This window comes from Lissotriton helveticus, chromosome 3_1 (assembly GCF_964261635.1).
Source record: "Lissotriton helveticus chromosome 3_1, aLisHel1.1, whole genome shotgun sequence".
Lineage (NCBI taxonomy): Eukaryota > Metazoa > Chordata > Amphibia > Caudata > Salamandridae > Lissotriton > Lissotriton helveticus.
Window position 1 is genome coordinate 566,042,039 of NC_136061.1, and position 72,089 is coordinate 566,114,127.

The window sequence follows — 72,089 nt, forward strand, 5'->3', positions numbered from 1 at the left end:
CAGGACTTTACAGCATGACACATCTGCCTAGATGCATCAATTTTTAAATATGTCGCCACATAGCAAATCTTTTGCACCACCGCTGCGTCACAAAAGTGACGCACAGCAGCGCAAAAGAGGCACACGGCTATCATAAATCTGTCCCTAACATGTTAAATGATTGATTCAGGATGACGATAAGGTGTGGCCTATCCAGAGGTTTGTTTAAGGTGAGGCCTACTCAGGGTTGCAGATCAAATTTACGCTTGTTGAAGAATACAGAGGAGATAATACATGTGAAGGCCTACTAATGAAGTAAGTCATGTCCACTTCACTCTTGAACAAAGGCCAGACCTCTTTTGTGTCCGTGGACAGACCTTAACTTCATCTGCTCAATGTCATTCGTAAACTTAAGAAACACAGGTGATGTAATTGAAAAATGTGGAGTTTCTTTTCCTCATTTTACAATTACATCACCTGTGTTTCCTTTGCTTAGGTACCTCATAGTGCAGATGGAGTCTAGCATATCAAAGAGTACACAGAAGTTGAGCAGTGTATACAACAATTTTCACATTTACAGAAGACTCATCTTCTTATCTTGTTGGAGATGAAGTGAGGCCTGTCTTGCAACATGGTGCATCTTTTGCATCACTGCTGCATCGGTTTCATGTGGCACAGGTTTTTTACAGCATGACACATCTGCCTAGATGCATCAAGTTGTAAATATGTCGCCACATAGCAAATCTTTTGCACTGCCACTGCGTCACAAAAGTGACGCACATTGGCGCAAAAGAGGCATACACCTATCATAAATCTGTCCCTAGCATTTTAAATGATTAATTCAGGATGACGATAAGGTGTAGCCTATCCAGAGGTTTGTTTAAGGTACATGAAGCTCTAGCAGTACATATCCAGAAATGTAATTGATTTCAAAAAACGTTTTTAAACACAACATATAAATCAATTGTATACCTACATTCATGGGGAAATGACTTAAAATGAAATTAAAATCGTTTGTGAGGAAAAGGAATACTTTTAAAATTTATGACAAGGAAATAATGGTGTCTGCTTCTTCATTTCATTTCTCTTCAACATTTTTGGGTCACTTTTAACATGGCTATGTAACTCAAAGACTCAAAATCTAAATTTGCCAAGCACAGGTGCGAGCATATTTACAAGGAATTTGCCCCACGGAGAAAGGTCTTAAATTAAAATGGGAAAAATAACATCAGAGACACTCAAATGCCTTATAAAGAAGCAGACACCATTATTTCCTTGTCATAAATTTTAAAAGCATTCCTTTTCCTCAAAAACGATTTTCAAGTCATAATTTGAAAACACTGCACATAGGGAAATGACTTAAAATGTCCTTAAGACACATGAAAGCGTTTTTTGATTGCCTTTGCAGCATTTTTGGGTCACTTTTAACATGGCTATGTAACTCAAAGACTCAAAATCTAAATTTGCCAAGCACAGGTGCGAGCATATTTACAAGGAATTTGCACCACGGGGAAAGGTCTTAAATTAAAATGGGAAAAATAACATCAGAGACACTCAAATGCCTTATAAAGAAGCAGACACCATTATTTCCTTGTCATAAATTTTAAAAGCATTCCTTTTCCTCAAAAACGATTTTCAAGTCATAATTTGAAAACACTGCACATGGGGAAATGACTGAAAATGTCCTTAAGACACATGAAAGCGTTTTTTGATTGCCTTTGCAGCATTTTTGGGTCACTTTTAACATGGCTATGTAACTCAAAGACTCAAAATCTAAATTTGCCAAGCACAGGTGCGAGCATATTTACAAGGAATTTGCACCACGGGGAAAGGTCTTAAATTAAAATGGGAAAAATAACATCAGAGACACTCAAATGCCTTATAAAGAAGCAGACACCATTATTTCCTTGTCATAAATTTTAAAAGCATTCCTTTTCCTCAAAAACGATTTTCAAGTCATAATTTGAAAACACTGCACATGGGGAAATGACTGAAAATGTCCTTAAGACACATGAAAGCGTTTTTTGATTGCCTTTGCAGCATTTTTGGGTCACTTTTAACATGGCTATGTAACTCAAAGACTCAAAATCTAAATTTGCCAAGCACAGGTGCGAGCATATTTACAAGGAATTTGCCCCACGGAGAAAGGTCTTAAATTAAAATGGGAAAAATAACATCAGAGACACTCAAATGCCTTATAAAGAAGCAGAAACCATTATTTCCTTGTCATAAATTTTAAAAGCATTCCTTTTCCTCAAAAACGATTTTCAAGTCATAATTTGAAAACACTGCTCAGCTCCTATGCACAAAAACACCCTGTCAGTACTAATAATTCACATTTTCTCCCATTACAATTTCTCAAAGAAACATAATCTATTTGTAAAACACTTGAGACAAAGCAACATTTTAAAAACACAACTTTCTTCATAATTTTCTCCTTTAAACACACTATTCTCTATCTAAATTAAATAAATCTTTTCTCACCTTAGCAAATACTTTATGAGTTTCAAAACAGTCTCAGAAATACACCAATTTGTCTTCAGCAGAACAAAGGGTATGCACTCCAGAGGCTGCAGCTATAGAAAGCACAGAAATGCTGTAATTCATCACACATATCTCTCATGTCACCCAATCAAAACTCTTCCCTCACTTTTTTCAAATCAAAACCCTTCCCCCCTCTGCCCTCTCTGCCTTTTTTGCATAGCAACCACCTCCTGGAAGACCTCTGGTGTTTGCAAGTTCACACAACAATGTTTCAATTGAACTCTGAACTCTCAGTGCACCTGCATATCCAGTGCAATCTTTCATTTAATGATTTTTTATTGACCATTAAAAATACATCTTTCAAAGAACTCATCCATGCACCCTAACTTTCTGTTTTCAGCAATCAAAATCCACCAATCACTGTTACTGCTTCATTAACACAGAAACTCCACAGTTTTTTTCATTTTAAACTCTTATTTTTTCAACTGCCATTTCATTGCCACACTTCATCTGACTGCAGCAGAACCTTCTCTCACCATGTTTTCTGTCTGGATTGTTGGACATAGTTACATCTATTGGGCTCAGAGGTATGCTGAGAACAGAAATTTACCTAACCTCAATTTACAAGATGTGGAAATTAAGTGGTTTGGCCACAGAGGATTAAAATGTCACCAATTGATACCATTGGTGAAAACCTTTATGCATTTGCCAAAACCTGACCTGTTAATTGTGCACTGTGGAGGAAATGACTTGGGCACTTTGACTGGGGTAGGTCTGGAAATGCTTTTAAAGGACACCTTTGACCAATTGATGGCACTTTTTCCTCAAACTGCCTTGGTATATTCAAATATATGCCAAAGACAGAAATGGAGGTGGTCGAACCAATTTTGTCCACAAATTGAGAAGTCGAGGAAGCATGTAAACAAATCTGTTTCAGCTTACATGAGAGACCATGGAATGGGCTCCGTGTACAACAATAACTTGCGTTACTACATGCAAGATATCTACAGAGGAGATGGAGTTCACTTCTCAGATGAGGGCAACAGAATTTTCATTTTGAATTTAAGACTGTGCATTGGTACCTACTTATAAGTACCTAAATGTACCATAAACCCAAAAGCTCTTCTCAGAGCTACCCTACATCTGATCACTCACAATGATTATTTTACTCTAACTTTTTTCACTAATTTTCAACAAAGTACGCTCCCCGGGGCGCTACCCGGTACGCGAACCGGAAGCTAACCGCGCGAATTTTTTTTAAACAATGTTTTTTTTTCGCACATATGCAGACATGCCAACCCTCCCGATTCAAGCGTGAGACTACCGATTTCAAGGCTAGTCTCCCGCCTCCCGATTCCTGAAAGCAAAACCCGATTCCTCGGGGTTTCAGCTGACAATGCTTGGTATTGTGTAAAGTGCCAATTCTTCCAGCAATAGTCAGAGTGGCCATGCAGGGGCTCTAGAAGGGGTGAAAAACAAAACAAAGCGTCATTAACAAGGGATTGGGAATGGTCTTTAAAGACCTGTGAAGTATTGGGGTGGGGGCTGTGTCTGTGCACAGGAAGCTGGTTTAGCCCGGGCTGTCACACAGGGGTGTAGGGCGGGGGGAGCATGCACTGCCAGCAACCTGCCAGGCCGGTGCACAACACTTGCATCACCCTCTCTCTGTCTGCCATTGCGCTCCATGCTTCTGAATGGTATGAAAAAAACGTGCATTTGTATTTCAAATGTCAAATCCTGCAGCAGCACACTTCCAAAGTCCACACATGACAGTAACCCGATTCAAGGCCCCATTCTCCCGATTTTTTTTTTTTTTTTTTAAATCTCCCTCTTTGCTCTTCTGAAATGTTGGCATGTATGCATATGGGCCTCCTCAGCCATCCTCAGAAAACCTAGGGGGTCAAAATACGTCTACCGTGTCCCCTTCTACCCATTCTGAACATTATTTGCCCCCCATCTTGTATCTTAATTCGACCGAAACACAAAATGGTGGACTCCCGTAACGCTTAAGGTTCGCGTACCGGGGTGCTCGCCAGTTCGTGTACCGGGTCGCTCCCTGGGAAGCGCACCATCAAAAAAGGTGGGAAAGTAATTTACAGAAAAGCGACTGGAGACACTTTCACCAAATATAGATTAGCTCATACTACACACCAATCCCTACCATTTTCACAAATTTGATTGAAATTTCATTTAACCATTTAGCCTGTAGACCTCTCTAAATACCGTGAGGTAAATTACTTCACAAAACACATCTGAAGTGTTGGAATTGACAACCAATGAAAATGTTACTTTCATTTTCTACTTTTTTTACCTGACATTTCATTGGTTATATACCTGAATATATATAAAGGAAGAGAATGAAACACAGCCATTTTGACTACTACTTCCTGGTGTACATTTCAATAGGATTTTCACTAATCACTTCAACTTCTTTGTAAAGGTAAGTTGTTATTTTAAAAACTGAAGTATATTGTGCACTATAAGTTAATATGGTAAACTTTTTCTGATAGTTATATACTATCCCTCTGTAGTAGTTATAGATTTAGATAGACTTCTCTGTTATAGTTATGGATGGAGTTAGGTTTCTCTTGTATAATTATGAATTTACTTACGTTAAATCACATACACTTTTTTATATTCCTACTTCCACTCTGATACTATACACTGCCCAAAGATAAATTCACTGATAAAAACTGCCTATCTAAAATTAATCCCAACAGTGCCCTATCTGTACTAATATATTTTTTTTATCCAAATTTCAGGCAAAATGGAAGGCGAACAGAAAGTTTCATTTCAAATTGTCCTGCAAGACAGCAACCAAGAAATAATTGATCCAAATTATATAGAATTTATGGATGAAACTTGGGACCAAGAACTACTGCAATGTGTGCAAGCAGTAGATGTCCTCCTTGAAAATGATGACATTTTACACACTCAAACATTACAAGCTATGTTCAATGAAAATAACGACATTTCAGACAGTGAAATGTTAGACATTTTATTAAATTTTGAAACACAATCACAATAATAAATAATTGCTTAAAAAATAAAGAAATTAAAAAATAATCAACAAAACAAACAATCAATTAACATACAATATTTGAAAAGTCTATCATTCTTTTTTCCTTATAGTACGCTCCCCAGACCGCTTTCCGGTTCGCGAACCGGGCGCTACCCACGCAAAAAAAACATTTTTTTTTTTTTTTTTTTTGCCCCGTGGGGCCCTTTTAAAGCCTCCACATCAAACCTAGGGGGTCAGGGAGGATCTACTATGCCCCCTTATGGTCATTTCCCCCTTTGTTTTGGCCTCCTCTTGTCTCTCGATCCTACCGAGAGACAAGATGGCGGCCGCTACGGACTGTTTGGAATGTTTACAGACGCCGGAGAACCAATCAGCTTCGCTTCGCAAAGCTCCGTAACGCGAAAAGTACGCGAAACGGAGCGCTACCCGGGACGCTGTCACAGATATATATCTTTTTTTGAACGTTAATTTCTCAAAATCCACTGCAGCACATATATTGAGACCCAGCAAAGGCACATCGGGCTACCGGTCCCTACAATTTTGCCAAGTTTCGTGCAAATCCATTCAGCCGTTCGGGCTAAAAGTGAGGCCAACCGCCCTATGGAAATTAACATGGGAAAAACGCGTTTTGGGACCCCCCTTTTTTCTCGGCCCCCCCTTGACAAACCCCCCCCAAATTTTCAGGGGCTGCTCAGAAACAAAATGTTCCATTTTCCAGAAAATTTCAGCCAATTCCGTCCACAAACGCCAAAGTTATTAGACATAGAATTTTCAAAAATCCCATAGAGAAAAAATCCTAACTATATATACCTACTGGCGACCGCCAGTAGGTAATATATATATATATATTCACTGCAAAGGCGGCTGGACCGCCTTGCAGTGAACAAGGCGGTCCTGCCGCCAAAACGCGTCTGTCCTTGTTGGAATAAATCGCTTTATGTGCCAGAACTTCTCATGGTGCCGGTGCCTGTTTGCTGGAAGCTGTCAGGGTGGAATAATATAACTACACATATATATATATTCACTGAAAAAACCATAGGTTATAGACCATATATAGTTAGGAATTAGCATTTACAAAACCTTGAAAATTCACTGAAAAAACCATAGGTTATAGACCATATATAGTTAGGAATTAGCATTTAAAAAACCTTATTTTACTCACACAAAACCATTGAAATTCCATATATAGTTAGTTGCACTAACTATATATCGCGCACCTGCAATCCACTGCTGATGATGTCACATATTACATCATTCATGACATGGTCAGTGACATCACTGATGACATCACTGATGACATCTCAAATGACATCACTGATGACATCACTGATGACATCTCATTTGACATCAATGACCACATCACTGATGATATCATTCATGTGACAATACAATGCATCTCCTCACATTTTAATATAACCTCTGTTTCACCCAGTGTTAAATACAGAATATAATTTTTGAAACCATTGACACACCAATACTAGTTACTACATACGCACTCACTGATTCCTACGTCTACACACACCTTCACTCATTCACCCATACTATCATTCATACATACAATCACTCATCTTTACAACACTATCATATGCACTCATACACCTATACAGACACTCACAGTCTGCCACTCATCCATGGAGTTACTCACACACCTAGTCAGTCCTGTAAAGAATCAATGACACTTCCATTTTCTTGTCTATACAGTTAAACATAGAGCACCTTACATTTTCAAACATATACTAACACATACTTACCTTGTTATACAATCATTGATACAAGTACACATTGATCTGCACAGAGTCACACACCTCCCAGCCAGCCACACACACACTCAGTCTCCCATACAAATACTTGGACAATCAATCACTAACCCATATAGTTAATCATATAGCTACTGATCAAAACATGCAGCAGTTTACAGAACAACAGACATAATGATGCACAAATTAAGACACTTTAGTCACTAACCCATGCACTCAGTGAGACACATTTAATCACTCACTCATGCATTCAGTCATGCACCTACTAAATCCTTTGTCCAGACACTTATACTTCCACTCATTCTTCAATATGTAAGACACATTTTAACTTTACAGAAACATACAGTCACTGGATGTTGTCATCAGTGATGTCATCAGTGATGTCATTTGAGATGTCATCAGTGATGTCATCAGTGATGTCACTGACCATGTCATGAATGATGTAATATGTGACATCATCAGCAGTGGATTGCAGGTGCGCGATATATAGTTAGTGCAACTAACTATATATGGAATTTCAATGGTTTTGTGTGAGTAAAATAAGGTTTTTTAAATGCTAATTCCTAACTATATATGGTCTATAACCTATGGTTTTTTCAGTGAATTTTCAAGGTTTTGTAAATGCTAATTCCTAACTATATATGGTCTATAACCTATGGTTTTTTCAGTGAATTTCAATGGTTTTTTAATAGCAAATATCATAAGCTGTCGAATGTCAAGTACGTGGTAAGTGAAAACATTTTCGTGTTTATGCACACTGATCTGCTTTGAATGGTGCCCCCCCCCCTCATTTCTATTAGGAGTACTCTCTCTTTGCAGATAGTGAAAGGTAGTTAACGCAGGTCTTTGCCCCCATTGTAATCCGTCGTGCCTGCTTCTCTCTCCATTTGATTCATTGTTATCCAAGTATTTACTGTTTTAGAATTAGTTCTCTTTGGTTCATTCTCTATTTACAAACAAACACAGAGTCGCAATACTCTGTTTAGTCTTTGCAGATAACGAAAAATCGTGTAAAAAAAAAGAAAAGGAATCGAGCAAAATCAGTAGGCCACTAATGGGATCTCTTTTTAACCTCGCTAAAATAGAAACATTAGGAACAACCCCTCATGACAAATACAAAACTAGTGAGATGAACTGAACTCCACACAATGATGGCTGCAAAACAGCTCTGCTCCGCCACCCACCCCGCCCAAAATAACGATAAAGAACGGCTGCCATGATTGGTTGCGGAATGACCACGACGGAGCTACGAAATGGTGCTGCTCTCATGCTAACCCCAGCTTCAGTCTGAAACATCCAGAAACACTGTAGACTACCAATTCGATCAGTTCCGGTAGCGCCCCAATGTAACCCGGTAGAGAAGAACTAGCCCTCCCCTCTTTGACTGATGGTTCTTGTTGCCTGTCCCTTCTGTTGTCATTTAACAGAACTATTTAGCCTGCTGAAAGGGGTTGTGTTCCGACCGCTGGTTGGTGGAGACATTTTGACTATATTCTGTACCTGCGTTGTCGCGTAATGCGTCATATGACGCGCCGCGTTAGCGCATCCGGAAGTCATCCGGGGCGCGCAGCGCGTAACGTAAGCATAACAAGTCATGTGACTTGTTAATAAAACTTTTCATTGGTTCATTTTACTTTTCTTATTGTAATGATGAAAGGCTTGGTCATATGACCGAAAAATTACGCTTTTCATTACTTCCGAACATTATTTTTTCTTAAATATATGTTATAATGTTCCAGGCTAATGTACTTTCCCGGAAATTTTACAACTGTCCTGCAAGTAAAATATATTCTTTTTTCGAGAAAAAGAGCGTTTCTTCGTCCCATGACGGAGCCGTTGAGCAAAAGAGGGTCGACCTGCTGTCTTAGTCGCCGATACGCCTGAATATGAGATTCTTATCGATCACTTTATGTTGCAGGAATAGAAAACACAACAGCCCTTGACCATTTATCTTTACTGCGTTCCTTCGTATTATACCTTTTACCCTTCATGTAATTGGTCTGCTTTATTTCACTTGCCTTTTAATGATTCTAAAACAGTGACTATTATTAAAAACTTTACCAATGTATATACTACTACCATGTTTTCTTTTAAAAACCTTTATTGTGAAAATTTCATTATACAAATACGAGCCTATAACCACGTGGGCCGGCCACGGAGCAAACTGTAATCGTATATGATGAATAGACATTTACACTGTAGAGGAACGTAACGGGCGGGCCATTAGGTTGCAAGAACTAAGGTGTCTAACAGTTACGGAATCGGTGGACGTACATTTTATAATTAAAATACGACAGGGCCAGTTACAATAAAATTATCTAGATATACATTTGCGGGCAAGTACCATGGGTGACGTTAATTCGAACTTTCAACAGTACAGTAATCAATAACACATCAGAACTTAATATCAATAGGGATGTCGAAATATTCAATCAATTCTCGTCCCCGCCCGCCATGTGCTTCAAAACTGCATACGTATCTCGTGATTTCAAGGTTCTGCAACCAGTACACAACAAGGAGTTACGAGTCCCATTTATTCTGGCGCCATTTTGGGCGAGGACGGGCAGGTCCAGGATATAGTCAAAATGTCTCTACCAACCATCGACTATGATGATGTTCATATGCTGTATTTATTAGAGTAACACTCATCTGTCCACATGAAATAAATTTGCCACAATCTAAACATGTCATTTTAATCTTTCCAAAGTTCTTCTAAATATTTGGGACCGTTTCCCTTGCCTCTGAAGCTCTCAGTGCCACTTCTTTGATGAATGTACTAGCAGGTCAGGGGTTCTCCTCCAAATCTCTCTTTTATGCAGCACTATAATTAATTGGTGCCACCTCTCCATATGACGATGCATGGTATAGTTACCACAACTATATTTTTTTTCGGTTCCTCTAGAGAGTTCATCGTGGCAGATGAAGCGTGTAACGTACCGGGCATTTACCTTTTTTTGCATGTACAGGAAAGGAAAAAAAAATCGAGCGTCCGAGTTCTAAGGTGTCCCAGAGCCATTTTAGTGGACCAGGCCCAAATCCAAAGAACAGGCCGCCATTTTGAGAGTCCTGTTGCAGCCGCCTGTCGCAGTAGCATCAAGAGCAGCCGAAACTCAGCTGAATGGCAACTGAAACGGTAAAGGGGCGCCCCACTACAGCAGACGAGCCAGGCCCAAATCCAAAGAACTGCTATCTCACAGGCTAATGGGGCGACCCACGCCGAGTTTCAGCATTGTAGGATGACCACACAAGTACAGCAACTTGCTAGACATCACCTCGGTGCCATCCGGATCTCGGCGCCCCACTGCAGATGAAGTGCCTCTCAACTATGAAACCACCACGGTGACATCCGGATCTTGGCGCGTTGTGCTGCCTTCGGCCTATTCGCACATCGGTCCGCTACTGACGCCATCTCACAGGCTAATGGGGCGACCCACGCCGAGTTTCAGCATTGTAGGATGACCACACCAGTACAGCAACTTGCTAGACATCACCTCGGTGCCATCCGGATCTCGGCGCCCCACTGCAGATGAAGTGCCTCTCAACTATGAAACCACCACGGTGACATCCGGATCTTGGCGCGTTGTGCTGCCTTCGGCCTATTCGCACATCGGTCCGCTACTGACGCCATCTCACAGGCTAATGGGGCGACCCACGCCGAGTTTCAGCATTGTAGGATGACCACACCAGTACAGCAACTTGCTAGACATCACCTCGGTGCCATCCGGATCTCGGCGCCCCACTGCAGATGAAGTGCCTCTCAACTATGAAACCACCACGGTGACATCCGGATCTTGGCGCGTTGTGCTGCCTTCGGCCTATTCGCACATCGGTCCGCTACTGACGCCATCTCACAGGCTAATGGGGTGACCCACGCCGAGTTTCAGCATTGTAGGATGACCACACCAGTACAGCAACTTGCTAGACATCACCTCGGTGCCATCCGGATCTCGGCGCCCCACTGCAGATGAAGTGCCTCTCAACTATGAAACCACCACGGTGACATCCGGATCTTGGCGCGTTGTGCTGCCTTCGGCCTATTCGCACATCGGTCCGCTACTGACGCCATCTCACAGGCTAATGGGGCGACCCACGCCGAGTTTCAGCATTGTAGGATGACCACACCAGTACAGCAACTTGCTAGACATCACCTCGGTGCCATCCGGATCTCGGCGCCCCACTGCAGATGAAGTGCCTCTCAACTATGAAACCACCACGGTGACATCCGGATCTTGGCGCGTTGTGCTGCCTTCGGCCTATTCGCACATCGGTCCGCTACTGACGCCATCTCACAGGCTAATGGGGTGACCCACGCCGAGTTTCAGCATTGTAGGATGACCACACCAACTTGCTAGACATCACCTCAGTGCCATCCGAATCTTGGCATCTCAACGCCTAGTGGTATCTTCCATACAAAAAATATTGTTACGCTGCCTTTGGCCCCATTCGCACATCAGTCCGCAACTTAGACATCACCTCGGTGCCATCCGGATCTTGGCATCTCAGCGCCTTGTGGTGTCAGTCAGAAAATATTGTTGTGCTGCCTTCGGCCTATTCGCACATCGGTCCGCTACTGACGCCATCTCACAGGCCAACGGGGCGCCCCACGCCGACTTTCAGCATTGTAGGATGGCCACACCAGTGCGGCAACTTGCTACACACCACCTCGGTGCCATCCGGATCTTGGCATCTCAGCGCCTTGTGGTCTCTTCTACACCGGAAATATAGTAGAAAATATTGTTGCGCTGCCTTTGGCCCCATTCACACATCAGTCCGCTACTGACACCATCTCACAGGCCAACGGGGCGCCCCACGCCGACTTTCAACATTGTAGGATGGCCACAGAAGTGCGACAACTTACTAGACACCACCTCGGTGCCATCCGGATCTTGGCGCGTTGTGCTGCCTTCGGCCTATTCGCACATCGGTCCGCTACTGACGCAAACTCACAGGCCAACGGGGCGCCCCACGCCGACTTTCAGCATTGTAGGATGGCCACACCAGTGCGGCAACTTCCTACACACCACCTCGGTGCCATCCGGATCTTGGCGCGTAGTGAAGCTGCAGCAGCTGCAAATAAGCTTCAGACAGTGTTACAACCGCTGCTCAGAACTCTCAACTATGACACCACCTCGATGCCATCCGGATCTTGGCGCGTTGTATTGCCTTCGGCCTATTCGCACATCGGTCCGCTACTGACGCCGCCTCACGTGCCAACGTATTTTCTCCGCATTTTATACCCTATGCCGCATAACAGGTCATGTGACTTGTTTATAAAACTTTTCATTGGTTCATTTTACTTTTGGTTTCCTAATGATGGAAGGCTTGATCATATGACCTAAAAACAACACTTTTCATTGGATGAAAACTTTTTTTTCCCCCCAAACGATGAAAGCCCCACCTTGTTTCTGGATGTTTCAGACTGAAGCTGGCGTCACCATGAGAGCACCACCATCTCGTAGCTCCGTCGTGGTCATTCCGCGAGCAATCATGGCAGCCGCTCCCCACCAGAAGCCTGCAGGAGTCGGGGCCCCCAAAACTTTTGATGAATTCTCAAGGCGGAGGGGACGCTTTCGAGAATGGGGTCCAAGACCTAGCAGACAAGCGTCCGATTTCCAAGGTGTCCCAGGGCCATTTCAGTGGACCAGGCCCAAAAAGGAAACAGCCTGCCGCCATTTTGAGAGTCCTGTGGCAGCCGCCTATCGCTGCACCGCAAGAGTGGGCGCAACTCAGCTGAATGGCGGATTTTGACACAGTGGACCAAAAGCGGACGGAATGGCAACTGAAACGGTAAAGGGGCGCCCCACTACAACAGACGAGACTCCACCTGGAGAGGCCCGTTCACGCCGCCTCCCCCGGGGCGCTCCACGCCGTTATTCGGAGCAGCATTGTAGGATACCAAAACCAGTGCGGCAACTTACTGGACATCACCTTGGTGCCATCGTTCTGCTGCCTTGGAACTATTCGCACAACAGTTTGCTACTGATGACCCACCCCCCGCGACGCCCCACGCCGTTATTTGCTGTGTGGCAACTTACTAGACATCACTTTTGTGTCATCTAGATTTCGGCGCGTTCTGCTGCCTTGGAACTATTCGCACAACAGTTTGCTACTGATCACCCACCCCCCGCGACGCCCCACGCCGGAAATCTGGACGTTGTGCTGCGTTAGGACTATTCGCACAGCCGACCGCTACTTCGTTGTTTTTCTCTAAAAATGTTTATATGTTATTACTATTTTTGTTTTCTTGTATATATTTATAAATTATTAAAGTTTTATAATCTTACTACTTTGTCGGAGTGCTATATATTTTTAATGTGACACATAATTGTAAAAACTTTGATGTACAAAGAGTCATCCCTGGAATCTTCCGCTTCACGCTCGGTCCCCTCCCCAATCACAATACAGAATGGTTTTCAGATAATAGCAACGCTTCTGCTGTGACGGATCTCATCGAGTGTGGGCCTTGATCTACTATAACTCCTTTGAAGACGGGTGATTCTTTACAGCTGTGGCCATAAACTACATCTGCAGGGCTAGCTGATAGCCTAGGACCGGCCTGGACAATCGGACACAGAGGAAAAGGAGTGTCAGAGGGTGCGGTAGTGAACAGGGCGAAAGGGAGGTGTCGGGCGGGCACAGGGTGTGATTCTCAGGGAAGAACAGCGCAGATGGGGGGAGGTTTATTACCCATGCATAAAACAGAGAGCGGGGGTGACCACTGCCTGGGGGAGATGCTTGCGAGGGTGGGGAGCCATGGTAAGGATCGACAGCGTTCACAGAGTGGATCTGGTCAAGGCATCTAAAATGGCTGCCGTGCACGACAAAAGTGTGGCATTTGAAAAAAGACAAGATGGCGCACACAATGTTTTTCAACAATTCCTGATTTCCTTCGAATCGAACGTTAACAGACGTTGGGGCATATTACCAAAGTTAAGCGATATTTATCCCTAACGATGCATTGCAAAGATTTTTTTACCGTCAGAAATTATCGCAGATAAACCTTGCTATTATCAAGGTTTATCGCAAATACGATAAAAAACGAGCGCAATGCATTAATGTCGCTGAAAACTCCGCGATATTCATGCATTACCGAGCTAATGCTCTTAGCCATGTTATCCACCTCCCATTGGATAACATGGCTAAGAACTGCTCAGGGCAGCTGTTACTTTTTGGAGATATTCGCGCTTATCTCGAATATTTCCAAAAGTTGATAATAGGAGATAGCGATGTTAGCGACTGTTTCCAGTCGCTAACATCTTGGCATGCCCACTTTGCATGTCATTAGTGATAAATATCACTCACATGCAAAGTGGGACCCAAGATGGTCGCTATCTCCTACTAGCCGTCGCTAACTGGTGTTAGCAACAGCTAGGTAATACACATATAATTTTATCTCCGCGAAGCGGAGCGCTGTTACAGATATATATCTTGTTTTTGAACGTTAATTTCTCAAAATGCACTGAAGCACATATATTGAGACATAGCAAAGGCACATCGGGCTACCAGTCCCTAATATTTTACCAAGTTTCGTGCAAATCCATTCAGCCGTTCGATTATTATTATTATTATTTTTTTTTGCCCCGCGGGGCCCTTTTAAAACCTCCACATCAAACCTAGGGGGTCAGCGAGGATCTACTATGCCCCCTTATGGTCATCAGCCGTTCGATTATTATTATTATTTTTTTTTTTGCCCCGCGGGGCCCTTTTAAAACCTCCACATCAAACCTAGGGGGTCAGCGAGGATCTACTATGCCCCCTTATGGTCATTTGCCCCTTCGCTTTGGCCTCCTCTTGTCTCTCGATCCTACCGAGAGACAAGATGGCGGCCGCTACGTACTGTTTGGAATGTTTACAGACACCGGAGAGCCAATCAGCTTCGCTTCGCAAAGCTCCGTAACGCGAAAAGTACGCGAAGCGGTGCGCTGTTACAGATATATATCTTTTTTTGAACGTTAATTTCTCAAAATCCACTGGAGCACATATATTGAGACCTAGCAAAGGCACATCGGGCTACCAGTCCCTAATATTTTACCAAGTTTCGTGCAAATCCATTCAGCCGTTCGATTATTATTATTATTATTTTTTTTTGCCCCGCGGGGCCCTTTTAAAACCTCCACATCAAACCTAGGGGGTCAGCGAGGATCTACTATTCCCCCTTATGGTCATTTGCCCCTTCGCTTTCGCCTCCTCTTGTCTCTCGATCCTACCGAGAGACAAGATGGCGGCCGCTACGGACTGTTTGGAATGTTGACAGACGCCGGAGAACCAATCAGCTTCGCTTCACAAAGCTCCGTTGCGCGAAAAGTACGCGTCCTGGGACGCTGCCCGGTCCGCTGTTACAGATATATATCTTTTTTTAAACGTTAATTTCTCAAAATCCACTGGAGCACATATATTGAGACCTACAAAAGGCACATCGGGCTACCAGTCCCTACAATTTTGCCAAGTTTCGTGCAAATCCATTCAGCCGTTCGGGCTAAAAGTGAGGCCAACCGCCCTATGGAAAACTCAATGTTAAAAACACGTTTTGGGACCCCCCTTTTTTCTCGGCCCCCACTGGACGAACCCCCCCCAAATTTTCAAGGGCTGCTCAGAAACAAAATGTGCCATTTTCCTGAAAATTTCAGCCGATTCCGTCCACAAACGCCAAAGTTATTAGACATAGAATTTTCAAAAAACCCATAGAGAAAAAATCCTAACTATATATACCTACTGGCGACCGCCAGTAGGTAATATATATATATATGTATATATATATATACATATATATATATATATATATATATATATATATATATATATATATATATATGTATATATATTTATATATATAGGAAATTCACTGAAAAAAACATAGGTTTTAGGGGTGTTATAGTTTGCTGGACATTTCACTTGTACAAAACCATTGAAATGTCTCCGTTATAGTTAGTTGTACTAACTATAACTCGCACACCCGCAATCCACTGCGGTTGATGTCACATATTACATCATTCATGACATGGTCAGTGACATCACTGATGACATCTCAAATGACATCACTGATGACATCACGGATGACATCATCCAGTGAATGTGGTTTGCTTCCGTATTTAAATAAGTATTCTATATATACACATATATACAGCAATCTGCATTGAAGACTCAGTGGCTGTATAAGTGTGTAGATGGAGAATTTAGTACCACTATGATTGACTTTGTAAGTGCCTAAAGTAAAGTGTGTCACTGAACATATGGGATAGTGATTTAACTGTCTGAATATATGTATCACTTTCTCTCTTGTTCTATAAACTGTTGCATAAGTTGGTTAATACCTTTGTGAAACTCTATATTCGTTTTTAATTAGTTAAGTGAGTATTTCTATGAGAGAGTGAATGTGTATGGGGTTCGGTGGAAGGTATGTGACTGTCCAAAGATGTGTAAATAGTTGTTTTAATAGGTATATGATATTAAGACTGCATGTGGAAACAGGTGTTTGGGTGAGTGAATCTCTTTATGGGTGTGGGGAAGAGTTAATATATTTCTTAATGATACAAGTCCAAGAATGTTGAAATATAAAAGGCAGTGTATGTTAAGCTGGTGTATATAAATAAGTATATAGAAGAATCAGTAGTTATCTGCATAACTGTTTGGAAAACTATATACTTATAATAGTGAGTTTATACCTCACTAAGTATGAGTTACTTTCTGTACCAATAAATAAACTTATGTTTATTTAAGTGTGTAGCTGAGTAAATGTATGTATGATCAATTGTTTGCATAAGTGAGTAGCATGACTGTATAAGTAAGTGAGATATGTCCTGTTGTGTAAAGTTGATATAGGTGTACAAGTATATTTAATATTGTTCTATTGATTTTTGTCAGCATATATGAGTGAATGTATAGGTAAGTGTTTAGATGTGTGTGTAGATATACAAATTAGTGAGTGGATTTTTAGAAACTAGTGTTGCTGTGTGAGTGGTTTCAAAAATGGTAGTTTATATTTTATAGTGAGTGATGAAAATGTTATACTAGTGTAAGATGAGGTGTACCTCATTGTCCCGTGGATGATGTCATCCATGATGTCATCAGTGATTTCATCAGTGATGTCACTGACCATGTCATGAGTGATGTAATATGTGACATCATCAGCAGTGGAATGCGGGCGCGCGAGTTATAGTTAGTACAACTAACTATAACAGAGGAATTTCAATGGTTTTGTATGAGTGAAATGTCCAGCTAACTATAACACCACTAAAACCTATGGTTTTTTCAGTTAACTTCTAAGGTTTTTTAAATGCTAATCCCTAACTATAACATGTCTAAAACCTATGTTTTTTCAGAAAATTTCAAAGGCTTTTTTAAATGATAATTCCTTACTATAACAGGCCTCAAACCTATGGGTTTTTTCAGTGAATTTCAAAGGTTCAAATGATAACTTTAAAAAACATTTATTGTTCTATTTTTTTATATTCTTTTACTACATTTTGTAATCTATTTATTGTTAGATATCTTATTTTTTAAATTACATTACACATAAAAATATATTTTTTAATTATTTTCTTTTCTTTTAAATGTATTTATATTATTTTTTTCTTTTTTTTTCTTTTGTTTTTTTGGAGTCGCGCACCCAAAGCGCACCCTTCTCGATCACTGCACGGAACCTATCCGCCATTCTAGGATTGTTGTGTAGGATCCGCGTAGGGTGTACGATGGGTACGACTTTCCCTTTGCGAACACTATGCGACTGGTATGCGACTTGTGGTGCATACGCAACATGTACGTATTACGCGACGCGATGGTCGCCTCGTTCTGCGTGATGTCATATGCGTGTTGGACGCGGTGGGTGTACGATATAAATATTAAGACAAGACATTATCTGAACTAATAATAAAAATACTATTTTTTAACTTTTAATAAAGTTACATTACTTTTAAATGCAATTTCGCGAAGTCGCGCTGGGTGCGAGCTCTGTGCGCGCACCCTACGCGGACCCCATGTGACCAGAAAAAAAGACATTTGATTGGTTCATAACACTTCCTATTCCAAGTATTGAAGGACCCCACCCATTTCAATCACTCTTCTTAGACCTTCCTTAGTAGAAGACCTCTGCTAAGAAGATCTTCTGTTTTTTGGTGATTGCAGACCTGGTTGTCCTGAATCTTTCAAAAATTGCTTCACACTAACCATCTTCAGATTCTGAGTACTCAAATGAGGAGGTGTTTGTTCCAGAGCCACCACCTCCCAAGATATATGAATCAATTGTTTGGAGATTTTTTACATACCCCCAAGGACTGAAGAAAATGAATGCCACAAAGGTAACCTGCAGAATTTGCAAGCCAGTTGTTTCGAGAGGAGACCCCAACAAAAAATATTCATGTGGAACTGCCAGTATGTTTAAACATCTACTTAGTTTGCATCCAGTGAATCTGGCAAGAGAAGAATGCAAAAGACTGGAACAGAGTGGACCACCAGCACCGCAAGTTGCAAGTACTTCTGGGGCGTCCACTACAACATCCGGTTTGGACATCCGGCCCCAACCTGCTAATGCCAAAATCCATTGCATAAAATGCATTAGGTTGCTTTGCTATGGGGAACAATCTGTTGATTTGGTTTGCAGGGCTCTGGAAAACCATCACTGTTAGACTTTTTTTTGCCCTGAATTTCATTGTTTTGTTCATCTTGTTGACTTTTTTTTCCATTTAAAAAAAAAAAAAATCAAAAAATCGTTCAAAAAAACTAAAAACTACAAAATTACAAAACAAAAAAAAGTTCTTTTCAGAACTAACTACTATGGTTAAAAAAAGAGCTAAAATTGTATGCTACTGTGTGAAAGTTTATATGAATGTATGTGTAGTGTATAATTGACTGAATGAATGCATTTGTGGTGTATGGTGAATGTATAAGTGCAGAACTATAAGGAAGTGCTGCATCATTGCCTTCATTGGCTCCCTGTGAATCAAAGGGTCGCCTTTAAGGTGGCTTGCCTCACTTTCAAATGTCTCCACTGCCCTAGTCCTGGGTTTCTCAATTCCCTCATCCGCCCCTACCGCCCTACACGTAATCTCCGTTCTGCTTGTAATGACCTACTAATCACCCCAAAAAATAAAACCAAGAAATTCGGCGGCCGCCGTTTCTCTTATTTAGCCCCCACTCTCTGGAATTCCCTCCCCCTGTCCATCAAATCCTCCCTCTCTCTTCTCTCCTTTAGGAAACTCCTAAAGACCCACCTGTTCCCATCATTATGTTAGGTTTTATGTATTTTCTGTTTCTCTCACCTGTCTAGCAGCGCCAGGAAGCTTTGGCGTCAGTGCGCTTTACAAATAGCACTTAACATAACATCATGACACTGTAAAGTGTTTAGCTAGATTGTGCTGTGATACTTCCGAAGCACAGGGATGTAACATATGTACATAAATATGTTACAAGTCAATGCTTCCCTCTGCACTGCTGCTGCAGTAATATGGTGACACAGACACCCTTGCACCATGGTGCAAGAATATCTGTGTTGTATGGAGTTTGTTTTTGTGCAAAAAAGACATACCTTTCTGCACAAAAACAATTTGTGAAGGCATTTTTCTCCTTCTACTTATACTATACATTTTAGCATACATTCAAAGAGAAAAAATGAGGAGAAATGAAAATAATTCTCCTTGTTGTGCCGTGCTACACCAATTGGAGGAAGGTGCAGCACACAAAAACATATCCAGATTTATCATTTCTGATGTATCTGGTGATGTGTCTTGTTCTATGACTGTTCTGTGCAAACACGCACAGCAACACCCATATAACGCCCTATCAACGCAAAGTGGTGTGTATGATGAGGTTGTATTTACATGGAGAGGAAAAGGTATACAGAGTGCCCTTACCTCGCCTTGCAAATATGAAAGAGAGTTAATGGCTAGGCCAATTCTTATTATATGAGTAATAAGTAGAAAAATGTCATTACTGCAAACAGAGGACAAGAGAAATTTATAAGTACTTACGTTTTGGCAAACTTATAGGACATGTTTATATATGACTGAACGGAAGGGATGGGGCCTAATGTGACATGTGCAAAGACACTCAGTGATGTGTTTTAAGTTAAAGAGTTTTATTTCTTTTAATTTTGAAATTCCCTGGCCCTAGTAGACCACCATATCTCTCTATTGTATACCATACCATGGGTGTTGCAGACAGGCGCTGTGAAGCTGTGTCCTATTTGATTCCTGTTTGCAATGGAATTCTCTGGCATAAATCTACTCCATCCATCTTCCCTTTTTTCAACTGTGTGCAAACACACGCTATTATGCATTTTAAGACTTACTTAAACTTACCTCAGCAGTAATACATCTAAAAAACGCTACACATTTTATTCAGTTGTCTTTTTCATAACCTAAATTGTTGTAAATTACATATTTTAGAATTAGAATCTGTGAAAGAAAAGAAAAAATAGTTATAACATGTAATTGTATAGTTTTAACAGCACAGCATAATTTTAACGTTTTACATAATATTTTCTTTGCCTTTTTTGCTGTTCTCGGAATATATTGAATTTCAATAGAAAAAAGTGATTTCAATCGTACTCATCACATAACAGCAAGCAAAAAACAAACAAAGAGTGTTTAAAAAAAAGAATCCACCTCAATAAAATACCGTATAATACAAATCACACATATATAAAATGCTTACTGCTAAGAACATTTTATAATTTAAATTTATAAACACTGTAAATGTTGTCGCTTAAAACTATACACCAAGACAATGTGCAAGAAAAAGTCCATAATTCAAACATATACCTTTCCTTGAGGCCAATGGTATTATTGCAATACTTTTTATTTAAATTGTCCATTAGTATTCCTATTAAATCATAATAATAATTTCCTCAGAGGCTGAAATATCTTCCTAAAACTTTGGCTTTAAAAGTATTAGGTAGGAATTTGGTAGTTCGCTAGGCAAACGTTGTTTGAAAACCAACTGAGCATCATTACAAAGTGTCCAGCTTTTTCACATTATAGATAGGCAGTGTAATGTCCAGATGTTGTGGAAGGACCATCATGGAAAATTATTGCTACCGCTACAAAAGTCCTTCCTGATATTGATATTTGAGTTGCTACAAAATGTTTTTTTAAAGTGTCCAATTTTCTCCCATCAGTTGTACAACGTTGCATCATTAAAATTATATATTGTCCATATCTTTGTATAAATAATGTTGATAACATTTCTGATTTGCATTGGCTACACTACATGTTTTGATTTGCTGCTTTAACTAATTTATTGAAAGACACTGATTTACAGTCCGGTAATATCAAATATAGAAATCTTTCAGTGTCTACATTAGTGCTACATGTATACATACAATTTTCACAATGATGTTCCTATTTATAACAAAGGCCAAAAATATTTTCAATTTCTACGCCTTCATTTCCCAATACGGTAAGCATATACATTAGAAACTCCTGAGCATTTTGTTGGATATTCTGCGTAAATTGTGTAGAACCAGAACATACATCCAAAAGATTAAGAACATCAAAAACGCTTTGTATTTTACTTGTATCAGTTCTCAGTTTTTCAGAAATGGAATGCAACAAGGAACAAAATCTTTTTTTCCGATTCTACATAATTTGCAGTTGCAAACCTTCAAGAAAAAAAACAACATTGACCACTACATTAGCATTGCAGTTGACACCTGAACTATTTTGCTTGACATTATCTTGTTTTTTTCCTTCTCTATACCTTTACTACAGATATTCTCATACCCTCTTTTTCGATCTACTACACGCTTTTCGAATACTGGATATTGACCTAAATTGGGACCATATGTTTTTCTTAACCTATTATACTCTTTTACACAGTTTATATCTGCAGTAAACTTTGTGTCATCAAAATCAATCAAAAACCAACCAAATAAAGTTCTGACTCGCGACAAAGCAACATAAGCCATACCCTCGTTAAACACAGTATTTCCAATGTTCACCAAAGCACTATCTACACTTAAAGCTTGAGATTCATGAATAGTGACTGCATATGCCAGAGAAACAACTGGAAACTGTTTTCTACAGACATATAAATCTATAACAAGCAAAAAAAGAACTGAACAATGATCACTTTGTTTCACTTCTTCAATCTGATAAAATGTAATTTTTAAAAATTTAATACCATCTTCATTCGGATAATTAACAAAATCCACAACTTTGCCCACTGCTCCATTAACTAAACCTTTTTCTACATCCACATTACGCCTTAAAATTACCCAACAGTTTCTACATGCATATACATTCTTTTCTAAACCAGCAGTTTTATATATAGATTTTTCTAAGGAATCCAATTTTGTTTTCAGTTTTTCTGTCAAAATAAAAGTGATTCCTTCATGCTCTATTTTATCGATGGCTTCCATTTTTATTATTCCTTAATTTTCCAGCTTCAAAATTGTTAATTGAATATAGAACACTCTCACAGTGTTGGCATTAAGCAGATTACAGATTTCTTTTCTGCAATTTTCATGTGTTTTATTTATTTATTTATTTTTATTTTAGTGTTTTATAGAGCGTGAACTTGACCCATTAGGGTATCAGAGCGCTTTACAGAGTCAAAAAGTCATGCAAGAGGCATGATAAAGAGTACATTAGGCAGGGGGAGTGTTTATTACAAGAGTCATGGGATTATACAAGGATAGTCAATATTACAGTTGCTGAGGACAGGCCCCCGGTTTCTTGGTGGGGCGAGGTCGAAGGAGGATGGCAATAGTCTCTGAGGTGGTTGTGGGATGGGGTTAGCAGAGGAATTTACCCATGAGGAAGGATTTAGCCTCCTTTTTGAAGCATGCCAGAGAGGGGATTCTTCTGATGGCGGGTGGGAAGGAATTCCATATTCTTGGTGCAGCCCCAGTGAAAGCCCGATTATAGTTTTTTTTTCCCGAAAGCGTGCAGGCTAGAGAAGGAGGGCATTGGCTGATTGTGAGTTTCTGCTACCTCCGGATATCACAAGTTTCTGTGTAAGGTATGCAGGGGAGTTTGAGTGTAGGGCCTTGTGCATGATGCATGCCAGTTTGAGTTGAATTCTGGCCTTGAGAGGATGCCAGTTCAATGCTTTCAGAAGAGGAGTGATGTGATGAAATTTCCTAGTGCCGGTGAGTAGCCTGGCGGCTGCATTGAGGCTGGCTTTCAAGGGTGCTAGGGAGATCTTGGGTAGACCAGAGAGGGTGAAGCAGCCATATTCCAGCCTATAGATGACTAGTACTTGGCCTGCAAGTTTTAGGTGGGGAGCGTCAAGAAAGGGTATCAGTTTCCATAGGTAGCTCAGGTGGAATCTGCCAGATTTGGCCATTGAGTTGATGTGGTCTTGCATGTTTAGGTTGTAATCCAAGGTTATTCCCAGAGATTTGGCCGAGTCCACAATGGTCGGGGGACAATTTAAGGCTGTGATGGCTTTGATCCATGTCTGGATCTCAGAGTTGCTGTTTGGCGTGGAGTTTAGAAGGTACTCAGTTTTCTTTGCATTGAGTTTAAGTTGGTTGGAGGAGAGCCATTGGACAGTCTGCTTCAGGGCCTCATTCAGGGAGAAAATCTCCCTGAGAGATGAGATTTTTATGTAGATCTGAGTGTTGTCGGCGTACATATGGTTGGAGATATTTGCGGTGCGAAGGACTTCGGTAAGGGGTTCTAAATTGGGTGGGGGATGACATTGATCCTTGAGGGACTCCGACCCTGACCAAGGAGGGATCTGACAGGTTACCATTGATTAGGAATCTCTGAGACCGGTTTTGGAGGAAGGATCTAAACCAGTCAAGGACCGGGCCATCTAATCCCATCATAAGTTTGAGACATTCAAATAGCTTCACGTGGTTGACCGCGTCGAAGGCCGAGGATAGATCTAGGAGGATTAGGAGACAGGTTTTGTCTTGGTCAATCGCTTGGAGGGATTCATCGACGATGTGGAGCATGGTGGTTTCAGTGCTGTGTCCAGGTCGGAAACCAGATTGGCAGTCATCGAGTAGGTGGAAGTTGTTTATGTGGTGACTTAGCTGCAGTTGTACACACTTCTCCAGCACTTTAGCTAAGAGAGGAATGTTGGAAATCGGTCTGAAATTGTCTGGGGGGGCTGGATCCAGCGATGGATTTTTCAGAATGGGAAGGGTTTGGCCCGCTTTCAGAGAGTCAGGGATTGATTCCTGCCGGAGAGAGGCATTAATTATCGCAGTCCAGCTAGGTATAATGGATTGGGAGGCAGTTGTCAGACAGTTTGAGGGCAGCGGGTCGTTGAAATGGTTGTTTGGGTTTAAGGTGGAAAGGATTCTGGCGACAGAGTCATCGTCGTAGAGTGAGTAGTCGGTCCAGTGTGCTTGATTCTTAGGTGAGGTCTGTGGTGGCACGGGGGGAGGAGGCGGAAGGTCAGGGTTCGGTAGCGAGAGTGAGGCAGAGCTAAGTTCGTTACCTAAGGTTTTGATTTTGTTTACGAAAAACAAGGAGAATTCATCGGAAGTGATGAGAGACTTGGGGTTTTCTTTCGATGGTTTGGCCAATTTGTTCGATTGGTGTTTGACCAACTCGAAGAGTTTGCATGGTTTGTTCTGGGCATTTCCTAGTTCTGCTCTGAAGAATTCTTTTTTTGAGTTGATGATGTTCTTGTTGTATGTATTTCTGGCCTCGCGGAGAAATTTTAGGTGAGCGGCTGAGGGGTGCTGTCTCCTGATTCTTTCGGCTTGTCGGAGGGATCTCCTCTCATTGTTGAAGGAACCAGTGAACCATGGGTTTCTATCTTTGACTTGAGTTCTTTTTAGTTTAAGAGGGGCTAGGTCATCCAGAATGCTTGACATAGTTGCAGAGTAGTGATCATTGAGATCATTGACCGATGTGATAAGTGAGAGGGGGGAGGTCAGATTTGCAGGTTCCTTGCGGTCCAGGTTCTTGGTGTCTCTGACCCAGCGTTTGGGAAGCACCGGTTGTGGTGTCGTGTAGAAGGAAGGCAATGGCATGGTGGTCAGACCAGTCACAGGGGTCTATAGAGATAAGCTTGACGGTTGCCTCCTTCGAGATGATCCAGTCAAGAGTGGCCCCTTTTTAATGGATTGGGAGTGAACAAGCTTTAGTCAGGGCTTGATCGGCCAGGAGGTCTTTAATGGCGTTGACATGAGGATCCTTGGGATCGTTCCAGTGTAGGTTGAAATCTCTGAGGAAAATGTCTTTGGCGTTGGAGGAGCTCTTTGCTGTGAGAAATTCCATGAGGTGGTCAGTGAAGGCATCGTTGGTGCCTGGAGGGTGGTAAAAAGATGTGCAGGTTGCACAGTTGGGTGGTGTTACTGAAATTGAGAGGGCTAGGTATTCGCAGGAATTGATGGTATCTGACAGGAGCTCTGTGACAAGGAGGTTAGAGCGATAGATGCAGGCGATACCACCACCTTTCTTGTTATGTTGTCTGTCTAGCCTAGCAATGTTATAGTTGGGGGGACTAAGAGGTCTGGGCATGGGGATTAAATATGGGCCAAAAATCCGTTCCGCTCGCGAAATTTGCGGATTTTCGCCAATTTCGCGATGCGCGAATCTCGCGAAATTGCTGCAAAATTCGCAAATTCGCTTGCGGGCGGATCATTATTTTTTTTTGATGGCCAGCTCACTCAAGGCACCAAAGTTACAGGCACACACGGTTACTGGACGCAAATCTTCTGGCCCTTTACGCAGCTGCAATGTAGGAAAAGCACTATACATTTACCCAACGAGGTAGCACTTACTGATTAGCCAGTAGAAATTACTCCAGTTGAGTAGAGGTATTGCACAAAACGGTGGCATCTTCGTGGATAACTATGCAGGGCAGGATTCATTCTGGCACGAGGCTCCTGTCACAAAAATGAAACCTCAACAGGAAGCACTTACAGATATAGCAGATGCCCGAGTTGAAACTCAAATTCAGTAACATTTTAATCAGCCCAAAACCTTATTGAGCACGGTCGAGGCTGGGCAAGTGTGCTTTAACCCCATATCTGCCGTCGAAAATTAGCTGTAATACTCGAGGGAGCTCTTTGAACCCATGAGCTTCTCGAGCGCAATCTCCGTGTAGTTCCTGTGACCAGGAGGCTGCTTTCTCCTCACGTGTTTAGTAAACAATGTAATATAATTCCTTTAATGTTGTGTGCTGCCAACCTAGTTGGAGCAGTTCCAACACAAGACAAATGTGACTCAGTTGTTTTCTGTAGCTAACGGGGGATTACTTTAATTAAGAAATGTTTTCCTGTTCCAGCTTGTCCACTGAAGTATCATTCAGATAGCTTGAAATGATGTGCATGTGCATTCTTTCTTTTCATGAAGAAATCCATGGTCAATCTGTTGTCTCACTTGCTAATATATTTCTTTCTGTTCAACATTTAGTTGTTCTTCCAAGTTTGCTAAGTCAGTTACATCTTCTTGAGCTTGATGTATTGCTGTTTCCACCTCATTCATGGCGATTGCTGCTTCATTATCAACAATTGGTTGTCCTTGTGGATCTTGACTCAGCGTATCAGAACTTTGACTGTCTTGGGAACTGTCTCTAGCAATCTCATCTGCAATTGGACCGTCTTGATCAATTTCATTGTTCAACATTTTCACATAATTTGCAAAAGCAGTGCATTGTATAGTATCTTTACAAGGATTGAAAGAATATTCATAGCTCTGAAAATCTCCAAGTAATTCCAATTCTGAACGCCACGGTTTGAACAGTTGCAAAGGGCTAAATAGTAGAATTCCCTTTTATTAGCAGTGATGCAACTCAGTTTCCTGTGATTAATCAAATTGCCTTTCGTTTGTTTCACCAAATATCCTTCGGTACCAATCACTCCATATTTTCCATCATTGATGTTCTCTGTAATATTCAGTTTAAAAGTGTAGTTTTGCAGCACTTCATAGAGACACATGTTCTCAAGATGATGACTTCTGTTTGGGTAATATGTGTCCAACATATTCGTTTTCAAAATATCATTTTCTGCTAAATATTAAATTTTTTTAACAGATTTCAGTACCCGATTTCGCATTGCTGCAAGACCTAGACTCACCCAAATTATTCTTTTAGACTTGGAGTATAGACTTGCAGATGATAACCGATCTGAGCATTCATATGCTCCGATTGCTCAATGCGATAACATCTTCAAACTGAAACTGTATATTTTCTTTCGTAGAGTCTTCTCGTGAGAAATCTCTTCCCAAATTTCTTTTAATTCCGTCTTTTCTGATTTTGTAATGTAGGATGTTACATATCGAGCAACAGCAATGGAATTGTCCGCAACGTACTGAATATCCATGTTAGCATTCCACATGAACAGAATAACTGGATTGTAGTCATTTATGTATATTGACTCTTCGCTTCTTCTTAAGTTGTAGGTATTTTTTGGAGACTTTCTTGTGATGGTATGTCGCATAGATGACATAAAACTGTTCACTCTTCCTGTGGATATTACAGGCCGTGGAAATGCAAAATGACATTTGGTATAGAACTTATCCTTAGAATTGTACTTTCGTCAACAGTATTTTCCACATCAATGGCTTTGGAATCATAAGACTTGTTGTCTTAAGTTGTTTTCTTCTGTGCTTTTGGGTACAACAAATGGGGCATATTCTTCAATAAAAGACAAAACAGTATCATCCGAATCTGTTCCAAATTTGGGGGCGTCCTTGATCCATAACAGCATATGTATATGAGGAGCACCTCTTGCTTGATACTCCTTTCTCCGAAAGAAATCCACAACTTCTCCAAGAGGAGGATTTTTTTTATTGCAGATAAAAGACATCATAGGTCAAATCTATGATTGAAATACCTTCATACATTAACAGGATCCAAAGAGCAGAATTCTCCAGGTGTCTTGTATTCAATATTTTTTATATTGGAATTTGACTCTCAAAGAAATTCAAGTAAATCATCCCAAGTGTACTCAGCACAGCTTAGGGTAAGCAACCATGTAGGAGTTCCTTAGTGCTGTAGCATACATTTCAGTTCTCCATGACGACGGTACCAATCTTCGTTAGTCCCACGCTGACATGCCATCAGAATAATCAGCTGAGATTCTAAATGATCATCTCTCTGATGCACTTTATCCATAAAATCCTTTGCAGATACATTTTGCAGATGTACTCCAGTTTTTAAAATGTGATTAACTGCATTTGAAAGTCCAGACAAGTCACTTTCAAACAAAAGATGAAATATATAAGGGATACATTTTCGAAATCTTGGATCTTCTGCATATAATCTTGTTGTCCGATATTCAGATGCAGGAATCTGCACAGGACGTTCATCATATGGTTCACTTTTTCCTGTTGGAAACAACTGCGGAAAACAAGGAGCTTCCAAGCTCTCTTCCCATACACTCATGGGACTTCCCTTTGCTTTTTCATTTGGAACAACTCAATAGTGTTCCCCTTCACTTCTTTTGAATGCAGTGGATATACACTGTAATGTTGATAGACTTCTTCACATCTTGACATGTCCACTTTTTCAATTTGTCCACTTGAAGTTTCAGTATCTTCTGGTAAAAGTATTTCATCTTCTCCCATATAAACATTTTCATAGTACTTATTGTTTTTTATCAAATACAAAGTTGCCTTCTGTACTTTCCTAACATCCACTAACTCCTGCCAGATTTTCTTACTCTTAGTAGGCACACCCTTAACTAGAATAACTAGTGGTTCACTTTCTACACTCTCTACACCAATAGTTTCAATATTTTTCTTTAAATCTAATGGTAAATACACAACTCTTCCTTTTAATCCGCTTTGTAAATCTGAAGGAGGCACTTTACCTGTGTTAGGCTCCATATGAACAGTAGCCTGAAACGGGTGCACACATTGAAGGAGAATAGACTCATAGGTATTTAAATCTATCAGTTCTAGAGGAATAGGAACTAACTCTAAATTATTATGCATAGCTCTAGCAGGCATTTTGTTCTCATCTAATTTGTTATAACAATATTTACAAATACGCTGATCAGAACCCAAATCAAAACCATTTTCTACCAACAAATACGTTGCAAATTCCTTCCACATATCATTATTTTCTCTTTCACTGTTTAAATACAGATCAAAACTCCTAGTCTGATTTTTATAGTGAGTTCGCCGACAACCCGGCAGCGGGTTGTTGAAATGGTTGTTCGGGTTTAAGGTGGAAAGGATTTTGGCGACAAAGTCATCGTCGTAGAGTGAGAAGTCGGTCCAGTGTGCTTGATTCTTAGGTGAGGCCTGTGGTGGCACAGGGGAAGGAGGCGGAAGGTCAGGGTTTGGTAGCGAGAGTGAGGCAGAGCTAAGTTTGTGACCTAAGGTTTTGATTTTGTTTGCGAAAAACAAGGAGAATTCATCGGAAGTGATGAGAGACTTGGAGTTTTCCTTCGATGTTTTGGCCAATTTGTTCGATTTGTGTTTGACCAACTCGAAGAGTTTGCATGGTTTGATCTGGGCATTTCCTAGTTCCGCTCTGAAGAACTCTTTTTTTGAGTTGAGGATGTTCTTGCTGTATGCATTTCTGGCCTGGCGGAGAAGTTTTAGGTGAGCGGCCGAGGGGTGCTGTCTCCAGAGTCTTTCGGCCTGTCGGAGGGAACTCCTCTCATTGTTGAGGGAACCAGTGAACCATGGGTTTCTATCTTTGACTTGAGTTCTTTTTAATTTAAGAGGGGCTAGGTCATCCAGAATGTTTGACATAGTTGCAGAGTAGTGATCATTGAGATCATTGACCGATGTAATATGTGGGTGGGGAGGTCAGATTTGCTGCGGACCTCAAGTTCCTTGCGGTCCAGGTTCTTGGTATCTCTGACACAGCTTTTGGGAAGCACCGTTTGTGGTGTCCTTATGTTGTGGGTGCCAGGTAGAAGGAAGGCAATGGCATGGTGGTCAGACCAGTTACAGAGGTCTATAGAGATAAGCTTGACGGTTGCCTCCTTTGAGATGATCCAGCCAAGAGTGGCCCCTTTTGAATGGATTGGGAGTAAACAAGCTTTAGTCAGGGCTTGATCGGCCAGGAGGTCTTTAATGGCGTTGACATGAGGATCCTTGGGATTGTTCCAGTGTAGGTTGAAATCTCAGAGGAAAATGTCTTTGGCGTTGGAGGAGCTTTTTGCTGTGAGAATTTCCATGAGGTGGTCAGTGAAGGCATCGTTGGTGCCTGGGGGGTACATTATGGTCCTGGCGAATGTCTAGGATTTCCTTTTCAGTGAGGTCTAGGGGACTTGATGTGATGAGGGAAGGGTTGTAGGAGAGGGCGAGGGCTAGGGTTTCCTCCTACCACATGTGGCTAGGGTTCTTACAAGGGCAAAGATGTCTCAAGGATGTCGGTAGTGGGTGTTTGGGAAAATCTGGGATAGGAGGGGAAGTGGGCTTCAGCTGAGGCTTGAGGCTAACGAAGGAGAGTTTGGCGAGGTGAAGGTGGTTTGTTAGGTCCCGGATGGAGAAGTGGATGCTCCAAATTATTTTGGTGGCTCTGGAATGCAGAGTATCAATATCCGTGTAGTGGGAGGGCAAGGTAGAGGTGCTGGGAGGGTTAGGATGGACTGTGTTAGGGGTCATAGAAGGGGTGGATTGTGTGTTAGCGGGGCTAGCTTGACCTGCATCAGCAAAAGTCATTGGAGGCTCATCAGTCTTAGAGTCAGAGTGGGGAGCATGAAGGGAGGATACCAAGGGTCTCGAGTTTATTGCATTGGGGAGGCCAGTAGGAGGGCTAAGGAGGTTAAGGTGTGCTGTTTTGGAAGCCGTGTAGTCCAAGTGGGGAGCATGAATGGAGGAGACCAAGGGTGTTGGGTCAATTGCATGAGGGAGGCTGGTAGGAGGAGTGAGGGGGTTTGGATGTGCTGTGTTGGAAACCGGGGTGACCAAAGGAGGAGATAGAGGAGAGGAGACCCAGGTTCTCGGGTGGCAGTGTTAGCAAGGCAAGCAGATGAACTGGGGGGGTTAGGAGGAACTGTGTTGGAGACTCTTAGAGGGGTGGCTTGTGGGTAGTTAGTCATGGGGGCATGTGGGTCGGAGGATCGTCAGGACGGGTGTTGGTCGCCTTCCCAGTGTCATGCACATGGTTTAGGAGGATGGTAAAAAGATCAGCAAATTTATTAAGGTTTTTGCTTGAGGCTTTGATCAATACAATGCCGATTTTGTAAAGGGTGATGGTGAGGTCAGCTCGCAGGGTTGCTGAGGGCGCTATTGTGAGCTTAGTGCTGTAGGGAATGTTCCTGGTTGAGCTTACATTGAGGAGGATTGAAAAGGTATTGTGCCAAGAGGGGATTTTTCTGTAGTAGAATAGAGGTGCAGGTTGCACAGTTGGGTGGTGTTACTGCAAATTGAGAGGGCTAGGTATTCGCAGGAATTGGTGGTATCCGCCAGGAGCTCTGTGACAAGGAGGTTAGAGCGATAGATGCAGACGACACCACCACCTTTCTTGTTATGTTGTCTGTCTAGCCTAGCAATGTTATAGTTGGGGGGACTAAGAGGTCCAGGCATGGGGATTAAGTATGGGCCAAAAATACGTTCCGCTCGCGAAATTTGCAGATTTTCGGCAATTTCGCGATCTGCGAATCTCACGAAATTGCCGCAAAATGTGAAAATACTCTTGTGGGCGGCTTTTTTTTTTTTTGATGGCCAGCTCACTCAAAGGACCAAAGTTACAGGCATACACGGTCACTGGAGGAAAATCTTCTGGCCCTTTACGCAGCTGCAGTGTAGGAAAAGCACTATACATTTACCCAACAAGGTAGCACTTACTGATTAGCCAGTAGAAAGTACTCCAGTTGAGTAGAGGTATTGCTCAAAACGGCGGCATCTTCGTGGATAACTATGCAGGGCAGGATTCATTAAACGTCTTCCCGTCCTTTCCCAACTATGATGGACAGCTCACTCAAGGGACCTCGGCGCCTTTTGGCGCGGTGGCAAAATTACAGGCACACATGATCAGTGGAGACAAATCATCTGACCCTTTACGCAGCTGCAGTGTAGGAAAAGCACTATACATTTACCTAACGAGGTAGCACTTACTGGATTAGCCAGTAGAAAGTACTCCAGTGCAAATCGCAAAAAAAATCCACCAGTTCGCAGGAAAATCAGCAAATTCGCAGATTTATGGGCGATTTCGCACGAATTCGCGGACCGCAGATCCGCAAAATTCGCCCATACTTAATGGGGATGAGGAATCATTAAGCCATGATTCTGTTAGAAAGGCTAAGTCGGAGTTGTTGTTCAGGATGAGAGCAGCGACATCGGCGGCATGCTTTACTGCCGATCGGCAGTTAATTAAGAGACTAGTCAGGGAAGGGAGGGAGGAGGTGTCGGGAGTCGGGGCAGCCAGGTGCACAGGCGCTAGATTGCTTCTGATCACCCTCCTGTTACAGAGGGGAGCTGATCTGCAGGGGTTATAGCGGATGGGATGTTCAGCACTCACGTCTGATAGACAGGGTGTGACCGGGGCTGCATTATGGTCCTGGCGAATTGATGTGATGAGGGAAGGGTTGTAGGAGAGGGCGAGGGCCAGGGTTTCCTCCTCCCACATGTGGCTAGGGTTCTTACGAGGGCAAAGATGTCTCAAGGATGTCGGTAGTGGGTGTTTGGGAACATCTGGGATAGGAGGGGAAGTGGACTTCAGCTGAGGCTTAAGGCTAACGAAGGAGAGTTCAGCAAGGTGAAGGTGGTTCGTTAGGTCCCGGATGGAGAAGTGGATGCTCCGAATTATTTTGGTGGCTCTGGAATGCAGAGTATCGATATCCGTGTAGTGGGGGGGCAAGGTAGAGGTGCTGGGAGGGTTAGGATGGACTGTGTTAGGGGTCATAGATGGGGTGGATTGCGTGTTAGCAAGGCTAGCTTGACCTGCATCAGCAAAAGTCATTGGAGGCGCATCAGTCTTAGAGTCCGAGTGGGGAGCATGAAGGGAGGATACCAAGGGTCTCGAGTCTATTGCGTTGGGGAGGCCGGTAGGAGGGCTAAGGAGGTTAAGGTGTGCTGTTTTGGAAGCCATGTAGTCTAAGTGGAGAGCATGAATGGAGGAGACCAAGGGTGTTGGGTCGATTGCATTAGGGAGGCTGGTAGGAGGAGTGAGGGGGTTTGGATGTGCTGTGTTGGAAACCGTGGTGACCAAAGGAGGAGATAGAGGGGAGGAGACCCAGGTTCTCGGGTGGCAGTGTTAGCAAGGCAAGCAGATGAACTGGGGGGGTTAGGAGGAACTGTGTTGGAGACTCTTAGAGGGGTGGCTTGTGGAAAGTTAGTCATGGGGGGCAAGGGGTCGGAGGATCGTCAGGACGGGTGTTGGTCACCTTCCCAGTGTCATGCACATGGTTTCGGAGGATGGTAAAAAGATCAGCAAATTTATTAAGGTTTTTGGTTGAGGCTTGGATCAATACAATGCCGATTTTGTAAAGGGTGATGGTGAGGTCAGCTCCCAGGGTTGCTGAGGGCGCTATTGTGTGCTTAGTGCCATAGGGAATGTTTCTGGTTGAGCTTACATTGAGGAGGATTGAAAAGGTATTGTACCAAGAGGGGATTTTTCTGGAGTAGAAAAGAGGTCGTTGATGACTTTGCCGTGGTCCGCACAGAAACGCAGGTCAGAGATTAGTGACTCGGGGTGATTTTTCTTGGTGAGGTGTTTGAAGGCTTTTGTAGCGGTTTTGGAGAGTTTAGGGGGGTAAACCAGGGTGTATGAATTAGCCCCAGAGGCAGTCAGACCAGGACCAACCATATTGGCTAGGGTTGGGCACACTCGGGCGACCTGGATCAGTTAGCAAATTAAGTCATTATGATCATGGTAATTAAGATGGTGAGCTTTGTAGGAGATAAACCAATTGGCCATGTTGTAGGTGAGAGTTCCCACGAGACAACAGGTCTTTTGTAGAATGTTGCAACCGGTCGTAGCCACTTCAAGATGGCGGCCACCTGAGCGAATAGGCCCTAGCTTGTATCGCTTGTGCAGTCCTCTTTCTGTTGCTACTGCCTGAAAAGCCAGCCTGGCTGGGGTTCAGCTAAGGGGCCCTTGTTTGTTTTGAAAGAGCAGTCCCCTTTCTGTGGACATTAACAGGACCTACAATTTTGGAGGGTAGAAGGTCCGAAGACATTGAGGGGGTAGAATGAGTACAAGATAGCTGTCGCCATTTTAGGGTCAGGCATTGCTTAAAAGGAAAAATTGAAGTCAGATCTCTGAGCAGTCATAGGCAATAGATTTCTCAGGAACGATCTTTTCATTTGGAAACAAATTGGAAAGTAATCGACTCTGTAAAGCTTCTCTGCCATGTTCTGTCAGTAGTCCAATTCCTATATCTTGAAGAATAGTTCCATAATCAACATCATTTGCCTGTCGCATATTTGTAATGAGTTCTTTGTATTCAAAATATGACCAAATGTTAACATTTCCAACACTACCCAGAGACTTTCTGGTGTCTTCATGCGCTAGTGTTTTAAGTACTGATTGTCCTTTTACAGGAGTAAGTTGCAATAGATCTCCGAAAACTATGACATGCTTTCCTCCAAATAACACGTCATACTCTGTTTTAAGAATTTGCTGCATTTTTAAATGTACAAAAGCAATCATTAAGTTCGAGACCATGCTTACCTCATCAATAATCAGAAGTTTATTTTTCTTCAGCACTCTTGAAACTTCACAACAAGCTTCTCCAGATAGCTTGTGATATTCCAATTTGTTTTCATGCTCCACAGATAGCATAAGTAAACAATGTAATATAATTCCTTTAAAGTTGTGTGCTGCCAACCCAGATGGAGCTGTTCCAACATAAGACAAACGTGACTCAGTTGTTATCTGTAGCTAACTGGTGATTACTTTAATTAAGAAACTTTTTCCTGTTCCAGCTTGTCCACTGACACACATTCCGATAGCTTGAAATTATGTGATTGTGCATTTTTACTTTTCATGAAGAAATCCATGGTCAATCTGTTGTCTCACTTGCTGATATATTTCTTTCTGTTCAACATTTAGTTGTTCTTCCAAGTTTGCTAAGTCCGTTACATCTTCTTGAGCTTGATGCATTGCTGTTTCCACCTCATTCATGGCGATTGCTGCTTCATTTTCAACAATTGGTTGTCCTAGAGGATCTTGACTCAGTGTATTAGAACTTTGACTGTCTTGAGAACTGTCTCTAGCAATCGCAGCTGCAATTGTAGCTTCTTGATCAATTTCATTGTTCAACATTTTCACATAATTTGCAAAAGCAGTGCATTGTATAGTATCTTTACAAGCATTGAAAGAATATTCATAGCTTTGAAAATCTCCAAGTAATTCCAATTCTGAACGTCACGATTTGAACAGTTGCAAAAGGGCTAAATAGTAGAATTCCCTTTTATTAGCAGTGATACAACTCAGTTTCTGTGATTAATCAAATTTCCTTTAGTTTGTTTCACTAAATATCCTTCGGAACCAATCACTCCATATTTTCCATCATTGATGTTCTCTGTAATATTCAGTTTAAAAGTGTAGATTTGCAGCACTTCATAGAGACACATGTTCTCAAGATGATGACTTCTGTTTGGGTAATATGTGTTCAACATGTTCGTTTTCAAAATATCTGTACTTTTTGGATCTTTTTCTGCTAAATATTCAATTTCTTGAACAGATTTCAGTACCTGATTTCACATTGCTGCAAGACCTAGACTCACCCAAATTATTCTTCTAGAATTGGAGTATAGACTTGCAGATGATAACAGATCTGAGCATCCATATGCTCCGATTTCTCGATGCGATAACATCTTCAAACTGAAACTGTATATTTTCTTACTTAGAGTCTTCTCATGAGAAATCTCTTCCCACATTTCTTTCAATTCCGTCTTTTCTGATTTTGTAATGTAGGATGTTACATATCGAGCGACAGCAATGGAATTGTCCGCAACGTACTGAATATCCATGTTAGCATTCCACATGAACAGAATAACTGGATTGTAGTCATTTATATATATTGACTCTTCACTTCTTCTTAAGTTGTAGGTATTTTCTGGAGACTTTCTTGTGATGGTATGTCGCATAGATGACATAAAACTGTTCACTCTTCCTGTGGATATTACAGGACGTAGAAATGCAAAATGACATTTGGTATAGAACTTATCCTTAAACTTGTACTTTTGTTAACAGTATTTTCCACATCGATGGCTTTGGAATCATAAGACTTGTTGTCTTAAGTTGTTTTCTTCTGTGCTTTTGGGGTACAGCACATGGGGCATATTCTTTAATAAAAGACAAAACAGTATCATCTGAATCTGTTCCAAAGTTGGGGGCGTCCTTGATCCATAACAACATATGTATATGAGTAGCACCTCTTGCTTGATACTCCTTTCTCCGAAAGAAATCCACAACTTTTTTTTTGCAGATAAAAGACATCATAGGTCATATCTATGATTGAAATACCTTCATACATTAACAGGATCCAAAGAGCACAATTCTCCAGGTGTCTTGTATGCAATATTTTTTATATTGGAATTTGCCTCTCAAAGAAATTCAAGTAAATCATCCCAAGTGTACTCAGCACAGCTTAGGGTAAGGAACCATGTAGGTGTTCCTAAGTTCCATAGCATTCATTCCAGTTCTCCATGACGACGGTACCAATATTCATTAGTCCCACGCTGACATGCCATCAGATTAATCAGCTGAGATTCTAAATGATCATCTCTCTGATGCACTTTATCCATAAAATCCGTTGCAGATACATTTTACAGATGTACTCCAGTTTTTAAAATATGATTAACTGCATATGAAAGTCCAGACAAGTCACTTTCAAACAAAAGATGAAATATATAAGGGATACATGTTCGAAATCTTGGATCTTCTGCATATAATCTTGTTGTTCGATATTCAGATGCAGGAATCTGCACAGGACGTTCATCATATGGTTCACCTTTTTGGTTGGAAACAACTGCGGGAAACAAGGAGCTTCCAAGCTCTCTTTCCATACACTCATGGGACTTCCCTTTGCTTTTTTCATTTGGAACAACTCAATAGTGTTCCCCTTCACTTCTTTTAAATGCGGTGGATATACACTGTAATGTTCATAGACTTCTTCACATCTTGACATGTCCACTTTTTCTATTTGTCCACTTGATGTTTCAGTATCTTCTGGTAAAAGTATTTCATCTTCTCCCATATAAACATTTTTATAGTACTTATTAGTTTTATCAAATACAAAGTTGACTTCTGTACTTTCCTAACATCCACTAACTCCTGCCAGATGTTCTTACTCTTAGTAGGCACACCCTTAACTAGAATAACTAGTGGTTCACTTTCTACACTCTCTACACCAATAGTTTCAATATTTTTCTTTAAATCTAACGGTAAATACACAACTCTTCCTTTTAATCCTCATAAATCTGAAGGAGGCAATTTACCTGTGTTAGGCTCCATATGAACAACAGCCTGAAACGGGTGCACACATTGAATGAGAATAGACTCATAGGTATTTAAATCTATCAGTTCTGGAGGAATAGCAACTAACTCTATATTAATATGCACAGCGCTAGTGGGCATTTTGTTCTCATCTAATTTGGTATAACAATATTTTACAAATACACTGATCAGAACCCAAATCAAAACAATTTTCTATCAACAAATAAGTTGCAAATTCCTTCCACATATGATTATTTTCTCTTTCACTTTTTAAATACAGATCAAAACTCCTAGTCTGATTTTTATAGTGAGTTAGCCGACAACAAATACAAGAAAAATGTGGCCTTTCACCTGAAATCACTTTACACTTTGTAATTTGATCATCAACAGTTTTTCGTCGTAATCGTATGTTCCACATTGACTTCAACATTTTCTTCTATTAATGTCTCAGTTTCTGCACTCTCTTGTTCAGGACCAAAGTAACAAAACTCAATTTCAACACAAAGCTTCTTCACATCTGATACTGACCCACGCAAAAGAGCACTGTTCAACTCATTTAACTTTAGTGCTGGACTTTTTGCATAATATAATCTTCTGACTAACTTCCGCATTTGAGTATGATGTACTGCCAACATCCTAAAATGGTGAAAAACACTTTGACATACTTTCCTAGAAAGAAAAGCCAGAGAATTACCTTAAAAACCAGTATTTTTTCTTACTCTGCAAGGGTCTGGTCCTTGCAACATCTTTATCTTTTGTTTAACACTTTTTTTTAACTATATTCTCGTAAAAAATTGAGTAAATGATCCATAGATTCTTGTCATACACTACAAATTCTACTGCAATCCCAAGAGTACACAGGGGCTTTAGGACATCACTACTTCTGCATTTCTGGGAAAAATTTTCTCTTTCTCAATTAGACAACCATAGTGTCCATTGGTACCATTGGTACTATGGGCACTATGCCGTATATAATCCTGTGAATATATACCATTATATAGGGTATCTAATTCTACTTTTGTCTCTCAGATGTATAAATCTGACTCTATGTCGAAAGAATTAACGGATAAGAAAATCTATCAATGCAAATCATAAATATTGACAATTTTGTGAATGTATTATCATATAGAGATTTTTTTGTATATATATAATTTCTTGTATATTATATACAATGTATATAATATTATGAGAGACCTCAATGGTATAAGGTTGGATGTATATATGTATTTTCAATGATAACATATGTCGTATAACATTTGTATACCGTTCTAAGATGGCCGCCAGGTTGATCTAGACACCATTTACCAAACAAGTAGTCCTTTTTTGGGATCTATAACCTATGTATACACTTCCTGTAACTTTAGCAAGTCGTGTGATCAAGACAGCCCTTGCTGTCGAAACGCGTAGCCTTTGCTAAATAAACTTTGGCATACTCTGAGTGTGAGTACTTTCTTTGAAGTGTATATGTATATATATATATATATATATATATATATATATATATATATATATATATATCCCACAACTTGGCTCCGCTTGGTCGACCCCTGGCGCTCTCCCACCGGTGCGTTTCCTCGGCAGAGCCCTGCCGAATTACAATTCCAAAACACCTTTGCAGGTAATGAAAACGCACTCGAGCGATCTTTTTCCTTTTTCAGTTGTTTATTGCACCACAGTTTCTTGCAGCTACCAACGCGTTTCACCGCCCACAGACGGCTTGATCACGGTCAATACTCTTCCACTTACAATCACCTATAAGGTGTTCTTGTGCAAAGTCACATGACATACCACCACTTCCTGTCAATTGTAGAGGATTGTGGATAACGTAGTTCCTTAGTGTTAAATTTTTAACGACAAAACATCCGGTTACTGCAACCATCTACTTCCTACCCAAGGTTCATAAGAACCCACTGAGACCACCAGGCAGGCCGATTGTTTCGGCAAAGGGCTCGCTTATGGAACCCGTGGCGAACTACATTGACTATTTCCTCATGCCATTTGTTCTGAACCTGAGTTCATATCTGAGAGATACGGGAGATCTTTTGAAAAACCTGCAAGAACTATCATGGCAACCTACCTATATGTTGATCACAATGGATGTAATTGCTTTATATTCCAATATAGATCACAGTATCGGCATAAATGCTTGCGCTTTCTTTTTGAAAGAGAGGAATATACAATTCAATATATTGGACGAGCGCCAGGGGTCGACCAAGCGGAGCCAAGTTGTGGGATACTTTGGAGGCAGACCCGGTGAACGCCAAATGGAAGCAAGGAGAAGTGCGGATATGTGCAGGGAGGAGTAGCGAGCGGACCGGCGGACCGGCATCGGAGGGTGAAGGTAAGCACGGTTGCAGCTCCAATCTCTGAACTGTGCACTAGCGCGCATTATCCAGCGAGCAACGCGAGCAATGCATAAATTTGGCTCATTCCGAGCAGAAAGGGCGAATCTGTTGCACTGGACAAAAATCCACAATTATATTCAATCTGAGATGATTGCAAGTGGGGGTAATTGCAAACAGTAGCGACAAAGACATTCGGCCTCTCGGGAGAGATCTGTATATCAGTCCACAGGAGAGGGAAGTGGACTAAAAACATTATTTGATTCAAGCACCCTAGACACACAGTAATTGCAGCTAAATTGTAAAATGGAAAAGAGAGAAGCGAAGCGGAGTGAGCAATTGGTTTCTCTTTTTGATGAAAGTGCAGTAATACAGCAGAAAGACTTAAACAAAGACAAAACACAGAAATCAGACACTAGGAGCAAATTGAAGGTATGGGAAAAAGTGAGCAAAAAAGAGATAAATAAATGGTGGGAATTGATTACAATAAAAAAATATCTGGAGGTGAAAAGAGTGCCTAGAGGCCTACGGCTGTCATTAATGCCTAGTCAGCAAGATGTCACGGATGAACTGTTGAATGAATGGGGGCAACACCTTTTGGAGTCCTCGTTGGGGCTTATGATCATATTGGTGAAGCATCTTGAAAATCCACTAACAAAGATCAAAGAAGAATTACAGGAATTAGAAAAAGAGCTGGCCAAAATAGAAATGAATGAAGAAATGACCAAATTAAAAACGGACCTGGAGAAATATGTGGAAAAACATGAGGACACTGTAAGAAACCGTAAGGAAATGAAATATCAAAGGGACAAGGAAGATTATATTCATGGACGGATATTCACATACGCAAAAAAATTTGATATATTTCAAAGCCAGAAATCAAATCAGGGAAATAGGTCGAGTGCCACATCATTGACATCAGTGGGGACTGATGAAGAGGTATCAGAAGAGAATATGGACCAAACTACCCGGGATTTTTTAGGGGATATGAGGCTTGTTCTCAGCCAAAGAATGTGGGAACAAAATCAAAATCAGAGCCAAGGTGGAAGAGCCAGAGGCAGAGGACGCAAATGGGTGCCCAGATCAGGGGCCTCGGCAGCATCAAAAAAACCAGGAGAGGCAACAGGAGGAAGTGGCTCCTCCGAGGAAATCGGAACCAAAACCAGGAGCATGCGTCAGAAAACCTTGAAGTAAATTGGCAGGAAGCGAATACAACAGATGACTTGGTGATAATAAATCTATCATCACGTCCCCTAAACCCAAATGAACAATCGTTATTAAAGTATGGCATCAATTTCTGCCCCACAGAAACAATGGATATGGCGCAAACACGTATAGATATATATAAATATATCCGGAAAATCAAACTGGCAAAGATATTTCAAGACAATCTGGAAATGTCAAATTTTGCAAAAAAGAGAAAGAATAAACAAACAGAAATGAACACGGAGGCATATGGCCTCACAACAAGCAATCTCCCAGCATTGTTAACACTCGTGAATTTGGATGTCACGGAGGAAAGTGACATGATCCCTGAAGAAGTGGTCTGCCCCCAAAAAGGAGCGGGCCTCAGTGGAAAGAAACCTCAGTCCAAGTTTTATCCGCAGTTGCCGCAAGGAAATAAGATCGACCTATTCCAGGATGCGGTAATCCAAGACATTCATAAAATCAAAGGCACGAAATATCGGGACAATCTAAAAAAAGAGGAAAGAGCTGCTCTAAAAAACCTTATGGAGGATCAGAAGATAACAATAAAAATGGCCGACAAGGGTGGGAATATTGTTATTTTGGACAAGAAAGACTACATAATTGAAGCACATTCTCAGTTAAAAAACAAGCAATATTACAGGAAATTAGAGCGGAATCCCACCCAACTCTTCAAAATGAATCTGGATAAAAAAATAATGGATTGGTGCAGTGAGGATCTAATTGATATGGACGAAAGCACATTTTTAACGACAAAACATCCGGTTACTGCAACCATCTACTTCCTACCCAAGGTTCATAAGAACCCACTGAGACCACCAGGCAGGCCGATTGTTTCGGCAAAGGGCTCGCTTATGGAACCCGTGGCGAACTACATTGACTATTTCCTCATGCCATTTGTTCTGAACCTGAGTTCATATCTGAGAGATACGGGAGATCTTTTGAAAAACCTGCAAGAACTATCATGGCAACCTACCTATATGTTGATCACAATGGATGTAATTGCTTTATATTCAAATATAGATCACAGTATCGGCATAAATGCTTGCGCTTTCTTTTTGAAAGAGAGGAATATACAATTCAATAAGCACAACCAGATGCTTTTGGACATGATTGAGTTATGCCTTACTCAAAATATCTTTCTTTTTGGCGAAGAGATATATCAGCAAATCAAGGGGTGCGCAATGGGGTTTTCCTTCAGCCCAGCTTTTGCATGTCTCACAATGGGATGGTGGGAGCAACAAGTGGCCTGGCATCCGGACAACGATCATCACGTGAACAAGATAGCAAAATGGCTGAGATATATAGATGATCTCCTGATAGTGTGGGATGGAACAGCGGAGGAATTTGAAATCTATTTCAAAATTTTGAACTCCACAGACACAAATTTAAGATTCACCTACACCATCAACCGGCAGGAGGTAACCTTTTTGGACACCAAAATCTACATTAATGAGAACAAAGTGGAGACCACGCTCTATAGAAAGGAAACAGCAACAAATGCCACCCTTCATGCCGAAAGTTTCCATCAACCCTCAGTAAAAAACAATATCCCATATGGGGAATTTCTGAGACTCCGCCGCATCTGTTCTCAGGAAAAAGATTGGACAATGAACAGTTGCGAAATGGCTAAAAGGTTTGCTCGACGAGGGTACAAGAAAGGCACTATCATGGAGGGTTGGACAAGAGCAAATGAGACGAAAAGGGAGGATATATTGCAAACGAAACCCAAAAAGGCTGAAAATCAAAAAGTAAGACTAATCATGGACCACTCAAGAGAATCCAAACAAATTGTCAGCATCCTAAGGAAAAACTGGAAAATCTTGCACCTGGATGAAACAGTGGGGAAAATCATGGGCAAGCATCCTGAGGTGACATATAGAAGGGCAACGAGTTTGAAGGACAAATTAGTTCACAGTCACCACCAAAATCCAGAAACAAAGAAAAAAGGTATACAATGGCTGAAAACGAAAGGCTTTCAAAAATGTCAACAATGTAAAGCCTGCCAAATTGCGGTGAATAAAAAAGAAGTGGTATTACCAAATAAAAAATCTTGGGTCATTAAACAACTAATCAATTGCAAAACAGAATTCGTTGTATACATAATTGAGTGCCCGTGCGCATTGAAGTACATTGGCAGCACAAAGAAAGAATTAAAACTACGAATTTTGGAGCACATAAGGGCAACGGCAAATAAAGACAGAGCTAACGCCGTGGCCAAGCACATGGAAACAGCACACAACGGAGACTGGAAACTTCTAAAATTCTACGCATTGGAAACCATTGTCCCTCATGAAAGAGGTGGAGACAGGGAACGTAAACTAAGATGCAGGGAATCCCGACAGATATTAAACTTCAGAACTTTACATCCGGGAGGTCTGAACCAGAGTGAAGAACTTTATGTTCATTTGTAAATACAATTGTAAATAATTTGAAATTGGAACTGCAGCAGAATCAAATTGGGACTTTGTATGTATATGGTGAAAAAGTTTTTTTCTAAAGTGTTTTTCTTCCGTTAATGTCAATGTAAATATAATAACAGCTTATATGATATAGAAGGATATGATGATTAGGTGGAGACAAAACCTTACGTTGTAACAATTGAGGGATGTATATAGTATGTAAATACCGTTCAGCCCACTGGAGGGCAAGAAATCAACCGAACATATCATGCATATGTGGCCCACTAGAGGGCGAGATTGATAATCTTTGGTGTTACAACTATGCATCACAGAGCAAAGTATAAGCACCATAAGTGGCGCTCTGTATAATGTCTGTAACATATTGTAAATACTAAGGAAATACGTTATCCACAATCCTCTACAATTGACAGGAAGTGGTGGTATGTCATGTGACTTTGCACAAGAACACCTTATAGGTGATTGTAAGTGGAAGAGTATTGACCGTGATCAAGCCGTCTGTGGGCGGTGAAACGCGTTGGTAGCTGCAAGAAACTGTGGTGCAATAAACAACTGAAAAAGGAAAAAGATCGCTCGAGTGCGTTTTCATTACCTGCAAAGGTGTTTTGGAAATATATATATATATATACATATATATATATATATACATATATATATATATATATATATATATATATATATATATATATATATATTGCTGCTCCGTTTGCTGCCTTCGTGTCCGTACTCTGAGCGGGTGCCTGGTCCAGCGGTAGCAAACTGCTAACATATACAGCTCCTTACTTGTGTAAATTAAGACCAGAACTCCTGTTAGGTTCAATCCACCTTAGGATTTATTGTGATTAAATAAATCAACAAACACGTTTCTGCGTCAGCCTTCGTCAATGTCGACATTGACGCCGGCTGATGCCGAAACGCGTTTGTTGATTTATTTCATCGCAATAAATCCTAAGGTGGATTTAACCTAACGGGGGTGCTGGTCTTAATTTACACAAGTAAGGAGCTATATATATATATATATATATATATATATATATATATATATATATATATATATATATATATATATTACGCTCCATGGGGTTGTCCAAGTAGCGGGTAGCACCCGAGCCTGCGTGCGCCTTCCCCAAAGCGTTAATTGGTATTAGCAGTTGCGTGTTTGAAATAGGCCCGACGCGTTTCAGAAATTTATTTTCCTCATCAGGGGCCAGCAGTAAAGTGCACGATGTCTACCATCTCCCTATATGAAAACCCACATCACTATGTGGAGCTGCACGATGGATGAGGACAGGAGTGATGTTTGGGGCTCATGGTAGAGCCTTTGGAACGAGAAGTAATTTGAAAGTGCATCCATCCAGGATATATGGACTACATCTCCCACAAGCACAATGTGTGTTTTCATATAGGGAGATGGTGGACGTCGTGCACTTTACTGCTGGCCCCTGATGAGGAAAATAAATTTCCAAAACGCGTTGGGCCTATTTCAAACACGCAACTGCCCATACCAACTAACGCTTTGGGGAAGGCGCACGCAGGCTCGGGTGCTACCCGCTACTTTGACAACCCCATGGAGCGTAATATATCTATATATATATATATTCATCGGCTGGTGGGAGGAGCAGGTGGCCTGGGCGGCTGAAAATGCCGCATGGACAGAGAGGGTAGTATCTTGAAATAGATATATAGACGATCTTTTTATCGTCTTTAAAGGTACGATAGAGTGTGCCAAGGAATATGTCGAGGTACTAAATAAGAATGACCTTAATCTCAGATTCAGTGGGGAAATCAGCACAGAAACAGTGAATTTTTTGGACCTTAAAGTGTTCATAGCTGAGGGTAAAATCTGTACAGCATTGCAAAGGAAGCAGACAGCTGGTAATTCTGTGCTCCACGCGAAGAGTTGCCATTCGGGGAAAATTATATCCAGCATACCCTATGGCGAACTACTGAGAATTAAGAGGAATTGTACACGACAGAGTGATTTTGAGGAGGCGGCCAGTGAAAGTATGTTGAGGTTCAGAATTAGAGGATATGGTAAGGAGGTATTACAAGAGGCCAAATTGAAAGCTGACAAAAAATTGAGATCTGATCTAATCTCAAAGAAGAGTACAATGGCACCCAAGAGACAGGAGAGTAATCAGAACAGTATGAGGATGATTACGAACTACTCCACTGATGCCCAGGACATTAGAAAAAAGTGTGTGAAGAATTGGCACATACTTAAATCTGATCCAGTCATCGGTAAGGATTTACCGAAGTCCCCACTAATAACGTTTAGGAGAGCTAGGTCATTGGGTTTGAACATTGTACAAAGCCACTGTAAGAAAGAGGAGAAACCTCCGCCATTTGGGAATATGACAGGATTTTATCCTTGCCTTAAATGTAAGGCGTGTAAGAATAGTAAAAAGGTGACTAGTTACCAAATACCAGGGAAGAAGGAGCCTAAAAAGATCACTAGCCTAATGAATTGCAACACAAGCCACACGGTGTACTGTCTTGTATTTCTGTGTGGCCTGCGTTACATTGGGAGTACCACTCATCCAACGAAAATTAGGATCTTAGAGCACTTGAGGGCTATACAAAATAAGGATCCTACGTACCCAGTGGCGAGGCACTTTGAAGTGTCTCACCGAAGCAACCGAGAACTCCTTAGCTTTTACTGCATGGACCAGGTGCCAGCAGCCATAAGGGGAGGAAATAGGCTGCTTCAGTTACGCAGGCTAGAGTCTCATCATATCATTGAGAACTGGACTAAGAAACCGGGTGGCCTGAATGCTGGGGAGGAGTTAGCAGTTCATTTATGATTCTTACACTGATTTTTCTGCATTGACAATGATTTTTTTTATACCTAAAATTGTAAGATGTTTGTACTAATGTATATATTTCTGTGGTTATGCCCATTCAGGGCTGAATTTGAGAAATAACTATTATTTGTGTGTTTAGCAGCCCATCCAGGGCATTATGTCAGTGATTCTAACTGAACTTACAACACTTAGAAATGGTGGCTGATAATGCACAATACATGTCCTTTCTTTATTTTGTTGATTGGCTGTATTTAAACTATGCCTGAAGGTGGCGTCGGCCTCTAATTGAGAAAGGCGGTGGCTGAAACGCGTCTTGTGAGAGTGTTTGTCCAATAAACACATATTGGAACAGTCCCCCATGAGTGCTGCATGCTTCTTGCATCAGGGCCTTGGTCTGATCGTGACTGGTGTGGTGCCGTCACCCGCCATTGAGAGCACCCGGCCGTGAGTGAAGGAGAGCAGACGGACCAGTGAGCTTTAAGATATATATATATATATATATATATATATATATATATATATTCACTGAAAAAAACATAAGTTTCAGTCACATTATAGTTAGAAATTAGCATTTAAAAAGCCTTTGAAATTCACTGAAAAAACCATAGGTTTCAAACACGTTATAGTTAGAAATTAGCATTTAAAAAACCTTAGAACTTCACTGAAAAAAGCGTTGGTTTTTTCAGTGAATTTCAAAGGTTTTTTAAATGCTAATTTCGAACTATAACGTGCCATACATCTATGGCTTTTTAAGTGAATCTCTAAGGTTTTTTAAATGCAAGTTTCTAACTATGCCTCCAGAGGTAGGACATGTAAAGAAAGAAGAAAAAATGCACAGAAAGAAGCAAAAGAAATGCAGAACGAAGCAACAGAAGTCCACAAAGATGAAGAAAAGTGCAGGAAGAAGCAAGATATGCAGAAAGAACAAACAGAGGAGCAGAAAGAGGCCTTGTTGCAAAATTATCCTGTGTTCACACCTTTTTCAGAAGGGTACTGATGGTAACTGACCAGTCCTAGAGCCAGTGGTATGCTAAAAGACACTTAGAATACAGTCAAAACATCTACATACACTAGGGAACACTATAAAATACAAGATTCGTGGAGATGGCAAAAATTTGCTGGGAAGAAAATAGAACGAATGAAGGAGACAACATCAAGGCCTGGGAGAACTTCTTAGAAAGACTCAGCTTAGTTAATGCTAAATTAAACACAGGGGTAACCATAAGCGGAGCTGAGAATCATCATAGTCTACACAGAGGAGACAAGAGCGAACAAAGAAAGAACTCTCTAACAAACTAAGCCCATGACCTGAGGCAAATAAAAAGGGAAATCAACAGAGCAATTCGCAAATTGCATCAGAGAGGCCCCGATATCAGCTTACAGGCTGAATTAAGGAAGTTAAAGTGTAGAAAGAACAAAATTGCTTGGCAAATAAGGCATGAATCTACAGAGAAGACATGGGCCAAACTGCTATACAACATCAAATCTAACAACAGCGCGAGATTCTGGTGCACAGTGAACAACTTAGACAACGCAAGGGCTTATGAAATAAACTCACAGATATCCGAAGATGATTGGACAAAGTAGATGCAGCATCATTTTAACAAAAACACAGACAAAATTACCCAAGGCACTACGGCCATCAATTACGACCTCGAATCATGGGAGAACCTAGAAGAAGAAAACCTTATGTTACTTACAATTAAACAGATTAAAAATTGAATCTCTAAGGTCAAGAAAGAGGGTGCCCCTGGGCCTAACGGAATCCCTCCAAGTCTATATAAACAAGATCCAGAAAACTGGGCCGAACAACTTCGTCCCCTCTCTAAAAACATCCTGGCTGGGGGGAGAATTCCCCATTTTACACATCTCTGCAATGCAACTCTGTGGCACTTACTGGACGTACCTGGTGGGTTAGTTGGCCCCCAGGGACCCTCAGGATTCAAGGGGACTTAATTCCCCAACTTAAAACAGGCCACAGGGCACGTTTGCACACTTGTAACATCAGGCCATGCCCCCTCTCTGCACCAATGCGCAAACGAACCCCCTGGTGTGTTGTAAATTGGGGGATTAAGTCCCCTCGAGTCCTGAGGGTTTCCTGGGGGCCAACTAGCCCACCACTTACCTCCAGTAAGCACCACAGAGCTGCGTTGCAGAGTGGTGTAAAAAGGGGCATGGCCTGGGCCACCTCTCTGCAACACAGCGCAGTGGCACTTACTGGAGGTAAGTGGTGGGCTAGTTGACCCTCAGGGGCCCTCAGGATTGAAGAGAAATTAATTTCCCAACTTAAAACGCGCCATAGCGTGTGTTTGCACACATGTCACCTCAGGCCCTCTCTCTTCACCACTGTGCAAACGCAGCTGTGGCACATTTTGATTTGGGGGGTAAAGTCTCCTTGAATCCTGAGGGTCCATGGGGTCCAACAAGCTCACCTGATACCTCCAGTAAGCACCACAGAGCTGCGTTGCCAAGAGGTGTAAAAAGGAGCGTGGCCTCTGAACACCTCTCTGCAAGGTTGCTCCCTGGCACATGCTGGAGGTAACTGGTGGGCTAGTTGGCCCACAGGGACCCTCAGTATTGAAGGAGAATTAATTCACCAACTTACAACTCGCCAGGGGGCAAGTTCGCACAGTGGTGAAGGAAGGGGGCAGGGCCTGAGGTGACACATGTGCAAACTTGCCCTGTGGCACATTTTAAGTTAGGGAATTAATTCCTCCTCGATCCTGAGGGTCCCTGGGGGCCAGTTAGCCCACCAGGTCCCTCCAGTATGCGCAAGGGAGCTTCCTTGCAGAGAGGTGTTCACGGGCCACGCCCCTTTTTACACCTCTCTGCTAAGCAGGTCTGTGGTGCTTATTGGAGGTACCTGGCGGGCTAGTTAGCCCCCCAGGGACCCTCACGTTTGAAGAGTAATTCTTTCCCCAACTTAAAATGCTCCACAGGGCATGTTTGCACACATGTCACCACAGACCCCGCCCCCTCCCTTCACCACTGGGCAGTACAAACGCACCCCATGGTGTGTTTTAAGTTGGAGGATTAAGTCCTATTCAATCCTGAGGGTCCCTGGGGCCCAACTAGCCCACCAGGTACCCCCAGTAAGTGCCACAGAGCTGCATTGCAGAGAGGTGTAGAAAGAGGCTTGCCCTGGACCACCTCTCTGCACTTTACTGCTGGCCCCTGATGAGGAAAATAAATTTCCAAAACGCGTTGGGCCTATTTCAAACACGCAACTGCCCATACCAACTAACGCTTTGGGGAAGGCGCACGCAGGCTCGGGTGCTACCCGCTACTTTGACAACCCCATGGAGCGTAATATATCTATATATATATATATTCATCGGCTGGTGGGAGGAGCAGGTGGCCTGGGCGGCTGAAAATGCCGCATGGACAGAGAGGGTAGTATCTTGAAATAGATATATAGACGATCTTTTTATCGTCTTTAAAGGTACGATAGAGTGTGCCAAGGAATATGTCGAGGTACTAAATAAGAATGACCTTAATCTCAGATTCAGTGGGGAAATCAGCACAGAAACAGTGAATTTTTTGGACCTTAAAGTGTTCATAGCTGAGGGTAAAATCTGTACAGCATTGCAAAGGAAGCAGACAGCTGGTAATTCTGTGCTCCACGCGAAGAGTTGCCATTCGGGGAAAATTATATCCAGCATACCCTATGGCGAACTACTGAGAATTAAGAGGAATTGTACACGACAGAGTGATTTTGAGGAGGCGGCCAGTGAAAGTATGTTGAGGTTCAGAATTAGAGGATATGGTAAGGAGGTATTACAAGAGGCCAAATTGAAAGCTGACAAAAAATTGAGATCTGATCTAATCTCAAAGAAGAGTACAATGGCACCCAAGAGACAGGAGAGTAATCAGAACAGTATGAGGATGATTACGAACTACTCCACTGATGCCCAGGACATTAGAAAAAAGTGTGTGAAGAATTGGCACATACTTAAATCTGATCCAGTCATCGGTAAGGATTTACCGAAGTCCCCACTAATAACGTTTAGGAGAGCTAGGTCATTGGGTTTGAACATTGTACAAAGCCACTGTAAGAAAGAGGAGAAACCTCCGCCATTTGGGAATATGACAGGATTTTATCCTTGCCTTAAATGTAAGGCGTGTAAGAATAGTAAAAAGGTGACTAGTTACCAAATACCAGGGAAGAAGGAGCCTAAAAAGATCACTAGCCTAATGAATTGCAACACAAGCCACACGGTGTACTGTCTTGTATTTCTGTGTGGCCTGCGTTACATTGGGAGTACCACTCATCCAACGAAAATTAGGATCTTAGAGCACTTGAGGGCTATACAAAATAAGGATCCTACGTACCCAGTGGCGAGGCACTTTGAAGTGTCTCACCGAAGCAACCGAGAACTCCTTAGCTTTTACTGCATGGACCAGGTGCCAGCAGCCATAAGGGGAGGAAATAGGCTGCTTCAGTTACGCAGGCTAGAGTCTCATCATATCATTGAGAACTGGACTAAGAAACCGGGTGGCCTGAATGCTGGGGAGGAGTTAGCAGTTCATTTATGATTCTTACACTGATTTTTCTGCATTGACAATGATTTTTTTTATACCTAAAATTGTAAGATGTTTGTACTAATGTATATATTTCTGTGGTTATGCCCATTCAGGGCTGAATTTGAGAAATAACTATTATTTGTGTGTTTAGCAGCCCATCCAGGGCATTATGTCAGTGATTCTAACTGAACTTACAACACTTAGAAATGGTGGCTGATAATGCACAATACATGTCCTTTCTTTATTTTGTTGATTGGCTGTATTTAAACTATGCCTGAAGGTGGCGTCGGCCTCTAATTGAGAAAGGCGGTGGCTGAAACGCGTCTTGTGAGAGTGTTTGTCCAATAAACACATATTGGAACAGTCCCCCATGAGTGCTGCATGCTTCTTGCATCAGGGCCTTGGTCTGATCGTGACTGGTGTGGTGCCGTCACCCGCCATTGAGAGCACCCGGCCGTGAGTGAAGGAGAGCAGACGGACCAGTGAGCTTTAAGATATATATATATATATATATATATATATATATATATATATATATTCACTGAAAAAAACATAAGTTTCAGTCACATTATAGTTAGAAATTAGCATTTAAAAAGCCTTTGAAATTCACTGAAAAAACCATAGGTTTCAGTCACGTTATAGTTAGAAATTAGCATTTAAAAAACCTTAGAACTTCACTGAAAAAAGCGTTGGTTTTTTCAGTGAATTTCAAAGGTTTTTTAAATGCTAATTTCGAACTATAACGTGCCATACATCTATGGCTTTTTAAGTGAATCTCTAAGGTTTTTTAAATGCAAGTTTCTAACTATGCCTCCAGAGGTAGGACATGTAAAGAAAGAAGAAAAAATGCACAGAAAGAAGCAAAAGAAATGCAGAACGAAGCAACAGAAGTCCACAAAGATGAAGAAAAGTGCAGGAAGAAGCAAGATATGCAGAAAGAACAAACAGAGGAGCAGAAAGAGGCCTTGTTGCAAAATTATCCTGTGTTCACACCTTTTTCAGAAGGGTACTGATGGTAACTGACCAGTCCTAGAGCCAGTGGTATGCTAAAAGACACTTAGAATACAGTCAAAACATCTACATACACTAGGGAACACTATAAAATACAAGATTCGTGGAGATGGCAAAAATTTGCTGGGAAGAAAATAGAACGAATGAAGGAGACAACATCAAGGCCTGGGAGAACTTCTTAGAAAGACTCAGCTTAGTTAATGCTAAATTAAACACAGGGGTAACCATAAGCGGAGCTGAGAATCATCATAGTCTACACATAGGAGACAAGAGCGAACAAAGAAAGAACTCTCTAACAAACTAAGCCCATGACCTGAGGCAAATAAAAAGGGAAATCAACAGAGCAATTCGCAAATTGCATCAGAGAGGCCCCGATATCAGCTTACAGGCTGAATTAAGGAAGTTAAAGTGTAGAAAGAACAAAATTGCTTGGCAAATAAGGCATGAATCTACAGAGAAGACATGGGCCAAACTGCTATACAACATCAAATCTAACAACAGCGCGAGATTCTGGTGCACAGTGAACAACTTAGACAACGCAAGGGCTTATGAAATAAACTCACAGATATCCGAAGATGATTGGACAAAGTAGATGCAGCATCATTTTAACAAAAACACAGACAAAATTACCCAAGGCACTACGGCCATCAATTACGACCTCGAATCATGGGAGAACCTAGAAGAAGAAAACCTTATGTTACTTACAATTAAACAGATTAAAAATTGAATCTCTAAGGTCAAGAAAGAGGGTGCCCCTGGGCCTAATGGAATCCCTCCAAGTCTATATAAACAAGATCCAGAAAACTGGGCCGAACAACTTCGTCCCCTCTCTAAAAACATCCTGGCTGGGGGGAGAATTCCCCATTTTACACATCTCTGCAATGCAACTCTGTGGCACTTACTGGACGTACCTGGTGGGTTAGTTGGCCCCCAGGGACCCTCAGGATTCAAGGGGACTTAATTCCCCAACTTAAAACAGGCCACAGGGCACGTTTGCACACTTGTAACATCAGGCCATGCCCCCTCTCTGCACCAATGCGCAAACGAACCCCCTGGTGTGTTGTAAATTGGGGGATTAAGTCCCCTCGAGTCCTGAGGGTTTCCTGGGGGCCAACTAGCCCACCACTTACCTCCAGTAAGCACCACAGAGCTGCGTTGCAGAGTGGTGTAAAAAGGGGCATGGCCTGGGCCACCTCTCTGCAACACAGCGCAGTGGCACTTACTGGAGGTAAGTGGTGGGCTAGTTGACCCTCAGGGGCCCTCAGGATTGAAGAGAAATTAATTTCCCAACTTAAAACGCGCCATAGCGTGTGTTTGCACACATGTCACCTCAGGCCCTCTCTCTTCACCACTGTGCAAACGCAGCTGTGGCACATTTTGATTTGGGGGGTAAAGTCTCCTTGAATCCTGAGGGTCCATGGGGTCCAACAAGCTCACCTGATACCTCCAGTAAGCACCACAGAGCTGCGTTGCCAAGAGGTGTAAAAAGGAGCGTGGCCTCTGAACACCTCTCTGCAAGGTTGCTCCCTGGCACATGCTGGAGGTAACTGGTGGGCTAGTTGGCCCACAGGGACCCTCAGTATTGAAGGAGAATTAATTCACCAACTTACAACTCGCCAGGGGGCAAGTTCGCACAGTGGTGAAGGAAGGGGGCAGGGCCTGAGGTGACACATGTGCAAACTTGCCCTGTGGCACATTTTAAGTTAGGGAATTAATTCCTCCTCGATCCTGAGGGTCCCTGGGGGCCAGTTAGCCCACCAGGTCCCTCCAGTATGCGCAAGGGAGCTTCCTTGCAGAGAGGTGTTCACGGGCCACGCCCCTTTTTACACCTCTCTGCTAAGCAGGTCTGTGGTGCTTATTGGAGGTACCTGGCGGGCTAGTTAGCCCCCCAGGGACCCTCACGTTTGAAGAGTAATTCTTTCCCCAACTTAAAATGCTCCACAGGGCATGTTTGCACACATGTCACCACAGACCCCGCCCCCTCCCTTCACCACTGGGCAGTACAAACGCACCCCATGGTGTGTTTTAAGTTGGAGGATTAAGTCCTATTCAATCCTGAGGGTCCCTGGGGCCCAACTAGCCCACCAGGTACCCCCAGTAAGTGCCACAGAGCTGCATTGCAGAGAGGTGTAGAAAGAGGCTTGCCCTGGACCACCTCTCTGCACTTTACTGCTGGCCCCTGATGAGGAAAATAAATTTCCAAAACGCGTTGGGCCTATTTCAAACACGCAACTGCCCATACCAACTAACGCTTTGGGGAAGGCGCACGCAGGCTCGGGTGCTACCCGCTACTTTGACAACCCCATGGAGCGTAATATATCTATATATATATATATTCATCGGCTGGTGGGAGGAGCAGGTGGCCTGGGCGGCTGAAAATGCCGCATGGACAGAGAGGGTAGTATCTTGAAATAGATATATAGACGATCTTTTTATCGTCTTTAAAGGTACGATAGAGTGTGCCAAGGAATATGTCGAGGTACTAAATAAGAATGACCTTAATCTCAGATTCAGTGGGGAAATCAGCACAGAAACAGTGAATTTTTTGGACCTTAAAGTGTTCATAGCTGAGGGTAAAATCTGTACAGCATTGCAAAGGAAGCAGACAGCTGGTAATTCTGTGCTCCACGCGAAGAGTTGCCATTCGGGGAAAATTATATCCAGCATACCCTATGGCGAACTACTGAGAATTAAGAGGAATTGTACACGACAGAGTGATTTTGAGGAGGCGGCCAGTGAAAGTATGTTGAGGTTCAGAATTAGAGGATATGGTAAGGAGGTATTACAAGAGGCCAAATTGAAAGCTGACAAAAAATTGAGATCTGATCTAATCTCAAAGAAGAGTACAATGGCACCCAAGAGACAGGAGAGTAATCAGAACAGTATGAGGATGATTACGAACTACTCCACTGATGCCCAGGACATTAGAAAAAAGTGTGTGAAGAATTGGCACATACTTAAATCTGATCCAGTCATCGGTAAGGATTTACCGAAGTCCCCACTAATAACGTTTAGGAGAGCTAGGTCATTGGGTTTGAACATTGTACAAAGCCACTGTAAGAAAGAGGAGAAACCTCCGCCATTTGGGAATATGACAGGATTTTATCCTTGCCTTAAATGTAAGGCGTGTAAGAATAGTAAAAAGGTGACTAGTTACCAAATACCAGGGAAGAAGGAGCCTAAAAAGATCACTAGCCTAATGAATTGCAACACAAGCCACACGGTGTACTGTCTTGTATTTCTGTGTGGCCTGCGTTACATTGGGAGTACCACTCATCCAACGAAAATTAGGATCTTAGAGCACTTGAGGGCTATACAAAATAAGGATCCTACGTACCCAGTGGCGAGGCACTTTGAAGTGTCTCACCGAAGCAACCGAGAACTCCTTAGCTTTTACTGCATGGACCAGGTGCCAGCAGCCATAAGGGGAGGAAATAGGCTGCTTCAGTTACGCAGGCTAGAGTCTCATCATATCATTGAGAACTGGACTAAGAAACCGGGTGGCCTGAATGCTGGGGAGGAGTTAGCAGTTCATTTATGATTCTTACACTGATTTTTCTGCATTGACAATGATTTTTTTTATACCTAAAATTGTAAGATGTTTGTACTAATGTATATATTTCTGTGGTTATGCCCATTCAGGGCTGAATTTGAGAAATAACTATTATTTGTGTGTTTAGCAGCCCATCCAGGGCATTATGTCAGTGATTCTAACTGAACTTACAACACTTAGAAATGGTGGCTGATAATGCACAATACATGTCCTTTCTTTATTTTGTTGATTGGCTGTATTTAAACTATGCCTGAAGGTGGCGTCGGCCTCTAATTGAGAAAGGCGGTGGCTGAAACGCGTCTTGTGAGAGTGTTTGTCCAATAAACACATATTGGAACAGTCCCCCATGAGTGCTGCATGCTTCTTGCATCAGGGCCTTGGTCTGATCGTGACTGGTGTGGTGCCGTCACCCGCCATTGAGAGCACCCGGCCGTGAGTGAAGGAGAGCAGACGGACCAGTGAGCTTTAAGATATATATATATATATATATATATATATATATATATTCACTGAAAAAAACATAAGTTTCAGTCACATTATAGTTAGAAATTAGCATTTAAAAAGCCTTTGAAATTCACTGAAAAAACCATAGGTTTCAGTCACGTTATAGTTAGAAATTAGCATTTAAAAAACCTTAGAACTTCACTGAAAAAAGCGTTGGTTTTTTCAGTGAATTTCAAAGGTTTTTTAAATGCTAATTTCGAACTATAACGTGCCATACATCTATGGCTTGTTAAGTGAATCTCTAAGGTTTTTTAAATGCAAGTTTCTAACTATGCCTCCAGAGGTAGGACATGTAAAGAAAGAAGAAAAAATGCACAGAAAGAAGCAAAAGAAATGCAGAACGAAGCAACAGAAGTCCACAAAGATGAAGAAAAGTGCAGGAAGAAGCAAGATATGCAGAAAGAACAAACAGAGGAGCAGAAAGAGGCCTTGTTGCAAAATTATCCTGTGTTCACACCTTTTTCAGAAGGGTACTGATGGTAACTGACCAGTCCTAGAGCCAGTGGTATGCTAAAAGACACTTAGAATACAGTCAAAACATCTACATACACTAGGGAACACTATAAAATACAAGATTCGTGGAGATGGCAAAAATTTGCTGGGAAGAAAATAGAACGAATGAAGGAGACAACATCAAGGCCTGGGAGAACTTCTTAGAAAGACTCAGCTTAGTTAATGCTAAATTAAACACAGGGGTAACCATAAGCGGAGCTGAGAATCATCATAGTCTACACATAGGAGACAAGAGCGAACAAAGAAAGAACTCTCTAACAAACTAAGCCCATGACCTGAGGCAAATAAAAAGGGAAATCAACAGAGCAATTCGCAAATTGCATCAGAGAGGCCCCGATATCAGCTTACAGGCTGAATTAAGGAAGTTAAAGTGTAGAAAGAACAAAATTGCTTGGCAAATAAGGCATGAATCTACAGAGAAGACATGGGCCAAACTGCTATACAACATCAAATCTAACAACAGCGCGAGATTCTGGTGCACAGTGAACAACTTAGACAACGCAAGGGCTTATGAAATAAACTCACAGATATCCGAAGATGATTGGACAAAGTAGATGCAGCATCATTTTAACAAAAACACAGACAAAATTACCCAAGGCACTACGGCCATCAATTACGACCTCGAATCATGGGAGAACCTAGAAGAAGAAAACCTTATGTTACTTACAATTAAACAGATTAAAAATTGAATCTCTAAGGTCAAGAAAGAGGGTGCCCCTGGGCCTAACGGAATCCCTCCAAGTCTATATAAACAAGATCCAGAAAACTGGGCCGAACAACTTCGTCCCCTCTCTAAAAACATCCTGGCTGGGGGGAGAATTCCCCATTTTACACATCTCTGCAATGCAACTCTGTGGCACTTACTGGACGTACCTGGTGGGTTAGTTGGCCCCCAGGGACCCTCAGGATTCAAGGGGACTTAATTCCCCAACTTAAAACAGGCCACAGGGCACGTTTGCACACTTGTAACATCAGGCCATGCCCCCTCTCTGCACCAATGCGCAAACGAACCCCCTGGTGTGTTGTAAATTGGGGGATTAAGTCCCCTCGAGTCCTGAGGGTTTCCTGGGGGCCAACTAGCCCACCACTTACCTCCAGTAAGCACCACAGAGCTGCGTTGCAGAGTGGTGTAAAAAGGGGCATGGCCTGGGCCACCTCTCTGCAACACAGCGCAGTGGCACTTACTGGAGGTAAGTGGTGGGCTAGTTGACCCTCAGGGGCCCTCAGGATTGAAGAGAAATTAATTTCCCAACTTAAAACGCGCCATAGCGTGTGTTTGCACACATGTCACCTCAGGCCCTCTCTCTTCACCACTGTGCAAACGCAGCTGTGGCACATTTTGATTTGGGGGGTAAAGTCTCCTTGAATCCTGAGGGTCCATGGGGTCCAACAAGCTCACCTGATACCTCCAGTAAGCACCACAGAGCTGCGTTGCCAAGAGGTGTAAAAAGGAGCGTGGCCTCTGAACACCTCTCTGCAAGGTTGCTCCCTGGCACATGCTGGAGGTAACTGGTGGGCTAGTTGGCCCACAGGGACCCTCAGTATTGAAGGAGAATTAATTCACCAACTTACAACTCGCCAGGGGGCAAGTTCGCACAGTGGTGAAGGAAGGGGGCAGGGCCTGAGGTGACACATGTGCAAACTTGCCCTGTGGCACATTTTAAGTTAGGGAATTAATTCCTCCTCGATCCTGAGGGTCCCTGGGGGCCAGTTAGCCCACCAGGTCCCTCCAGTATGCGCAAGGGAGCTTCCTTGCAGAGAGGTGTTCACGGGCCACGCCCCTTTTTACACCTCTCTGCTAAGCAGGTCTGTGGTGCTTATTGGAGGTACCTGGCGGGCTAGTTAGCCCCCCAGGGACCCTCACGTTTGAAGAGTAATTCTTTCCCCAACTTAAAATGCTCCACAGGGCATGTTTGCACACATGTCACCACAGACCCCGCCCCCTCCCTTCACCACTGGGCAGTACAAACGCACCCCATGGTGTGTTTTAAGTTGGAGGATTAAGTCCTATTCAATCCTGAGGGTCCCTGGGGCCCAACTAGCCCACCAGGTACCCCCAGTAAGTGCCACAGAGCTGCATTGCAGAGAGGTGTAGAAAGAGGCTTGCCCTGGACCACCTCTCTGCACTTTACTGCTGGCCCCTGATGAGGAAAATAAATTTCCAAAACGCGTTGGGCCTATTTCAAACACGCAACTGCCCATACCAACTAACGCTTTGGGGAAGGCGCACGCAGGCTCGGGTGCTACCCGCTACTTTGACAACCCCATGGAGCGTAATATATCTATATATATATATATTCATCGGCTGGTGGGAGGAGCAGGTGGCCTGGGCGGCTGAAAATGCCGCATGGACAGAGAGGGTAGTATCTTGAAATAGATATATAGACGATCTTTTTATCGTCTTTAAAGGTACGATAGAGTGTGCCAAGGAATATGTCGAGGTACTAAATAAGAATGACCTTAATCTCAGATTCAGTGGGGAAATCAGCACAGAAACAGTGAATTTTTTGGACCTTAAAGTGTTCATAGCTGAGGGTAAAATCTGTACAGCATTGCAAAGGAAGCAGACAGCTGGTAATTCTGTGCTCCACGCGAAGAGTTGCCATTCGGGGAAAATTATATCCAGCATACCCTATGGCGAACTACTGAGAATTAAGAGGAATTGTACACGACAGAGTGATTTTGAGGAGGCGGCCAGTGAAAGTATGTTGAGGTTCAGAATTAGAGGATATGGTAAGGAGGTATTACAAGAGGCCAAATTGAAAGCTGACAAAAAATTGAGATCTGATCTAATCTCAAAGAAGAGTACAATGGCACCCAAGAGACAGGAGAGTAATCAGAACAGTATGAGGATGATTACGAACTACTCCACTGATGCCCAGGACATTAGAAAAAAGTGTGTGAAGAATTGGCACATACTTAAATCTGATCCAGTCATCGGTAAGGATTTACCGAAGTCCCCACTAATAACGTTTAGGAGAGCTAGGTCATTGGGTTTGAACATTGTACAAAGCCACTGTAAGAAAGAGGAGAAACCTCCGCCATTTGGGAATATGACAGGATTTTATCCTTGCCTTAAATGTAAGGCGTGTAAGAATAGTAAAAAGGTGACTAGTTACCAAATACCAGGGAAGAAGGAGCCTAAAAAGATCACTAGCCTAATGAATTGCAACACAAGCCACACGGTGTACTGTCTTGTATTTCTGTGTGGCCTGCGTTACATTGGGAGTACCACTCATCCAACGAAAATTAGGATCTTAGAGCACTTGAGGGCTATACAAAATAAGGATCCTACGTACCCAGTGGCGAGGCACTTTGAAGTGTCTCACCGAAGCAACCGAGAACTCCTTAGCTTTTACTGCATGGACCAGGTGCCAGCAGCCATAAGGGGAGGAAATAGGCTGCTTCAGTTACGCAGGCTAGAGTCTCATCATATCATTGAGAACTGGACTAAGAAACCGGGTGGCCTGAATGCTGGGGAGGAGTTAGCAGTTCATTTATGATTCTTACACTGATTTTTCTGCATTGACAATGATTTTTTTTATACCTAAAATTGTAAGATGTTTGTACTAATGTATATATTTCTGTGGTTATGCCCATTCAGGGCTGAATTTGAGAAATAACTATTATTTGTGTGTTTAGCAGCCCATCCAGGGCATTATGTCAGTGATTCTAACTGAACTTACAACACTTAGAAATGGTGGCTGATAATGCACAATACATGTCCTTTCTTTATTTTGTTGATTGGCTGTATTTAAACTATGCCTGAAGGTGGCGTCGGCCTCTAATTGAGAAAGGCGGTGGCTGAAACGCGTCTTGTGAGAGTGTTTGTCCAATAAACACATATTGGAACAGTCCCCCATGAGTGCTGCATGCTTCTTGCATCAGGGCCTTGGTCTGATCGTGACTGGTGTGGTGCCGTCACCCGCCATTGAGAGCACCCGGCCGTGAGTGAAGGAGAGCAGACGGACCAGTGAGCTTTAAGATATATATATATATATATATATATATATATATATATATATATTCACTGAAAAAAACATAAGTTTCAGTCACATTATAGTTAGAAATTAGCATTTAAAAAGCCTTTGAAATTCACTGAAAAAACCATAGGTTTCAGTCACGTTATAGTTAGAAATTAGCATTTAAAAAACCTTAGAACTTCACTGAAAAAAGCGTTGGTTTTTTCAGTGAATTTCAAAGGTTTTTTAAATGCTAATTTCGAACTATAACGTGCCATACATCTATGGCTTTTTAAGTGAATCTCTAAGGTTTTTTAAATGCAAGTTTCTAACTATGCCTCCAGAGGTAGGACATGTAAAGAAAGAAGAAAAAATGCACAGAAAGAAGCAAAAGAAATGCAGAACGAAGCAACAGAAGTCCACAAAGATGAAGAAAAGTGCAGGAAGAAGCAAGATATGCAGAAAGAACAAACAGAGGAGCAGAAAGAGGCCTTGTTGCAAAATTATCCTGTGTTCACACCTTTTTCAGAAGGGTACTGATGGTAACTGACCAGTCCTAGAGCCAGTGGTATGCTAAAAGACACTTAGAATACAGTCAAAACATCTACATACACTAGGGAACACTATAAAATACAAGATTCGTGGAGATGGCAAAAATTTGCTGGGAAGAAAATAGAACGAATGAAGGAGACAACATCAAGGCCTGGGAGAACTTCTTAGAAAGACTCAGCTTAGTTAATGCTAAATTAAACACAGGGGTAACCATAAGCGGAGCTGAGAATCATCATAGTCTACACATAGGAGACAAGAGCGAACAAAGAAAGAACTCTCTAACAAACTAAGCCCATGACCTGAGGCAAATAAAAAGGGAAATCAACAGAGCAATTCGCAAATTGCATCAGAGAGGCCCCGATATCAGCTTACAGGCTGAATTAAGGAAGTTAAAGTGTAGAAAGAACAAAATTGCTTGGCAAATAAGGCATGAATCTACAGAGAAGACATGGGCCAAACTGCTATACAACATCAAATCTAACAACAGCGCGAGATTCTGGTGCACAGTGAACAACTTAGACAACGCAAGGGCTTATGAAATAAACTCACAGATATCCGAAGATGATTGGACAAAGTAGATGCAGCATCATTTTAACAAAAACACAGACAAAATTACCCAAGGCACTACGGCCATCAATTACGACCTCGAATCATGGGAGAACCTAGAAGAAGAAAACCTTATGTTACTTACAATTAAACAGATTAAAAATTGAATCTCTAAGGTCAAGAAAGAGGGTGCCCCTGGGCCTAACGGAATCCCTCCAAGTCTATATAAACAAGATCCAGAAAACTGGGCCGAACAACTTCGTCCCCTCTCTAAAAACATCCTGGCTGGGGGGAGAATTCCCCATTTTACACATCTCTGCAATGCAACTCTGTGGCACTTACTGGACGTACCTGGTGGGTTAGTTGGCCCCCAGGGACCCTCAGGATTCAAGGGGACTTAATTCCCCAACTTAAAACAGGCCACAGGGCACGTTTGCACACTTGTAACATCAGGCCATGCCCCCTCTCTGCACCAATGCGCAAACGAACCCCCTGGTGTGTTGTAAATTGGGGGATTAAGTCCCCTCGAGTCCTGAGGGTTTCCTGGGGGCCAACTAGCCCACCACTTACCTCCAGTAAGCACCACAGAGCTGCGTTGCAGAGTGGTGTAAAAAGGGGCATGGCCTGGGCCACCTCTCTGCAACACAGCGCAGTGGCACTTACTGGAGGTAAGTGGTGGGCTAGTTGACCCTCAGGGGCCCTCAGGATTGAAGAGAAATTAATTTCCCAACTTAAAACGCGCCATAGCGTGTGTTTGCACACATGTCACCTCAGGCCCTCTCTCTTCACCACTGTGCAAACGCAGCTGTGGCACATTTTGATTTGGGGGGTAAAGTCTCCTTGAATCCTGAGGGTCCATGGGGTCCAACAAGCTCACCTGATACCTCCAGTAAGCACCACAGAGCTGCGTTGCCAAGAGGTGTAAAAAGGAGCGTGGCCTCTGAACACCTCTCTGCAAGGTTGCTCCCTGGCACATGCTGGAGGTAACTGGTGGGCTAGTTGGCCCACAGGGACCCTCAGTATTGAAGGAGAATTAATTCACCAACTTACAACTCGCCAGGGGGCAAGTTCGCACAGTGGTGAAGGAAGGGGGCAGGGCCTGAGGTGACACATGTGCAAACTTGCCCTGTGGCACATTTTAAGTTAGGGAATTAATTCCTCCTCGATCCTGAGGGTCCCTGGGGGCCAGTTAGCCCACCAGGTCCCTCCAGTATGCGCAAGGGAGCTTCCTTGCAGAGAGGTGTTCACGGGCCACGCCCCTTTTTACACCTCTCTGCTAAGCAGGTCTGTGGTGCTTATTGGAGGTACCTGGCGGGCTAGTTAGCCCCCCAGGGACCCTCACGTTTGAAGAGTAATTCTTTCCCCAACTTAAAATGCTCCACAGGGCATGTTTGCACACATGTCACCACAGACCCCGCCCCCTCCCTTCACCACTGGGCAGTACAAACGCACCCCATGGTGTGTTTTAAGTTGGAGGATTAAGTCCTATTCAATCCTGAGGGTCCCTGGGGCCCAACTAGCCCACCAGGTACCCCCAGTAAGTGCCACAGAGCTGCATTGCAGAGAGGTGTAGAAAGAGGCTTGCCCTGGACCACCTCTCTGCAACACAGCCCTGTGGTGCTTTCTGGAGGTACCTGGTGGGATAGTTGGCCCCCAGGGACCCCCAGTATTGAAGGGTAACTAATTCCCCAATTTTAACGCGCCACAGGGCGTGTTTGCAGAGTGTTTCTGTGAGAGGGAGGGCCTAGGCACAATCTTGTGTCTTTTTTTGGGGGAGAGCGGGGCTGTGTGGCCCCCCTTCTTTTTACTTTTTTAGGGACCTGGGGAACCCCATCCCCCAGGGCCTGACCCCCTATTTTAAGAAAAAAATTATTAACGGGAATGGGGCCGTGTGGGCCCCCCTCCCATGGCCAATTCCGGCCCCTGGGGATCCCATCCCCCGGGGCATGGCCAAAAATGTTATATTAATATGGAGGGGGGCTGCGTGGGCCCCCTCTTCAGGCCACTTATGGCCCCAGGGACCCCATCCCCCACGGCTGGACTTTGCACCTTTTATTTTTAAATAGTTATTATTTGGGAGCAGGGCAGCGGGCCGCCCTTCCTGGCCACTTTTGGCCCTTGAGACCCCATCCCCCAGGGTCTGGCCACGTTGTTGGGGACCGTGGGGAAGCCCCAATGCCCCCACGTTCCCTGCCGGGCTCCCTCCGTCCTGCGGGAGCCGGCATTGCTTTTCCACATGCGGAGCTGCTGACATGCAGCTCCCCGTGTGGAAAAGCAATGTGGTTTGGATTTCGGTTGAGAGAGCAGGAGAAAGCAGGTTTCCTGCTCTCTCTTCCAAAACCCAAACTCCAGTTTGCTAAGACAGGGTGGGAGCACGATGCTCCCGCTCTGTCATAGCAAACAGCAGTGTCCCGGGGATGGTCACCCCGGGACACTGCAGGAGGATCCGGCCCTGGGGTTGGCGGTCTCCAGGGCTATCACAGGCTCCAGGAGGGTGGCAGCATGGCTCCCCTCCCATTACATGCAGAGCCCCAAATTTACATATTAGTGCCCCGGGGTGGTGGAGGTCCAAGGGGCGTGCGGGGGCTCAGGCCCCCCCACACAGGTATTTATTTTGAAAATAATAGCCCTGGGGGGTGGTGGTCCCCGGGGCAGCAGGGGGACTGTGTGCCCCCTACACAATAATTACTGAAAGCCCAAGGGGGTGGCAGTCCCCGGGGCTGGGGAGGCCTTTGAGCCCCCATATATTTAACAAAGAAACACAGGGGGTGGGGGTCCCCGTGGCTGCGGGGGTCCCCCTGAGCCCCCGCTAATTATTTTTTAGATGCCCACAGGACTTGACCAAACCCGGGGACTAGTTAATAATGAAGCGCGGGAGCCCGTGCTTCATTTTTTTTATTTTCGCGGCCGCATCCCGCGATTTAAAAGAAAAGAAAATGCTTTTATTGGCCCTGGGGGTTCTTGTGGGAACCCCTAATCAGGCCTAGGTGGTCAGGGTGTTGCTACACTGCCCCCTTTTCTTGTTTTGCCCCTTAGTTTTTCTGTTTTCCTAAATGGCTGCCAACACTTCCTGGTTTGGAGTGTTGTTGACAGCCAGTTAGAATGCAGCTTGTGATCCACTGCTCCTCTATATATCGATATGTTTTTTATTTTGATTTTCTCAGCAACTACTGAACAGATTTACACCATTTAACAGAAAGTGTTGTTTCTGAACCAAGGGCTACCTTTTTGCCAAATTTGATGTAATTCTGTTCAGCAGTTCAGGCTGTAGCCGTGTCTAAAATTTCCTATGGGAATTAACATGGAGAAAATATGTTTTGGGCCCCCCCTCACGTGCCGAAACACCCCGAAACTTTCAAGATAGTAACAGATCGGAGCGGGCCATAATTTTTGGAAATTTGGCGAAGATTCTCCAACCGGCACCAAAGTTATTGGGAAAAGAATGTTACAATTTTCCTATATATATATATATATATATAGGATTCTTCTTTCTGATATTTTAATTGACAAACAGAGCCAGTCTGTCACACTGATGTGTTTCAACCGCGCAGGGCCTTGCTCACGCTTGGAGGACATTGCCAATAAGTCTGTTTTATACCACTCCCAGCTCAGCCCACAATGTAGCCTTCTGGGAGATGTAGCTCTTGACAATAATACAGTCCTTACTATAGAAGACAGACTTATTCACCATTGTTAATATGGAGCAGACATTTACAAATATGTAAGAAAACGTAAACTAACCAAAGCACATGCAAATTGCCCGGTGGAAGCCTATGAAGGAAGGACAACATTATATGAGCAAAATGCAGATATGACAGTAACAATTCAACAGATTCTGGATCTTAAACATGTATTTGATCTACCGTACAATCCTAATGATGAACAAATTACGGAAAGCGACTTACTGCAAGAAGCCTAGTTCTTGCAGTACGTGGCTTTCCGTAATTTCTTCAATCTGTTGAATTGTTACTAGCATATCTGCATTTTGTTCATCTAATGTTAGGTATGGAAACAGCGAAACATACACCAAGTGGTCAGAAAGATACATTTAAATACTGCCCTCAATAGTTGACAGGCAAAAAAATTGATCTGTTCTCAGAGGCAGTCATGAAAGAACTGGACAGCCTGGAAAACCTACGAAAACAACAACAAAAGAGAGAACTTGTCAAAGAAAGATCATATAGCCTAAAAAAAACATTGATGGAGAACAGCAATATAATAATAAAGCCAGCTGACAAAGGTGGGAACATAGTCCTACAAAATAGAGCTGAATATGTAAGGGAAGCCCCCAGGCAGTTAAATGATATAACCAAGTACAAAAAACTGGAATGTAATCCGATCAATCGAATGATCTCAGAACTTAAAATGAACTTGAATAGGTGGCACACCTCGGGAGTAATCAGTGACAATGAGCTTCAATTTCTTCTCAAGGAACAACCAACTATACCAACAATATATTTTCTTCTGAAAATTCACATCACTTTTTGTGATCCCCCAGGACGACTGATCATTTCAACTTGTGAATCACTCTACAAGAACATTTCAACATATGTGGATCATTATTTGGCACCAATGGTCCACAATTTAAGCTCATACATAAAAGATACAGGTGATTTTTTACATATGGTGGCAAATACTACCTGGAACTCCAACTATATCATGGCCACAATTGACGTGTTATCATTATATACATCACTTGAACATAAAATTGGCCTACAGGCGTGTGTGTACTTCCTTAAACAACGTAATATCACGGAACTACAACACTCAGCAATGCTCCTTACCATGATTGATCTATGCCTTAACAATAACTTCTTGTTTAATCATGAACTACAGCAACAACTCTGTAGAACTGCCATGGGCTTTTCATTCTCTCCAACCTAGGCTAATCTAACAATGGGCTGGTAGGAAAAAGAGATCACATGGGGACAGAAAATCAACAAGAGTTTGACAAAGTCGTACTGTGGCTGCGATATATTGATGATTTATTTAAAATCTGGAATGGCGAAAAAGATGAGTTCATAGCATATTTTAATAAATTGAACCAAAATGAAATCAGCCTGTCATTCACATGGTCATCCAGCTGCACAATGGTGACATTTCTAGATACATCAGTGTACATTGACTAAGTACAAATTCATACAACCTTGTTCAGAAAGAAAACGGCGACCAACGGTATTCTACACGGCAAAAGTTTCCACCCTAAGCCTTTACGTAACAGTATTCCACATGGAAAATTTGTGAAGATATGAATAAACTGTTCTGAGGACAATGACGCCAAAAACAAAATACTAGAAAGCGCACAGAGAATCAAAAATTCTCAAAATTGATATTGGGGCAATCATTTGTCCACAACCACAAGTGACATACAGAAAGATACCCTGTTTACAGGACAAAATAGTCCATAGCCATTATCAAGAAAAACCTAAAAGAAGTTGTCTAGAAGAACAACAATTGGCTTTCAAAAAATGTAACAATTGTAAGGCCTATAAAATTGGGACAAACACATAGGAAATCAAGGATATGGAACGCAAAATCAATCAAAGAATTATCTGTACAACCCAATTTGTGGTGTATGTTATCCAATGTGCATGTGGAATTAAATATATTGGCACCACGATTTGTATGCTTAAAAAATGGATTTTGGAACATATTCATGCCATTAATAACCAGGACATAAATTATGCAACAGCAAAACATATAGCGACATGTAGGAAGAATGACTGGAGACGCATGGAGTTTTTTGGACTGGACACAGTCCCACAAAGTGAAAAAGCTGGTGACAGAAAGAAAAAACATACAGCCTGATTCATGTACAGGCCGTTTTGCGTGGCCCTAATAGCGAATCATAGCGATTCGCTATTGAGGACACGCAAAACGGCATTCATGTAGGAATTGCTAATGAAATAGCGATTCCTACATGTTCTTTATTTGCGAGTAGCAATTTGCTACTCGCAAATACTCCCCATTCATTCCTATGGGCCAAGAGGCCCATAGGAATGAATGGGGAGTATCCCTCATTTGCGAGTAGCAATTTGCTACTCGCAAATGAGATAGCGATTTTAAGGGTGCCAGGGGTGTCCAAAGGACGCCCTGTAGCACCCCTAAAATGCACATTTGAACAGGTGTTGCGCACACACATATCCAAAGGACATGTGTGTGTGCAACATGCAACTTAGAAAAATGCTTTAAAAAGCATTTTTCTGAGTTTTTGCTATTTACCGACAGGTCTGACCTCTCGGTAAATAGCGGCCCCAAAAGTCCAAAATCGCTATTTTGTTTTGTGTCATGAATAGCATTTGAGGAATCTCTATTAGAGATTCCTTAAATGCCATTCCACGCAAATATGCGAATTCTTACATAGCGATTTTTGCATTTGGGATTGTGAATACCAAATGCAAAAATCGCACTCGCAAAGGGCCAGATTCTCAGAATCTGGCCCTTTTGCGAGCGCTATTGCCTACATGAATCAGGCTGATAGACAATTGAATCGCAATATATTATCAGACTATGCGCAAAGACCCCTAAAAGCCTTAACAATGATGAAGAACTACATGTGCACTTATGAATATGCAGACTGTGATGCTCTACTATAGAAACAACAACAGCCTCCTTGAAAAACGTTTGCGCAAAACCTATCATCAATTTCCCCATTGTAACCTTGTGAATGATAACATGAATGATTACTAAATATCATGTATGTATATATTACTATCATCAGTACTGTTGTTCGTAGTATCAATACTTTAAGGTATGTCTTGACAACACTGTGTTGAACAATGGATTAATAATTGAGATTATTACCGGTTGCTACCTAGATACTTTTGCGGGTTGAGCACAATGCACTAAGCGTTACAAGATCTCGACATTGGACATTATCCCCTAGATTCATCATTGTCCCGTTTTGCGAGTCCTTAATAGCGATTATTAAGGAATCGCTATTAAAGACTTGCAAAACGGGATTCATGTAGAAATCGCAAAAAAATTGCGATTTCTACAGCTTCCTTATTTGCGATTAGCAAATTGCTAATCGCAAATAAGGATGCGATTTCAAGGGTGCCAGGGGTGTCAAAAGGACACCCTGTAGCACCCCTGAAATGAAATTTAGACTGATGTTCCGCACACACATGTCCAAAGGACATGTGTGTGTGTAACATACAACTTAGAAAAATGCACTAAAGTGCATTTTTCTAAGTTTTCGCTATTTACCACAAAGTCAGACTTCGCTGTAAATAGCAGTCAAAAATTGCGAATTCGCAAATCTAAAATGGTTCATGAATTGCATTTAAGAAATCTCAAATAGAGATTCCTTAAATGCAATTCCTCGCAATATAGCGATTTCGCATTTTGGGATTTTTGCATTTGGGATGATGAGGATTCCAAATGCAAAAATAACGCTCGCAAAGGGCCAGATTCTCAGAATCTGGCCCTTTGCGAGCCGATTTTACAATGATGAATCTGGCTGTATGTACTTGACATCAATTAAGGAATATTGGCCCACATGCATCATTGTGTCTTTTTGCATTTCTTAATTTGCGAAAAATAAGGAATCGCAAATTAAGAAATGCAAAATGATATGCATCAATATTTTCGGTATTCTTGTGGGATTCGGAAAAAATCGCATTTTTTACCGAATCCCAAAGAAATACCGATTTCTTAACTTAATTTTCGCAATTTCCATTGATTCCTATAGGAGTCAATGGAAATTGCGAGTGGCACTTAGAAAATTTCATGGGTGCAGGGGGGGGTCCAAAGGACCCCCCCATGCACCCCTGAAATGTACTTTTCAGCATAAGTTACATACACACATGTCCTAAGGACATGTGTGTGTGTAACTTTACAGTTTAAAAAATGCATTTTTGTGCATATTTAATCAATTTCGCAATTTACCACGAAGTTGAACTTCGTGGTAATTTGCACTTCCAATTTTAAAAAAAGCATATTTTTCTATAATGATGCAAAGCATTTAAGAAATCGCACAATTGCGATTTCTTAAATGCTAATGCAATTTTAGAAATCGTAAAAAAGATGCGACTTGGCATGATGCATCCCAACAAGCACTTTTGCATTCGCAAACGGCCGATTTTAAGGAATCGCACCGTCTGCGACTGCAAAAATGCTTGATGCATGTGGGCCATTGATATTATTCAGCTTACAAACGGTAACAATACCAATTGAATTTTTATTATTGCTTTATGTATGTGAGTGAACCCCATATTAATGGTGAATAAGTCTGTCTTCTATAGTAAGTACTGTATTATTGCCAATAACTAAATCTCCCAGAAGGCTACATTTTGATCTGAGCTAGGAGTGGTATAAAACAGAATTATTGGTAATGTCCTCCAACCGTGAGCAAGGCCCTGCGTGGCCAAAACACATCGGTGTGACAGACTGGCTCTGTTTGTCAATTAAAACATCAGAAAGAAGAATCCTGAGTCTGGCGTATTCTTGTTTCTAAAATAAATACAGGCCACAGGTTCGGCCTCACGCCTACACCCGCTGCTAAGCGCTCTGGCTGCTTGAACCTCATTGTGTTTCCATATATATTCTTCCTTTGAGACCCTCTCAAATCAAATATGAAAAAATATATATGATACATGCAGGGTAATATATGCAAACCAAGAATACAAAAGGTACTAAACCTGAAGTGACTGACAGTGCAGAACAGTGTACCTAATGTGACATTTAGGCATATAATCCATCTGCAATTTAGGATTATGGATTTGTAAAAATTAAGACATTATTATTAGGCTGAGGGGTCAGCAAACCGCAAACGTTGTAGTTGTCATTTAATTTTTTGAAACATCATTAAAGTCTTTTGTTTATGTCAATTGTATCGCGCTGCGTCGTGCTAGTTATTGTCCCTTTAAAGGTATGTGGAACTTGCAAATGGTCATGTGACGAGACCCAGAGAGAGGTCGAAACAGGTCTATTTCCCAAATAAACTCGTTAATTTTCACCCCCACACCGAAGTGGCTTGTTTATTCCTGCCTGCAAAAGCGGGGATTACCTTCTATATATATATATAATATATATATATATATATATATATATATGTATATATATATTTTTTTTTATTTAGATAATTGTATAAATCATTGTAGATTGTATAAATATTGAAATATTTTTTACCTATTTTTTCATGTATTTAGTTATATTTTTCTTTGGGGTGATTTATCATTTATTTTTGTAATGTATTCTTATTTGTTGTTAAAACGTGTGTATGTTGTTTAACCCATTCAATGCGTCGGACGGCCCCTGCCGTCTGACGTCACAGTGGGCGTGTGCGGGGGACGGTTAAACCACGCCCACTTATTATATCACCCGCCCTGCGACTGAATTCGTGCCGCAGTCAACAGGTTAATGTTGATTTTAATGTTTTGTTTTACAGTAAATAGTAGTTATTTTTATGTTTATTAATGATAATATTATTATTTTGGCGATATTATTGTAGTTGATATTGTGTGAGGTGATTTTGTTGACTGTGTATATGTTTATTTAAAGGTAAAATATATTTTTACCTTTACATATACTTTAAATGATATTTTTGTAAAAAACAATATTTTTAACAGCGATATGTTTGTTCTTGATTTTCGTGGTTTTGTTAGGTCTGCACAGGAAAGCGATTATTTTGTCAATGATATTTAATTTCCAAAATTTTTGCATATTAACATTGTGTGAATCGATTGTGTGTCATTGAACTAAAATCAGCGAACCACAACTAGGCCAGTATTTGATATCTCAGCAAGGCCACGCTAGTCTTCATCTTTCATTATTCTGCCCTTTTGTATGGTTTTAAGTATCAATGGTAAGACTTCTTAGTCAATATCAGGATGCCTCCTCGTCCTCTAGGAACCCAACATTGTTGCCTTCACAGCATTAGCAGTGCTTAATTTAAGATGGTGGTTGCAGGCGAGGCCCACTGGCACTCTTAGGGACCAGAACTTATTTCTCCATTATTATACTGTGATCCAAAGCAAGAGAGAGAAAGGCAGAAAGGGAGGAAGGCAGTGGAAGAGAATGACAGACAACAGTGACAACGGTAGAAAGGAGGAATCAAAAAGAACCTGCCAGGGTGAGGTAATGGCGTAAGGAGTTTGTGATAGTGGAGGAAAGAGGCATAAGGTGAAATCATGAATAGGCAGTCATGGTATTCGGTAACTCCATCATTCTGCAGTGTCAGCCGTGGCTTCCAAGAAAACTTAGTTCATCAGCACTTATTGTTTTACAAATGAAGCACTGAGCTACAGTGTGTTTATTGAACTCATGAATGAGACTGGTAAAATAAAGATGTAAGGTTTGCATTCTAACAAAACTAAGACCCAGCAACTTCCTCTGGGCAGGTTGGGCCACGCTGGAGTATATCTCCCCCAGAGATAGGGTTATAGTGGGAAAGGGACAGGTTATATCTGGGGATCTGGGTGATTCTTTATCTGTCAGCACAGTATGACCTCAATGTGGGTAAAGTACGGGAGGGTTCTTGGTGGTTTGTGTTTTATCTCATAAAATACCAATAAACACATTAAAAAAAAGATTTTACAATGAGAACTGTCCTATTGACGATAAAGTATAAGGTGATGGAGACAAAGCATTACATCTGTCTGGTGGAATGATGGCTCTGCATATCCATTGAAATAGCCCTTACCAGCAAAGGAGAA